At 37.2% G+C, this 63,425-nt stretch overlaps 4 protein-coding genes across 6 annotated transcripts in view; 2 read left to right on the plus strand and 2 right to left on the minus strand.

The window, feature by feature from the left end:
• LOC143702661 (ankyrin repeat and MYND domain-containing protein 2-like) overlaps positions 1-764 on the minus strand; it is a 3,647-nt gene extending 2,883 nt beyond the window's left edge. The window contains exon 1 of the mRNA XM_077196701.1: positions 617-764. Coding sequence (XP_077052816.1) covers positions 617-643 — 27 coding nt within the window. The 5' untranslated portion in view covers positions 644-764. The remainder of the gene's footprint in view (positions 1-616) is intronic.
• Positions 765-3,731: 2,967 nt separating this feature from the next.
• Positions 3,732-23,646, plus strand: bzw2 (basic leucine zipper and W2 domains 2). Of its 2 annotated transcripts, none has more exons than XM_077196355.1 (12): positions 3,732-3,780; positions 10,549-10,619; positions 13,927-14,103; positions 18,665-18,768; positions 20,142-20,207; positions 20,384-20,519; positions 20,644-20,753; positions 21,720-21,890; positions 22,302-22,448; positions 22,766-22,904; positions 22,985-23,107; positions 23,190-23,646. In XM_077196355.1, the coding sequence occupies exons 2-12, from the start codon at positions 10,556-10,558 to the stop codon at positions 23,216-23,218; spliced, it is 1,266 nt and encodes a 421-aa protein (XP_077052470.1). In that variant the 5' UTR covers positions 3,732-3,780; positions 10,549-10,555; the 3' UTR covers positions 23,219-23,646. The 2 variants fall into 2 exon arrangements, with proteins under 2 accessions (XP_077052470.1, XP_077052469.1); XM_077196354.1 differs by lacking the exon at positions 3,732-3,780 and adding an exon at positions 10,106-10,377.
• Positions 23,647-24,313: 667 nt separating this feature from the next.
• On the plus strand, positions 24,314-41,473 carry rbbp4 (retinoblastoma binding protein 4). The gene is made up of 12 exons (XM_077196301.1): positions 24,314-24,539; positions 25,197-25,344; positions 26,172-26,317; positions 26,435-26,608; positions 30,063-30,178; positions 31,234-31,394; positions 39,719-39,845; positions 39,965-40,042; positions 40,131-40,207; positions 40,321-40,378; positions 40,501-40,611; positions 40,835-41,473. The coding sequence occupies exons 1-12, from the start codon at positions 24,524-24,526 to the stop codon at positions 40,895-40,897; spliced, it is 1,275 nt and encodes a 424-aa protein (XP_077052416.1). The 5' UTR covers positions 24,314-24,523; the 3' UTR covers positions 40,898-41,473.
• A 1,172-nt stretch (positions 41,474-42,645) lies between these two features.
• sync (syncoilin, intermediate filament protein) lies at positions 42,646-49,006 on the minus strand. 2 transcript variants are annotated; one of them, XM_077196300.1, is made up of 5 exons: positions 48,638-49,006; positions 46,763-47,528; positions 43,878-44,297; positions 43,681-43,805; positions 42,646-43,313 (listed from the first exon to the last, which is right to left on the minus strand). In XM_077196300.1, exons 2-5 carry the CDS (start codon positions 47,513-47,515, stop codon positions 43,256-43,258), a joined length of 1,356 nt encoding a protein of 451 aa, XP_077052415.1. In that variant the 5' UTR covers positions 47,516-47,528; positions 48,638-49,006; the 3' UTR covers positions 42,646-43,255. The 2 variants fall into 2 exon arrangements, with proteins under 2 accessions (XP_077052415.1, XP_077052414.1); XM_077196299.1 differs by having other exon boundaries at positions 43,878-44,330; positions 48,638-48,821.
• Between the last annotated feature and the right edge of the window lie 14,419 nt (positions 49,007-63,425).

Genomic DNA, 63,425 nt, shown 5'->3' on the forward strand with positions numbered 1-63,425 from the left:
AATGTAGCAAATTGCTGTTTTATTCAGTTTTATATTATGTAGGGTTTTGAACTTTATCCGTTTTGAAAAGAGCATATAAACGTGCAAATTGAACTTTAGGTATATAGAGTTTTGATGAAGGTTGTGTCTGAGTGAGAAAATAATTAATGTAATTTGAAACATGCAATCATTCAATGTATTTTGAGCCAAAGGAATGGACAATGATCAACAGTTTAGCCCACACAAAAAAAAAAACAAGCAAAAACAAACAACTGTAAAGTCACCTGTGATTATTTTTGCATTTCAGTCATGCCATTTTTTTTTTACATAATATGCAATGAAGATAGTTTATCAGAGATAACAGATATGTAGAATTCCAGGCCTGTGTTGAAATGGCCTGTTCTGTTGTTGCTCTGTAATATCAAGGATATATTTAGATGGAATAAAAGCAGGAGGGGTGTTGGTTAGTGCAAACTGATGCTTCCCTTAGTCAGGTGACCTTGTATGGTAATCTTATGGGTCAGTGTTATAAAAGCATAGATTGCTATGCTCCACTAACATTGTTCAGTTTGTATGAGCGTGGTTGTTTACTGATGCTTGAAATCTGAGTTATATAAACACATTTGGCACTTCCTACCTTGATAGGATTGAGGTTAGTAGTCATGATGATTTTGTGTAGGGGACCTGCTAGTTTGGGGGGTAGTTTAGGTTCTCTCTCTAAGTCCTAGGGTCTGGTGTAGTATTCCAACCTTGCACGAGAAAAGAAATTGTGGATCAATGTAACACAGTCGTGCTGACCTGCACAAGGTGGAAAAGGTGCATTTAGGTCTTCAGGTGATTATTCATTAATAAGTAGTATGCATGCATATGTATATGAATCCCTCACCCACAAAGGCGGCCATCTGAGCTGCAGTCCGTCCCACTGAGATGACCAGATCTGTCTCTGCTCCAGGATCTAATATCATCTCCGTAATTTCAGCATTACCTGTAGGATTATTTCAGATGAGCTGGGGAAATTCAGTAAATTTTACACTGTATAAACTACCATTCAAAAATTCGGGGTGAGTACGATTTTTTGAAAGAAAATATTTTATTCACCAAGGATGCATTAAAAGTGACAATAAAGATATTTATATTTTCTAAAAGATTTTGATTTCAAATAAATGCTGTTCTTTTGAGCTTTCTATCGAAAGGATCCTTATATATATATATATATATATATATATATATATATATATATATATAATTTAATGAATTTTTATGGAAGTCCTGGCATTAGGTTGCACAGATAGCTGTTATTAAAGGAGAACTCCGGTCAATTTTAACATTGAGCTCATTTGTTTGTAAATTTGGAGTGCTGTCAGTACAGAGAACAACGACAAAAATCGGTGTTGCCTACACTGTGTTATCCTCCTTTTAAAATTTGCACCCTGTTGACTTAAATGGGTCATTTAAGGTCGCGATCATTGGTAAATTACCATTGCTTAGTTACCAATGATCGCGCGCGTGCACTCGACAATCGACTACTGTGGACTTCGACCGAAATCAGGAAGTAAATACATGTGAGCTGGCTGAATTAACATCACTTTTATTCATATCTTTCACATCTACTGTAACAAGATTCACCGTGTTCACTCTGAATAAAATCTCTCACATGGCTGTGCACTTGTAATGACACATCAAGGATGTTAAGAGGCTAAAAGCAGGTTTAAAACGTGCCCCATTTAAATCAACAGGGTGCAAATTTTAAAAAGAGGATAACACGGTGTAGGCAACACCGATTTTTGTCGTTGTTCTCTGTACTGACAGCACTCCAAATTTACCAAAAAATAAGCTCAAGGTTAAAATTGACCGGAGTTCTCCTTTAATACAGAATTAGGAAATGCGAATAGATCAAAGTCACAGTTTCTTTATAAGATAAGCTAAAAAATGCAGTTTAAAAAGATAAAACACACTTATCAGCTGCTGTTTCTAACCATTTTGGCCCCCAGAAGACTTCAAGTTGTCTGTAGGTTACATCTAGTGGCATTTATCCATTATCACACCTCTTTAAGTACCTTCTCACCTCCTGAAGTAACATATCCGCCACTCAAGAGTCTCTGCCATATGCCTGAATTACAATGCGGAACATATGCCGTTACCTCACCAGCCCGTCAGCCACAGCACTTGTTTATATAAGGGCTGATCATCAGAAAACAACTACATAATACCACTATTTACAGTGTAAGGACTGGTTTAAGTAATAAGGCTACAGTAAAATAACATAAACATTAATATAAGTAACATTAAGTATGGGTTGTGTTTGGCAAACAACCATGTGTCTGATTTTATGTTTTGTTGTGTAACAGTTGGTGAATCCCGATGAGCTGGTGCTTAATGGCCTGTAAATTATACCCATATTTGTCATCTTTCTGTTCTTACCTCATCCAGGTAGTTAACACGCACATTTGGATTGTTAAGGGTGGCCTCTTGCACATCACCTTTTGAGAGAACACAGACTAGAGTTTAAAAACTAAACATTAGGTATCATGGACAATGCACGATGATACACCATTTTATTCCCTATTAGTCTGCATACCCAACTGTAATTACTATGTATAAAGACTTAGAATATTGAGGGTATTTTCAACAGTTTTATTATCTACGTTTTTCTAATTATGCTAGGATTCAGTACAATACAGTTCAAAGACCAGCAGAAAGTTTAACTGCACTGGGCTGCATGTCCCGTTAGCATCGCAAGCCTATAAGCTGAGACCACTGGTGGCAATTATTCTACGATCAACTTTTGATCGCTTATGGGAAACGCAGCCCTGGTTAGTTTATATATAAAGTGGATATTGCACCATTCTCTCTACAATATCAAAGTTTGTTTAGCATGAAACAAGTAGGCCTACACTACTGGTCAAGTTTGTGGTCGGTAAGATTGTTTGTAATGTTTTTGAAAGATGTTTCTTATGCTCACCAAGGCTGCATTTATTTGATCAAATAATAGGCTACATTAAAACGTTAATATTGTACACACACACAGACACACACACACACACACACACACACACATACACACACACATATAATTTGGTGCTCAGGAGACTTTTCTTATTATCAGTGTTGAAAACAGTTCTGCTGAACAAATAAATAAACACCCAACCAATTAAATAAATAAAATGAATAACCTGTATAAAGTTTTATAGAAAGTTTGTTCCGAGATTTTAGAGCATTAAGATACACTGAATGTAAAAACAAAAAAAAAAACAGAAGAAAACTAAAAATGTCCAGTACCTGCAGCAGACACCTGTAGCATCACTCTCTCTTCAGATGTCAAATCACCTTTCTTTGCTGTGGTCACACTCGATATGTTGACACGAGTTGGTTATTATTAATTTTAGAAATAAATAGTATATCGATGTGAAAAAATTCTTCATTTGAACACAGACCTTATAATATAATACTCAAATGTAAAAAAAAGAAAAACATACTCGGATCATACCACGAGGGAGATTAAAAGGAGGGGGGATGGATATCCAGGTGACAAGATGTGACCGAGTCATAATGAATATTTTTGCATATAAACATCTATATCATTAAAATATTTACTCAAAATAAATGTTGTTACTTTTTAAATTCAAAATATTTTTTGTTATTAATTGCATAAGTACTTTATGTCGTGCACTCTACCCCTATCAGGAGTAGATCAGTCCATCTGTACTTAACTTGCTTGCTCAACTGTCACGTGAGATACTGCGTGAAGCTGTGCTCGGCTCGACATCATCATCATCACCACACCAGGCAGAATCACAGACAGGTAAGTACAATCACATGGTGGAATGTCAAAATGCAACTTGCTACAATTAGCCTAAATATGAGAACAAGCCGGACTCATTCTCCCGAGCTTCGTCTGAGCAAGCTTCTGAGCTTTGCTTTTTAAAGCGTAACCTTGTCTTGAAAAACGGATTAATTTCTGATGATAGTTAAGAACGTGTGCAAAAATGCCACATTTCTAAACAGAACAGTCGGTGGCATGTAAGTACTGGTGAAGTCGGGTTACTTATTGTAATGATTTTTAAGCAATTGCCTGTATAATCCGAGGATGTTTATCTTCATTGGTAAATCTATAGAAATGTATGTGATGCATGTAACAGGAGTGAAACAAGTGCATTGATTGAATCACAAGTCGACAGCTTGACCTAATTATGCTTGACACGAGCGCACAACACAGCTCTTCTGTCATTTCAGTCAGTGCATCAAACATGCATGTCTAAAAATGATGTCTGCCATTGTCTCCGTCTCAGACAGTGATCTATATTTTGAAGGGATTACCCACTTTATAATGAAGTAATTATTGCCTATATACAGTGTTTGGAAGGTTACGTTGGACATCTAATTTAATTAAATAAGTTGTGTAACTATTTCAATTCCTCTATTAAAGTAATGTAACTGATTACATTTGATTATTTTTTGATTACTTTTCTAAATTTCTAATGAATGTTTTCAACTTGTTAATCATTTTCAAGCATTTAAACCAGGCTTTACAGTAGTAGGCTACTCAACAATATTACTGTCAGACTTTCAAAATCCTTCATCACTTGAATTTAGATTATTAGGGCCCAAGCCTTGAAAAGGCGAAGGCCCTATTGTTTTCCTAAGGATTATTATTATTATTATTCTAACGACTATTCGGGCACTTTTGGGGCTCTTAACGTGCACGAAAACTCTTGAAACTTTGCACACAGGTCAGAACCCGCGGCCATCAGGGTCGAGCTGAAGATGGTACCCGGGCGTGGCAGGGGGGCTCGACAGCGCCCCCTGGAACGGGGTCCGAAAACTTGGTCCATAAATCAAACACGCTTGCATGTAATAATATGAAACTCGGTACACATATAGATCTCATCGGTTTATATATCCTTTGTACTTTTACTTTTTACCCCAGCCCAACAGGAAGTCGGCTATTATGGTTTGTTTGGAAACGCATGTAATGGAATTCGAAACACTTCTCCTAGGAAATTCGTCCAATCACCACCAAACTCGGTGTGCATGAAGTCAATTTATAATTTCATTTTGTTTAATAGTTATGATACTGTTTTTAAAAAAAATCTTTGCATAGACAGGAATGACAGGAAACACTGGCATTTAACAATGCCTTGGAATAAACACTTACTCTTAAAAAATAAAGCATACACATAAGCCCAAATAGGAAATAAAACCGTTATCAAGTAAGCATGTGTCCTTGGCAGACATGGTGCGCTGCAAATTTAAACAACGGAACCAATCAAAAGCATCAGAATAGCATTGCTATACGGCCTTTAAATGGCAAAGAAACAAAATAATATTATTCAACATATCCTAGCTTTTTACAGAAAATATTTAGATGTAACCCCCTTTGTAATTGTTAACATTTTCATGAGGAACTGTTATTTAATTACACTTTTTTTCAGTAATGGATTACAGTTACATTTATTTTATAAATTACATGACACCTTTACATATAACTAGTTACTCCATAACACTGCCTGTATTAGAGCCGGGCCGATATATCGGCGGGCCGATATTATCGGCCGATTTTAGGCATTTTCCTAACTATCGGTATCGGCATTTATAATGGCCGATAAATGAATATTTTAAAAAATGCGGGTACGGTGATTCATGTAAGGGTGGCGCTGCCAATAAAGCACCTAAAAGCTGTCACAAGAACTGGCAAAAATAATGATTATGAATACAACAAATATAGCAAGGAGACATTTTAATTGTTTATTAATAAACAAGTGTTTTCAGTCAGTGTCAGCCAAAGATGAAGTTGACGATGCTGAGTCGCGATCTTCAGTGAGCGCGCGCCAGAGAGAAATGCACATTTCATACGATTACATGAGTCTGTCTGTCTTTCGTTTTGAATTGTTCTGTTTAAAAGTAGACATTTCAATATAGATATATTTCAATTCTCAGGTCTATACGCTGAGTTTCGGTTCATGAGACGAGCTCCAGTTCACCCGCAGGCGCCTCCGTGTCGAGATTATCTATCGTCTGCTAAATTTACTTTTTATAAATTAAATCCAGGCAAATGGCTGATGAAACATTGATTAAAATTAAGATACAATTAATACAAAACGAAATTCACTTTGAAACGAAAGGTTTTGTGCTTTCTGTTTGATGTCTATGTGAAAGTTTCAAAGCATTAGTGCCGCTTTCAGAGCGCTCACGTCCGTAGTGCTGAACTGTCGCGTCTGTAACATTGTTTTTTCCTCATAAATGCAAACACGAAAAATAAAATAAAATAAAATGAATATTTTATGTATTCTGTGGAGACTGAGAGCCAACCCTTCTTCATCCGGTGGGTAGTAGCCTACTTGTGATTTGCGCAGTGTAATTCACAGAATTGATTTCTCTGCTACAAGCCTCTGTCACGTATTGTGTGAGCTTGTGACTATTGCAAGCGCGCAGCTGAGAAGTCCTGATTATGTTGTCTGCTATATTTAGGCCTTCTTCTTATTTATTAAGGCAATTGGTTGATGAAACATTGATTAAAATGCGTGGCGCGAGCGATCTCCGACAGTAAACTGATTCTGCTTTGTCTAGGGTAAACAGCTGTTGCGACGCGAGCAGTAACGGCCGCGTCCGGTGTAGACACAGTGTTAAAGCTCTTTCTGCCTGATAACGCTACGTTACAACATCAAGCAATATTCCAAAAATGTATATAATTATAACACTTTATATAGGGCCATTTTGCATTAAGAGTAGCTTAGTTTCACGTTTAGTACATTTTACTTACTAATTATTTAAAATAGTATAAAAGTACTGTACATATGTAATTAAAAACGTTTTCATTATGATATTATTCATTTTACTTTAGTAAAAAGATCTGAGTTCTTCCTCCACTGGTAGAGATTAGAGGAATTAAGAGTAAAAATAGAAGATAATAAGGTTTTGTCAGTGACACTTTTTATATATTTATTGATACAAGTTATGACTAAATTAAAAGACAAAGTCGTCGTTAGTGGAGATTATGCAACAGTATTTAGAATATAATATAATATAACATGCAATGCAAACTAGTTTGGTTACAGCTCAGCTGTATAATTCTCATTCTATCATTCCCCCTGCCTCCATTACATATCTGTGTCACACAAGTGTTTGATTACCACATTTGAGTGATCATTGCAAAACGTGTTTATAAAATATATTTATTCTGTTTATAGCTACTGTGTAAAGTACCCATCAAAAGTTTGTACACACCAATAGGAAAGTGTCCAAACTTTTGACTGGTATACTGTACTATAATACACATAAATAATATTGCTACTGTATTATAATATACACATAAATAATATCGGCCGATATATCTGTATCGGGTTTTTTTTACTCCCTAATATCGGTATCGGCATCGGCCCCCAAAAATCCATATCGGTCGGGCTCTAGCCTATATAACACAGCTTTCTGGAATATTTTACTCTGATTGTTGATCTCAGTTGTGTGTGTGTATATATATATATATATATATATATATATATATATATATATATATATACAGGTCCTTCTCAAAAAATTAGCATATTGTGATAAAGTTCATTATTTTCCATATTGTAATGATAAAAATTAAACTTTCATATAGATTCATTGCACACCAACTGAAATATTTCAGGTCTTTTATTGTTTTAATACTGATGATTTTGGCATACAGCTCATGAAAACCCAAAATTCCTATCTCAAAAAATTAGCATATTTCATCCGACCAATAAAAGAAGTGTTTTTAATTTTAAAAAAAAGTCAACCTTCAAATAATTATGTTCAGTTATGCACTCAATACTTGGTCGGGAATCCATTTGCAGAAATGACTGCTTCAATGCGGCGTGGCATGGAGGCAATCAGCCTGTGGCACTGCTGAGGTGTTATGGAGGCCCAAGATGCTTCGATAGCAGCCTTAAGTTCATCCAGAGTGTTGGGTCTTGCGTCTCTCAACTTTCTCTTCACAATATCCCACAGATTCTCTATGGGGTTCAGGTCAGGAGAGTTGGCAGGCCAATTGAGAACAGTAATACCATGGTCAGTAAACCATTTACCAGTGGTTTTGGCACTGTGAGCAGGTGCCAGGTCGTGCTGAAAAATGAAATCAGATGGAAGCATGAAGTGCTCCAAAATCTCCTGATAGCTAGCTGCATTGACCCTGCCCTTGATAAAACACAGTGGACCAACACCAGCAGCTGACATGGCACCCCAGACCATCACTGACTGTGGGTACTTGACACTGGACTTCAGGCATTTTGGCATTTCCTTCTCCCCAGTCTTCCTCCAGACTCTGGCACCTTGATTTCCGAATGACATGCAAAATTTGCTTTCATCCGAAAAAAGTACTTTGGACCACTGAGCAACAGTCCAGTGCTGCTTCTCTGTAGCCCAGGTCAGGCGCTTCTGCTGTCGTTTCTGGTTCAAAAGTGGCTTGACCTGGGGAATGCGGCTCCTGTAGCCCATTTCCTGCACACGCCTGTGCACGGTGGCTCTGGATCTTTCTACTCCAGACTCAGTCCACTGCTTCCGCAGGTCCCCCAAGGTCTGGAATCGGTCCTTCTCCACAATCTTCCTCAGGGTCCGGTCACCTCTTCTCGTTGTGCAGTGTTTTTTGCCACACTTTTTCCTTCCCACAGACTTCCCACTGAGGTGCCTTGATACAGCACTCTGGGAACAGCCTATTTGTTCAGAAATTTCTTTCTGTGTCTTACCCTCTTGCTTGTGGGTGTCAATGATGGCCTTCTGGACAGGTGCAGTTTATTGCGTTGTCTGTTGTAATGGATTAAGGTTTGGTGGGTGACAATCAGCTAAATAATCTCCTTTGTGGGTTCATCCCTGGTGAGCATGGTTGTTGATATCATTTATAAATCACATGGGACTTGCACATGATGAGTACATATTGTTCAGTGCTGCTGCTGCGTGAATGGACTCAATGAATTGAAACAGTGAATGGACTCAATTGAAAAACAGTGAGGCATCATGGTGCACAATGCTGTTTGAAAACAATTGTTCTGATTTCATGCAGCTTTGAAGACAAATCAAGAGTATTCTTTATGTAGTATAATGAGAGAAAAAATTTGACACAACCTTTCATATCTACAAAATATATTTTTTATGTTTATTTTGATTATAAAATTCACATTGTTCTAAAGCAGCAACTTTGTTGGGAAGACTTAAGTCTTGATGCTTTTTTAAATAATCTTTTTTAGAACATGTTTACACTACCATTCAAACGTTTGCGGTCTTTAAAGGCTGCATTTATTTTTTTATATTTGTTTAAATGCTGATTTGGTGCTCAAGAAACGTATCTTATCAATGTTGAAAACAGTTGTGCTACTTAATATTTTTGTGGAAACGTGATGCATTTTAATTCAGGATTCTTTAATGAAAAGAAAGTTCAAATGAATCGCATTTATTTGGAAAATTGTCAAATTTGTAGCTAGTCTTTACTGACACCTGTAATCAGTTGAATGCATCCTTGCTGAATAAGTATTAATTTCTTCCAAAAAATTCTTACTGATCCCAAACTTTTGAATGGTAGTTTATTTAAAGATATATATTTTTAAACTAAATATCAAAATGAAACCTTATTACTCTTAATATATGTTTACAATAGGATTTATTTAACCAATATTAATTAGGTTATAAATCAGTTTTATATTATATTATATCCAATATAACTAATGCTTCTAAGACCATCACAAATCATTCTCGCAATTCAGACCTTGGTAGTTCACTACCTTGGTGACAACTATACCACGGTGCAATATTCATATCAGCAGAATTTGCATAACAATGTTCAATACATCACAAAAACAAAAACAAAAAAAAAAATATATATATCCATCTTGTTGTGAACAATTCATCCATGTATATGGTTTATTTAGACAAATTATTCAAATGTTTAATTAAAATGTCATAACTTGGATGATAACATCAAGGAATTATTGTTCTTATTATTTATTTATTTATGCTGGTAATGCACTGGTAATTCAGAGCTAATAACAAGCACCTTTATTTACCCCACATTGTTTTGTAGATCTGCATAGTTTGAGTGTCAATAAGTTGTTGAGGAAGCTAATGGAAAATGATGATTTTTGTTTGTGTACATGTTTGCACATGTCTATACTTTGCGAGTTTGCTTGCGTACACACACACAAACACAGGGCTGCAAGCGGTGATCAGACATGTCCTTGCTGTAATACGACACTTTCCCAGGCTTGGGTGACTGAAGTTTACACTGTCGGGGATGAGCCCCTCTATATTTAGAACAGGGCAGTGAAAGGCTTGCTGGTGGACTCGCTTTCTGCTGGAGCACTCGCTGCGCACTGGAGAGGACCTCGCAGCTGATGAGCTTTGGATCGCTAGCTTTTTCCACCTAGTACAGTGAACTATATAAACAAGGTGTGTGATGATGGGAGGGTGTAGTGTAGGAAGATGCGTCAGGAGTTGTTTCATTGTTTTGTTTTGTGGGGCATCTGGCTTTTTCAATAATGGATCTATCATATCACACAGAATGGGTCATCTATGTTTTTGTTGCTGATTTGAATGTATTTTGTCTTCCTGTTTGTGAAGGACTTTTATGAATACCGGTAAGCAACAGAAGCCAGTGCTTACAGGCCAGCGGTTTAAGACCCGGAAAAGGGGTGAGTAACTTTTTATCCCAATATTTCACATTCTACCTCTTAGAAGTTTATTTTAAAATCCCAGGTCAAATACATGTGGCATGATGTTGATTACCACAGAAAATAATTTAAATTATAATAACAAAGAAAAACATGTTGACAGTTGTGCGCTTACAATGAAAGTCTGTGGGGCAAGTGTATGATTGTTTGTACACATACAGACACGCACACACACACGGCCACACTGTAGAAAGGACCACACATGTTACAGACGCTCACTCAGCAATGCAGGGTCTCAAATCATGTTCCATTAATAGCTTGTTTGTGTTCTACTGTGTACTTCATGTCTCATTACAATAGTACTGAGAACAGTGCAGACCCTGTCATTTTGCTATTTTGTATTTTTTACACTTGAGTCCTCTTTAAGTGTGTGTTCACACTTGCCATGTTTGGTTCGATGAAAACGATTAGTTCGGTTCATTTGAATAGGTGTGAACGAGGGCTGCAACAACTAATCGATAAAATCGATTATAATCGATTATGAAAATCGTTGTCAACGAATGTCATTATCGATTAGTTGGTCTGCTTACGTCACGGGGAGCGTTTACTGGTACGCGCACACACGCAAGGTCTCTCTCCCTCAGGCGCTCTGCTGAGCGCGCGCGCTACACGGTTTGGAGCAGTCTCTTCTGTCTCGCATGCGCGCTCTTGCTTGCGCGCTCTAGATTTCGGGAGTTTGAACTAATTCGCGGGCATCAGGGAGCCGCAATCAATATGCGGGAGACTCCCGGGACTTCCGGGATCTTGGGATGTCTGTATTTTGTCTCGAGCATCAGGTTGCGCAATCAGTTCGCTCGCAACGTAAGTGATGGATTAAAATAGCGCTACCGCAGAAATAGGTTAAATTAAAACGGTCTTTACAAAGCGAAGCACTAAATATAAAGGCAGTTAATAACAGCAGCAGTAAAATATTGTTTTTTAGTCACTGTACTCAGTGGTTTTCAGCGAATGCTTGTGCACTAATGCATAATTTCTCCTGTCCTTTACTCAAGCCTGTTAGCTTGCTGGGTAACGTTACCTCCATTCCGTTCTCTTTTTATAGCATTTGTCTACTAAGTTTTAATTGTTTTTCAAACGCGATCTACTGCGGCTCTACGTTCACACAATTGTTTTCAGTCTTTCTATATTTATTTAATTTATCCTTATATTATTCTTTTATATATTATATATAATATATATTATATTCTTTATCCTTATATTCCTTATATATAATTAATTTTAAATAATAATTAAATGAATTATATATTTTAGATGTTTTTAGTTTGTTTTTAGTTCAGATATTCACATCTGAACAACATGTCTGTGTAAATTTGTTTTAACAAAAATTGTGTTAAAACATAATATGTTGGATATCATTTTTTTAACAATAATCATGTTTGTCAACTTGCCATCAGCAATTATCATTAAAAACAATGCAAATATTGATATTAGTAAAAACTCAATGTGTGGTTTTTGCACTTTTTAAAGTACACTTTTACACCTAAATACCCTGATTTACGGTTTTATTTAGTTATAATAAAAAAAAAATCTAATTTAATTTCTATCCGATAATCGAAAAAATAATCGTCCGATTAATCGATTATCAAAATAATCGTTAGTTGCAGCCCTAGTGTGAACGCTGCCATCTGAACCCTGGTGCGCACCAAACAAGTGGACTGAGACCCCCGAAAAGCTGGTCATACCTGTTTTTTCATAGTCTTGATGTTACCATCACAGTTTGTTACATGCATCAGAACCTTCATCTCCTCGCAGCAGATCTTCATTTGTGTGAGACCGAGGGATTCCTGCTGCTGTTTTGACTCCTTCACTAATTTTATAAGCTCTTCACGAGTTCTTAGCTGGTCAAAATACCATCATATGTAAGCTACGCACATACAACGAGTGCATTTGTCCCGGCACACAGCATTGTTTTGGATGTTCTGTAAGTTTCGTCTCAAAATAGGCAATGCATCATTAAAGCTGACCAATCAGGTTGTGAACATATCCCTATGCCTTTAGGTTCAGTATCTTTAGATTCGTTAAAAATGCCAATCTACATGCCAGTTCCTTTATTTTGGTTCGAACCAAGTGAACAGAACTATAAGTGTGAATACACCCTAAACGAACCTAACTCAGACACCTGAAAAGGGCCAAGTGTAAAACCCCCTCATTTTAGTGCTGCAATCTCACAGAATCACAGAAGTTAACAAATCGCCTGTTGCATTAGCTGCATTGTTTGCAGAACATCTTATCCTCTGTTTATATAAAATGTCTAATTTCTGTGCCCCCAGTCACAAAGTCATAGGATTGATATTATGATTAGTATTGTGTTTTTTTTTAATTGTTGATCATTTTTATTATTTTTATTTAATTATTATTGTGGCAAAAAGGTTAAATAAAAACAATAATTACATTTGGTTCTGTTTCAGACATTTAAACATAACATGCATTACTTTTCAAAAGTTTGGGGTTGGTAAGATTTTTTTATGATCACCAAGGCTGCATTCATTTGATAAAAATACACAACAGTAATATTGTGAAATAATATATAAAAAATATTGTGAAGTTAAAAACAACATTAATTTGAAATAGAAATATTTTGTAACATTGTAAATTTCCTTACTGTCACTTTTGATCATTTGAATGCATCCATGCTGAATAGAAGTATTAGGTTAAACAAAATCTTACTGACCTCAACTTTTGAATGGTTAAACAAAATTGGTCAAGTTTTAGATCTTAAATTAAAACTTTAATTCACACTTAATTATTTAACATAAAAATAAATTGTACAGTATTTGCTATACAATTCTAAATTGAATCTTCCATGTAGGTGTATTTGAGTGAAAGGTGAACACCTTTAGAAATTGTGGACAGCTAGGAACATTACTTCATAGCTTTTGACTGACAAATGTGAGGGCGTTTTCAACAGGGCATTAGTGTTATGCTTCACCGGCTTGCGTTGTAGGTGTGACTGGCTCTTCAAATGTGAGATCTCACAGGAAGACACTCAACATGTTCTTTAGCGTGTGCTATAATCAGAATTCCTAGCCAGCAGCGAGCCAAGGGAACTCATTTACATAAGTTAAGGTACAAGTGTGGCTTGCATATTTTTGTGTGTGACAACCTGCTTTGTTTTCAAGTGTTCTTTACAGATGGAAACAAATGAAGGATTAACTCAAAATCAATTAAATCATTATATTCTATATCTATAAGGGGCTAGTGTGAATCCTGAATCTCTGCTGTGGTAACCCTGGCTTCCGTGGTTTTCACCAGGTTTTCTCTCTTCCAGATGAAAAGGAGAAGTTTGAGCCTACGGTTTTCCGAGACACAATTGTTCAAGGCCTCAACGAAGCAGGTGGTGATCTTGATGCTGTAGCCAAGTTTCTGGATGTCAATGGGTCGAGACTAGACTACCGTCGCTATGCCGACACCCTGTTTGACATCCTCATCGCTGGGAGCATGCTTGGTGAGAAGGTCCAAAAGCTTGTCGCTAACATGACATCACAGTAATAGCAAACCACAACCATCTAACGATCCAATCAAATTCAAGCCCCGCCCTACTTTTTTGTTCGTCTTTGAGAAGCCGTTTCACTCAGCTATACGTTACAATAGGGAAGAAAAAACTTTCACTTTTCCGTAATCACTTCAATTATAACTTATCATTTCTGTTTCATGCTGACTTTAATATTGCATAGTTATTGTTTTGACTTCATGTCATGTCATGACTTTGGTGATACCCCATGACAGATGATTTTAAGTATTCCATCATACATCTTCATACAGAGATGCATTTAATAATCTCCTAAACTGCCATGATTACATTTCAATGTTATTTCAAACTGTCAGTATAATCTGACCGTTATGGTATTATATTTTTTTGTTTCTTTAGTTCAAATGCTAAAGAACGTGTTGGTTTTTCAGGCTGGTCCGGCTTCTGCGCTTTTGAGTATTTAAAGTTGGCATGAAATGAAAATTCACCCTATGTGTTTTCTAAAAGCTTTATTGATCTTATTGTGAACAACTCATCTTTGCGAATATTTAATTTAAAAAAAGATGTAATCAAAATGTCATTACTCGATCTTAAGGTGGAACGCAAATCCAGCCCTACATTTTTTTTCACTCGTTCACCCGTTTCACTCGGATGTATCACAATATGGCAGTGTTGTAGTACTTGAGACCAGACCAGACAAAACCAAATTTTTTAGGAGCATTTGGACTCTGACTTGAATGGGCTGGTCTTAACTAGTCAAAAAACAAAAAAAGATCTTGAACTCAGACTTGTCTGGTCTTGAGCACTAAGCCACTGCAATGCAGGAAAAAACAAATCTTTTCCGTTATATAACTTTAAACTCAACAAAAAGGCAAAAGACTCTTGTTACTGAAATATAGGATCCATTTTAAAATCATCATATTGAGCTTTAGGATTTTTCCTATTATGATAGAATTCTACAGTGTACTTAAAAAGTAGGTCCAATAAACGTAAAAAAACCAACTACACCTGTTACACCAAGTCTCTTATTTGAAAGCTCATTACTCAGCATTCAGATCCTGAGAACATGTTAGTCTGTTGTTGTTGTCGTCCCATATACTCAGTTTTTTTTTTTTGTATTGTGTATGCAATTTTGCAAGTAAATTAGCATTTTGAGAAATTTTTCGGGATTCATTTGTCTTAAGGCAAAATTGCAATCATAATGTGACATGAATCGCTCGCTGACATAACTTTTGTGTCACGTATAAATTACAGTTTGGCAGAAAGACCATTGATGCCTTGCCTTTGACCCAAGATGTGACTAGTGTCATATTGTACAATCTGACAAGCAACAATCGTAAAGGACAGAAAATTGCTTGGCGTACACTTCTAGAGACTAGGTCTGACGGAGCCATCCTTTGTGCTGTTAGCTCATACAAAGACACTGCCGTCTTTAGCAGATTAACAGAATAAAGGGGGTCGCACACCGGACGAGAAGCGCAGCGCCGCGTCGCGTCTATGACAACTCGATGTACCGCACACCGGACGCGCACTTTCTCAGTTTATAGCCAGCAATATTGTTATGTTTAAGGACATTATGGAATTAAGATAATGTCTGTACTATGTAATGATTGTACTATACAATTGTTGCGAAGTCTGTAGTCTGAACACACTTTACCTCAGAGCGTCCATTAACTGAATGAATTGAGAATCTCGTCTGAAAATCCGATAACATCAGCAATTTTCATTCAAGCAGCTGATTTCTGTAAATAAATGTAAAACTAAATGTATATTGCAGCACAGGGTGAAGTCAGTATATACATTAACGACGATATGAGACAAATACATGTAAAATGAATATAAAACTATGTAAGTGGCGCGGCAGGGTTTTGAACAAGGTCCTGAGCCGTAGCTGGGCGCCGCGGACAGACGCCGAATGGCGCCGCCGATGTGTGTACACTCATAGAGAATAATGTGTTCGAATTTTAAAGTCATGGTGCTGCGCTTCTCGTCCGGTGTGCGACCCCCTTAAGAGGTCATTAGCACACTCCCCCGGGACAGCAGGCTGTTGCTCCAACACTTGCAGCACATCTTTCGATCAAAGTGTTTATAGTGAAGTACCTCCAGCCCATCAACGTAACAATCCCATTGATGGTTAGAGATGAGGACAGCAGGGAATACACAACAGGGTTTTACCCTGTCTTAGTTGTCTCCTAGGAGCTGTCACAGCCGGGTGGAAATCTTCAGATCTTTTGCACATAAGCAGGCTGAGAGAGTGAGTGGGCGGCTTCTATGTGGGACAGAAGCAGAGTGTTGAGTTTGGTTCGAGCAGATATGTGAAGCCAGTGTAGAGAACAGCATGAAGGCATATTATAAGATTTTTTTTGAGGTTGAATGTGTTATAATTGTATGCATGTAAAGGGGTTGTGAAGCACATATGCTGACAGTTCACACAGCATGTAATTAGATTATAGCAATTTGACTTTAAAGTGCCCCTATTATGCCATTTTAAATGTTCTTAATTTTGGAGGTCTCCTACAATAGGTTTATGTGCATCCAAGGTCAATAAACACTAACATTTTTCCTATAAGGAAAATAATTTTCAGTTAAATGTTTATATTATTTATAGCAACAAATGTTTTCTTTTGATAGATTTAGTTTTAGTTTCAGTTAACTATAATAACCCTGCTATACAGTATGGACAGGGGAATCCTCTGTGCGAGAAGAGCTTCAATTCAGTGAGTTAACATTCTTCCTCTCAAACACTACATGCATTCTGTTCAGTCCGTATACAATTAGTTCAGTTTCAGGTACTGACATAGATGTCTCCAGGAAGGGACTGTCTCTGTCAACCCAATTACAGCTAAAAGGTTTACTCTGGCTCTATATAAAGCCTACAGAGCAGTGAGGGCACACAAGCGAGGAAGGAGAGCAGCCTGGTCAAGCATCCAGTCACATGTCAGATTACTCCATCTACGGTATGGAGCCCTGATGAGCAGAAGGCTCCATTTAACTCTGTTAAAATAGAGATTAAGTCCAAATCCTCTGTTACGTATCACTAGACTTCCTGTTACACATCACCTTTGCCCTTATAAGTCCTTAAAGACTGATTTCCCTGAACTCTGTGAAAATAGAGTGGGATACATTACGCACGTGTGATAATTGTACTACTTTCAAGTTGACGTGAAAATTGAGTGGGATACATTACGCACGTGTGATAATTGTACTACTTTCAAGTTGACATGAAAATTTACTTTTTACTTTCTTAATGCTGGTGTTTTCAACAAGAACAACAGGTCATTTGTGCACATAATTTATTACTTGTTCTCGCCTCTGAAACTGGTTTTCCTACATGGTTAATGCCATTTAAGTCCACTTTTTTTCTTAAACCTCTGTCCTAAAGACATTTGTACATAATCCGGTCAATTCCTGATGAACGAAATTAATTCCCAACATGCTTTTTTTGTTTTGAATATACAGTCCACTCAAAAATGTTTTTTAAATTTAAAATATCTAAGTAAAATATTTTCTTTTGAAAATGTTCTTTCATAGTAATTTGGTGATATTATGCCATATAATATAAATAATATAAAATAATAACAGGAGGAAAAACCTCTGGAAAAAAGATTGTACTTTGATTTGATTTAAAAATATTTTGAATATTTATCTCTTCTGCCTAAGAAGTACAGAACTCCTAAAGGGACACAGAAAAACTATATTTATTTTTCAAAACTTTGCCTTACCCTGAGACACTTCTCACATTTGCAGAGTTTCTCGGGGGAACTCAGTGCTTTTGCAAATAGAACTGGTGATCTGAAAAATTATATTTCAGTGCCTTAACGTTCACTCTCAAAACTTTTGCCTTCTCCAAAGAAACTTTTTGGCATGCAAAAGCCCTGAAATATATGTTTTTCCTACTGCGTCCTTTCTTGCGAATGCAATGTTCTCTGAAAACGTAAAAGTTTTGCGAGCGAACGCAAAACAATAAGTTTTTTTCTACCAGTCTCGTTTGTTGCTCCAGACAAGAGCCAGTTTAGTGTACTGTTTAATATGGTAAGAATGGAAGTATTACATTGACCGATCAGCGGATCAACACTGTTATCCGTAGCAAATCTCTCAAGGGGATCTGAACTTAACTAGTGTGTGGTATTAACCCGGACACCTGTGGATTAGACCACAAGGCATTGCATTGTTTTGTGTGCAGAGCACATTGAAAAACCATGTTCTATTTTTGGAGTGCAAGCAATTTCTTTCCTAATTTGATTAAACCATTTTGTAATACATCCACTCTGTACTACAGCGGCTAATGCTGAACTCAATCTACACTACATCCCTCCCTTTATAAATAAAGCATAATGTACATTATACATAATGAACAAAACTGTAAACATTGCAATTGTAGCACATGCTATAGGATGAATCATGCATTCTAGCAATTCTTCTCAACTATAAGTGTGCAATAGGCAGTGACATTTTCTCAGTAGGGGTTAACAATGACTGTGCTGTGTTCTTAAAGGATTTACAGCATTAACCTGTAACCTCACTTTCCCTATCTCAGCTCCTGGGGGAACGCGCATTGACGATGTGGACAAGACCAAGGTGACGGAGCACTGTGTGTTCAAGGCGGAGGAAAACCACACTGCTGTTCGCAGCTATGCTCAGGTGAACACCCCTCTTTACTGTGTTCAACGAGATGCTTTTTTCCATTATGAAAAATGAGCAGCCGATACCAAGGTGGCAGGGAGGCAGGGAATCCTGTTTCAAAATTGCATTAGTTGTACTTAGTCCCCAAATCCCCTTGATTGAACCAGTACACCATTTATACTGTCATTTTATAATAATCCCTTGGATTAAAATGTCTCTCCATTAGCTTGAAAGTGTGTTCTTGTTACCAGCGTTTTTATCCGCAAAGGGGTCATATCATGAGGAATCAAATTTAATTTTGGTATAAGTATAGGGTAGGGATGTTAATCAATTTAAATACATGATTAATTTAATGTAATTTTATTTTTATTTTTATTATTATATAAAACATAAAGTACATAACATTAATAATATTTTTTATGTGAATATGTTATATGAATATAAATTGTATATTATTATTATAATAATAACAATAATAATTTACAATATATATTATACATTTACATAAATATATTTTGTAATTGAATTGTTGTTGTTATTATTTAAAATAAAATAAAAATTAATATAAAATTATAAGATAAATTTTGCGATGTAATTGTTTTTGTCATCAAATAAACCAATAATAAAAAATATTAATCTCTTTATTATGTAAATGTTGTGTGTGTATATAATTAATTAATATTTAATTTGTTGTTGTTAATAATAATAAAAATAATAATGATGATATGTAAAATTATATAAAATATCAAAAATACAATATAATATCAAATACCACAGCAACAATAATAATAGTTTTAGATAAAAATATTAAAATCCAAAAGAATTTGGACTTCGGAGTGGCTACAGAAAAAAAGAGACTTCAACCGGGCCCATGCAGAAAAAAGGACAAATGTAGTCACGCAATGCTGATGTTGTTAACATTAACAATTTGAGAACAAAGTATAATTTGCACGGTTTGACGTTATATGATAAGCGATTATGAATCAGCACGATTTACTGCAATGCTTTTTTTCCCCTTAGTTGGTCAGAACAAAAGTGGATGTTACTTACCGGTACTTGTTCAGATGACATTTTCCTGTGAAAATTCTTATGTTGGTTATACTTCCAAAAAGTAGAATCTGTGATTCCGAATGACAGGATCCACACCGGCGCGGTGACTGACAGCCGCACATTCTCCTCAAAACATTGGATTCATCCGCGCTGTGCCGTGCCGAGGCACAACCCACGTAAAGTTGATAATTCCGCGAATAACTGCAATTGCAGATTTCGAACAGAGATGGCGACAAAGAGGGAAAACTACGGACTGCAGCTTTAACTATTATTATACAAAAATTTATAAAATTAATGCTTCAAAACTGCTATTACTGATGGATGATTATGTCTATATACAGGTGTTTAATAAACTTATCAGAAGGTACAAATATCTGGAGAAGACCTTTGAAGAGGAAATCAAAAAGGTAACTATTATCAGTAATGTGTTTTACTGCGGAGGGTGTTGTCTCGCATGTGAAAAATATACCAATGCAGGACAAACAAACATGATGCCAGTGTAGTTTAATATTCATGATATTGCTGTGGGCCAAATAGGCTGATATACAGTATGTTTTGATTCATATTTCTTATCCCTGCATAGCTGCTGCTCTTCCTGAAGGCCTTCACTGAGTCCGAGCAGACCAAACTAGCCATGCTAACAGGTGTCCTGTTGGCCAACGGCACACTGCCGCCACCTATCCTCACCAGCCTCTTCAGTGATAACCTTGTCAAAGAGGGTTTGTGCTTTTACGTCTTCTTCCTCTTAAAGAGAATTCCGAATTGATTTGCATAAGGAGCAAATACTTCATGTGACCATTTAAAAAATGTATTAGGGAGTCTAACCCACTCTCTGGTTTGTAGGAATATCAGCCTCTTTTGCGGTGAAGATGTTTAAAGCTTGGATAGCGGAGAAGGACGCTAATGCTGTGACATCTGCCCTTAGAAAAGCCAACCTGGATAAGAAACTCCTGGTATGATGATTGCTGCTCATCTGTTTCTCTCATCAGTTTTGATTCTGAATTCATTAACCTTAAAGAAAATTATGAGGAGATAATGAACCATTATGCAGATAAATCGTTTCCATGGAGATGTTCATCACCTGGCAGACATGTGCCTTAACACCTCTAAACTCTCTCATGACCTTAATGTGCACAGTACAACAAAAAGCCATGCAGATTTCTGTAAAGCAAAGGTTTTGATATTCAATCACAGGTAGTAAACGCACACACTGCTTTAAAATTTTTGGGGATGGTAATATTTTTTTGAATGTTAGAAGTATTTTATGCTCCCCAAGGCTGCATTTATTTAATCCAAATTACAGTAAACAGTAATATTCTGAAATCTTATTACTGTTTAAAATAACACTTTTGTAATTTCCAGCACCATTACTCCAGTCTTCAGTGTCACATGATCCTTCAGAAATCTTTCTAGCATGCTGATTTGCTGCCCAAGAAACCGTTTCTTCTTCTCAAAGTTGAATACAGATGTGCTGCTTAATATTTTTGTAGAAATTGATAAATTTTTTTCAGGATTCTTTGAATATGAAGTTTTTGCATTTAAAGCAGGATTCTTTGAATATGAAGTTTTTGCATTTAAAGCACTTACTTAAAATAAAAATATTTTGTAACAAAAGATCTCACTCACCCCTAACTTTTAAACTGTAGTATTTTAAACATTTTGGTGGGTTTAAACTCAAGATTTTGTTCACCACAGTGCTGATGCTTAAAGGTGAAATGTATAATTTATGTGCCACCAAACAGAATATAACGGTTTTCAAACATGTTTTCTCAATCACTTCCCTCAACTTCCATTGAAATCAAGCTGGGAAATGACAAATTATTTTAACATTGGAATAATGACACACTTCACCTTGAGTCTTAGTAAGTTAAAGGTTCCTCCTGTAATGAATCTAATTGTGTAATCGGTTCTGACTCCAGGAACTCTTCCCTGCCAATAAGCAGAATGTGGAGCACTTCTCTAAGTACTTCACTGATGCAGGATTGAAAGAGCTGTCAGAATTTCTGCGCGTCCAACAGTCTCTGGGCACACGCAAGGAACTTCAGAAAGAGCTGCAGGAGCGTCTGTCTCAACAGTGTCCCATCAGAGAGGTGCTTCTCCCATTCACACACATTAAACGTTATAGATCAGTGTTTCTCAACTGAATTGGCTTCAGGACTTTGAAATGTATCGGGCATCAAGGGGCATACAAAAAAAAAAACTTAAATAGGCCATATTATGCTCTTTTACAGTCTTGATTTTGTTTTTGGGGTTACTAGAATAGGTTTTCATGCTGTACTGTTCAATAAAACACATTATTTTTCACATTGTTGCAGCACCTCTCTTCCCAGTCTGTCAGTATTACACTGGCGTTTCCCAAAAGTATCGTTAGCAAGGGGGGAGGGGCTTTGCAGACCTTTTTCATGCTCAACAGCAACATCACACACTAAAGAAATTTTTAAATGTTAAACAGTGGATCTTCTTTAAAATGTTCCGTATGTTCTGGTGTGAATTGTGTACAGATGGTGGTGTATGTTAAAGAGGAAATGAAAAAGAATGATCTTCAGGAGCAGGCTGTGATTGGCTTACTGTGGACTTGCCTCATGAATGATGTTGAATGGAACAAGAAAGAGGAGCTGGTCACTGAGCAGGCCCTCAAACACCTGAAGGCACAGTATTAAAACTGACTTTTTAATGCCACACTGTTAATTGTAATGCAAGTGAGTTTTGTAGCTATACTCCATCTTTTTAGTTATTGAATTCATTCTTACACTATGGCTGCACTTTTTTAAATGCTTACCACTTAAAAGCTTCAGTTATAATCAATGAAGCTATCTACACTGGAAGAGTCTTTTGCAGCGGGTTATAGCATACATCTTAAGTTGACAGATTTCTATTTTTGATGTAGTGTAGAGCTACTCAAGCCAGAGAGAGTGAGCTGTGGGATAATATAATATTACCATATTCATTACTGTTTTTTCTATAGCACTATGCACCTCTCCTGGCTGTGTTCAGTACTCAGGGTCAATCAGAGCTGGTCTTACTGCTCAAGATTCAGGAGTACTGCTATGACAACATCCACTTCATGAAATCCTTCTCCAAAATAGTGGTGCTCTTCTATAAAGGTACCCATGTCCTACCTGATCAGTGATTAAATTATATATTATTGGCATGTAAAATATGGCATCCGTTTCTCAATCCATAGCTGATGTCCTTAGTGAGGAGGCTATTTTGAAATGGTACAAAGACGCCCATGCTGCCAAAGGAAAAAGCATATTTCTGGAGCAAATGAAGAAATTTGTGGAGTGGCTTCAGAATGCGGAGGAAGGTGAGGAATTATATTAGATAAAAATAACCTCTGCCATACGAAATGTAAATCAATCAAATTATTTCTTAATTCTCTCCCACAGAGTCTGAGTCAGAGGGGGAGGAAGACTAAAAATCTTGAAGATCCTGTAGATTTTATAGAAGGTTTTACACTGTCAACTCTCTTTGACCAGCTTTTTAGTGTGTATTTAGGCTCCATGTTCGTTACATTTGTGTTCGGAGAGAGAAAGTCACATACACTGCCCAATCCAGGGAAAAGCTTCTGAGCACTAGGAAAAGAGTGCAGGGAGCTACATCTAGAAAGCCTTTAATAAAATTTTATATTAATACCTTTAAGGTATTGCGCACATTAGTTTCTTGCAATTGATTTTTTTGTTTTGTTTAAAAAGACACGCGTGTATGTTGTTTTGAATCGTTTTATGAATAAATGGTGTTTTATATGTACTTTGTTTCAAGAATTTGTCTCTTAATTTGTCTGATGTCTCTTTATCTCCTCATTTGTAAGTCACTTTGAATAAAAACATCTACCAAATGAATAAACATGAATGTCTTTGCAAACTTGCATATTGATTAGGACTTTATTAATTACTTCCCTAAATCCTGCTAATGATGTCAAGGACTTTACTATGTCTGTCTCACTCACATATTGAATCATTTGTTTTCAACATTAACATGGAGAGAAGAATTATAAATATGATTTTTATTTGACTCATTTACTTTATAGACTTCACGAGCATTAGAGAACTAAAATCAACTCACAGACGATTACATTTCCTTAAAATGAATTGCTTTTTAAAATTGTTTGAGTAACCCTCCATTACTGGGTAAATTTCACACACACACAAAAAATATAATAATAAAAAAAAAATATATATATATATAATTTGCATAAATAAGCCAGTTTTAGGGCAAACAAGGTTTTGAACATTTTTAGGCGAATAACCATATTTCCCCTTAATGGATTAATTACTGTAATTTGATGGGTTGTTTCACTTTCGTTTTTTATATTATTGTGAAACTATTTAACAATAGTGTTAAATAATATGCATACTGTAAAAATGAAATTATAGCTAACACTATTGTATTTTTTGTATTATCAATTGTGCTAATTTATTACCATTAAAGTCTCAATACTGTTACATTATACAAATACTGTAAAAGAAATTCAATCATGTTTTGTCACGTGGTATCACCAGAGGGCAGTATACTGGTTGTAGTGTGCGATCAGCCCCCTCTGCAGAAGAAGCCGCTCTTCTTCTCCCCGTTCATTGGTGGCGCGTGCTCTGCTGTGTCTGTCCGAGTTGGCGCGAACGTGCACGCCGGCGCGAGACAAAGAGCATCCTGCACTCCAGAGGAAACTACACCGGTATCTTGTTATCGGTTCAGTTTACGAGTGATAGCTGTCTGTCGAGTCGTTATGGCTGATAAAGAAGGTTAGTATGATTTCGTGCATCCGGTGGGCTCTCTTTTAGCGGCGACCGTTTAAATGAAGCCGGCAGCGGCAGCTGAGGTGTTTGTTGGTGTGTTTTCTGGGCAGGCCGAATCCCGCCATAACGACACAGTCTTTGCTGCATCTATACTGTTTTTAGCTTGTTCTGAGAACACATGAACTGTTATTCGGCATAAATCCATTCTTTTGTGATGGGAACAACATGTTGGAAAGCAACTAAAGAGCTTAATAGTTTAGGTTAAATAGCGCCGAATTAGCTTCGGCTAGTTTGTTTAGTTTTTAAGTTGAAGTATGTAAATCCATGTTATGCGTCGCTTTTTTCTTGAAGCTTTCAATATTGTTGTTGTTGTTTTTGTTTGTTGTTTTTTTGCTCTTCTAACGTTAACTGATTCTAAATGCAAAATGTTGGGCTATGATATTAAGTAAGTCGTTTTTCCATAGAGTTTGTCTATAAATATTGGACAATATTAATTGCATCTTCCTCTTAGAATGGTGATGCTAATAGATTATACGTAAAGTAACTTGTCGCACAGCAGTTGGGGTAGAAAATATAAACGACTTTATGACCTTACATATTCACGGCGCATTGAAGGCGTTTTGACAGATCTCATCTTGTTTTCCCGCCCCTTTTTTGTTACAGCTGCATTTGATGACGCTGTGGAGGAGAGGGTGATAAATGAAGAATATAAAATATGGAAGAAAAACACCCCGTTTCTTTACGATCTGGTTATGACTCACGCTCTGGAGTGGCCCAGTCTTACTGCCCAATGGTTGCCAGATGTCACCAGGTAAGTTAACACAATCACAACTACTGTCATCAGCTTTAAAAAAGAGCCGAAACTAGGCACTATTTTGATAAACGATTAATCTGTCGATTAATTCTTGATTAATCGGATGGAGAAAAAAATAGTAATTTAAATTAAAATGAATTAATCGATTATTCACACTTTTTTTACGTTCTGCCCAATGTTGTCTTTCAAACAATGTGAAATAAGTACAAATGAATGTGAATGTATTTGTGTGCAATTAAGCACTGAGATACTGATTCCTACCATTTTAGAGTAAAACTCATCACTCATTTAAGATTATAATTAAAAAAAATCAAAGTACAAACTAAATTTACTGGTATGAGGTTGGAGGGAAACATTCACTCATCTGACATTACATTTATTACTCCATTACAATAGTCCTTTATGCTTACTGCTCTCAGAAAATACAATTACTTGTGACATGTAGATTTTTAAGCTCATATTTATTTTCTCTCAGAAATTAATCTGCTTTCACTGAAGTTTAATGTAGACACTCTTTGTCAGGGCTAGCCTTTATGCAAAATAGAAATACTCGCATGGCTTTCTAACATTTACAGAAGGATACAACAGTAAAAACAAAGTTATGCACTGTGGAAAATGTCTCAAGTGTATTAAACTGCACACGCATCTGTCAAAGCAAGCCGCATTAAAGTCGGCATGAAATTAAAATTGACCCTAATTGCCTCCATTGATGACGTCCGTTTGACTCCGACTGTCAGCCTACTGCGATCTTTGACAGCGAGATGAATGGAATGTCTACTTTTCTATATAACATTAATAACATTCATACTTGTCATGTTTGACAGACCTGAAGGGAAGGATTTTAGTGTGCACCGCCTGGTTCTCGGCACACATACCTCTGATGAGCAGAATCACCTGGTTATTGCCAGCGTCCAGCTGCCCAATGATGATGCCCAGTTTGATGCCTCACATTATGACAGTGAAAAAGGAGGTGAGTGGCTTACCATGTATGAAGATGTGTAGATCATAAACTGAAACTTTGAATGCATAATCTCCACCTATGTACTTATGACAAGTTATCACATTTTTGCTCTCTGTTTGTTTATAGAATTTGGTGGTTTTGGCTCGGTGAGTGGCAAGATAGAGATTGAAATCAAGATTAATCATGAGGGAGAGGTGAACAGGGCTCGCTACATGCCACAGAACCCCTGCATCATTGCCACCAAGACTCCCACTAGTGATGTGCTGGTCTTTGACTACACTAAACACCCCTCCAAACCTGGTATGAGCTAGAAACATTTTGTTCATATTTTAACTTAGTAAAACAGTGCACAGTCTGACACAACTTCCAAAACGTCCATCTGAATGTATTGAGAGGCAATGCTTTAAAGGGTTAGTTTACCCAAAAATGAAAATGATGTCATTAATGACTCACCCTCATGTTGCTCCAAGCCCGTAAGACCTTCGTTCATCTTCAGAACACAGTTTAAGATATTTTAGATTTAGTCCGAGAGCTTTCTGTCCCTCCATTGAAAATGTATGAACGGTATACTGTCCTTGTCCAGAAAGGAAATAAAGACATCATCAAAGTAGTCCATGTGACATCAGTGGGTTTGATAGAATGTTTTGAAGCATCGGAAATACATTTTGGTCCAAAAATAACAAAAACTAGGACTTTATTCAGGATTGTATTGTCTTCCGGTTCTGTTGTGGATCCGCGTTCAGTGACGCTGCTGACGTGTGTCTGGTGCCCCCGAGCTTCGTTTACAGTCTGAGGGAGACGCACTCTGGAAACAAAACAATCTTTTTTGCCCAGCCATATTTATTTGAACCCGAATACACGGACGCACCAGATACACGTCAGCACCGTCTTACGTCATCAGCGTCACTGCGGACTCGTGAACGCGGATCCCCAACAGAACCGGAAGACAATACAATTGTGAATAAAGTCGTAGTTTTTGTTATTTTTGGACAAAATGTATTTTCGATGCTTCAAAACATTCTAACTAACCCACTGATGTCACATGGACTACTTTGATGATGTCTTTATTTGCTTTCTGGACAAGGACAGTATACCGTTCATACATTTTCAATGGAGGGACAGAAAGCTCTCGGACTAAATCTAAAATATCTTAAGCTGTGTTCCGAAGATGAACAGAGGTCTTACGGGCTTGGAGCCACATGAGGGTGAGTCATTCATGACATCATTTTCATTTTTGGGTGAACTAACCCTTTAAAGCAGTGGTTCTCAAAGTGTGGTACGTGTACCACTAGTGGTACACTTTCATATATTTCGGGATAAGTGGATGAATTCGCGTGTTGTAAATCCAACAGATCCGATTCTCTGAACAGTGGCACAACCTAACATGGTAGTGCCCATATAGCTCAACTAACGCGATCATTATAAAGGTGTTTAAATAAGAAAACACTTACATTTGCATATATTTGACAATAGGAATATCAGATATTTCATGCCATAGCTAACGCATCTGAATATTTAAATAAAAAAGGAAATAAAAGCAGATCATAGTCACTCAGCGCTGCCGTGTCACATGACAAGCAATGCGCGTCGCCATGGAAACAGTAAAGTGATAAGTAAGGGTCGCCTTGAAAAACTCACGTGGGTCATTCAAAATATTTTTAATGTACGTGTAAAAAGGTTAAATAATACACAGCCTGTGTTAACTTTTTTTTTATTAAGTACAGTACTTTTTTTACTTAATATTCAGGGTGGGAAATTAACTTTTTTGCCCACCAGCCACAGTGGCTGCTGGATGCCCAATTTTACCAGCCACTTGTATTATCTACCAGCCACTTTTTCTGGAATTCAAATTTATGAATGAGAACTGTGACTTTGATAACATTGACGTCCATTAAAAATATGTAATTCGTTTAATCCATTTAACAATATGAGTTATGCTGCACTCAGGCGCCAATTTATGTTTTCCTCCGTGGATGCTCACAGGCGCACGCCCTTTTTTTTTTTTTTAAGAAAAAGCACTATTTAGCACAAACAGGGCTACCATAATATGTGAGCAACATGTATGTACATGTTTGTATTTTTGAGAGAATTTTATGCATGGTTATTTTACAGTTTAGTTTTTAATATTAGTTAAGTCTGTATGACCACAAATGATGGAGTATTTAAATGTATTTTGCTGCTATTTGAAAAAAAATCCAGCAAAACGTGCCAGCGCGTTTGTCGACCCCAGAGGCTTAACTCGATAATAAAGCCGTAAAGTAGGCTATCTTTCAACTCAGGAAAGCACCACTTCTCACAAATACAGATAGGATTGGAGATGAAAAGTTTAACTGACACATAATCGAGCTCCGGAGCACCCACGGTATCGGCTCCTATCCTCGCGGCTGCTAAAACTATCGCTAAACTAAAAAAACGATAGCTATCTAGCCATCACAAAACACAACTTCAAGTTAGTAATTTACTTACTTGCACATCCAAACGTAGTCCCGAAAAGGTCTGCCCTTTTTTCCGATCACATGGACGTTTCTGAATAGAATTGGTCATATTCATTATTGACTCTATTTTAAGGTTAGTTGTCCCTCTAATGAACAAATTGTTTGCATTTTCGGACGACGCATAGGTTCGACAGTAAGTACAGTGCATGGACTGTTCGACGGGAAGGTAGGCTAACCATTCCCTCGTTATCCCTTCGTCATCAATGCGCCACTTGTTCGAAAAGTACCTTCACTTTTTATTTACTTTGCCCTCAATAGTTTGTACATTCATATACTGCTGACTCCGCGGCGGGCCTCTTAACACCGGGCATATGTCGCCACATTTTTTTAATTTTCCTTTCGTCTGTAGGCTACCTCAGCTCAGCTATATGTGTCACGGTCCGTTCAGCGCTGTGTCCGTGCGCTGTGTCCGTTACGCACAGCGCTGAAAACCAATCAAATTAGTTACTTGACAAAGTGCATTATTTTTACTTAGCAAAAGCATTCTTTGACAAAAGATGTCCAATCCGTTACAAGGAATGTTTTAAATAGTAACCAATAAAAATGTTTTACAATCTACCCGCCACTGTGGCTGGTATACAAGGCAAAGTCACCCGCCACTTTTTGAAAAAGTACCAGCCATTGGCTGGTGGCAGGTGCTAATTTCCCACCCTGTTAATATTTAAGTCCAGTACAGTTTTTATTTCACTTTTAGGTGCAATACATTTGAATTTAACCATTATTTAAGGTTTTCTTCTTTTTTTTTTTACCTGTATGTAAGCAGCACAGTGCAGTGTTAATATTCAAACTGTGTTTTTACAATGTTTAAAATTGCTGACAATAATACATTTTCTTATTAGAAATAAAACTGCCTCGTTTTTGAGCTGTGCAGAACTGTAGCTGAATAGTTAGGCCTACTATGCTACTGTATTTTCATATTGGTCATTATGGTGGTACTTGGAGAGCCAAATATTTTCTGAGGTGGTACTTGGTGTAAAAAGTTTGAGAACCACTGCTTTAAAGGAATTGGTTTGAAGACGCCATGCAAAATGCAAACTGTTTAACAGCTAAAGCAAAGCACTAAAAATACCAAACCTAAGATGAGAATAAATTCTTAATTTCATGACTTAAAAAAAAAAAAATGTAGGGAAAACATGATAATGGGAGACTTAACTCTTATTTCTAATCCCTAAGCTTTTTGCCATTGTGTGAAGGCGTCAGATGTCAATATTGTTTGTTTTTTTACTCTAAATTTGTGTTCTCCTCCTGTGCTCCTGAAGACCCCTCTGGAGAGTGCACTCCTGACCTGCGTCTGAGGGGCCATCAGAAAGAAGGTTATGGTCTGTCCTGGAATCCCAACCTGAGTGGCTGTCTGTTAAGTGCATCTGATGACCACGTAAGACATTTGTACTCTCACTAGGGGTGGGAATCTCTAGGCACCTCACAATTCGACTACGATTCAGAGGGATGCGATGATAAAACGATTACCGATGCATGTTTTTTCTATACAGAATTTCTCTTTTTCTCAGTTTGACACTACTTGGTACTTTTAAACAAAAGTATTTGTAATGATCCATAATGAATTTACTTTCAATATATTTTATTAATTAAACAAATGGGAATGATTTGAAAATAAATGTTGCTATAGAGTTTGTATTTTCCGAGTTAGGTGGAAACTTTTAAGGTTGTCATGGTTTCCATGTCAGCGCTGTTTGATCTGACGTGTGGTTTATAACAGAATTATGCGGTGAATTCAAATGCTTCCCACTGGCGCTGTGTAATAATAGTGTCGCGTGATTGAGATCGGCCCACGAGTAACCCTGTTCTGAGCTCGCACTGTGCAAAAACGTTCAGCGCAGCTTAAACGGATGGCGCGGTTTCGTTTAAATTGCTGTTTGTTGTTCCTCGTATGTAATGGAAGTTGCAGCTCTTATCAATTGGACAGCGTGGTGGTCGCACCAGTGTGACCTTGTGGTCGCCCATTTGGTCACAGTCTGGAGCCCTACTTGCATAAAGTGTGGCTCTTGTCCAGGTCCTTTTCCCCCTTCAACTTCATAGAAGCCAACGTTACGCTAGATTTTAATGCACAGGGTGCGGTCAGCTTTCTCGCTCATCCATCATGCGTCTCTGTTATGTGCATAGCTGCACGCCACAGACTCTCCAGGCGCCTTTTGCGTTCCGTCAATATTATGTTATCAATTAACATTTAGAAAATCAATGTTTGACATTTGTGATTCGATTCAGAATCGCCCGCATCGTGATGCATCTAAGAATCGTTTTTTTTCTCCACACCCCTAACTCCCACTATCATTGTCTTAATTATATGGAGACTTAAGCTCTATGCTTTTATGTACCCTAAATTTAGCCAATGCTAAATTAAATTGAAAAATTTAGATGTAGAGGATCTTGCTTTTTGTGCATGCTCCTAAGAATTCTTCTGTTTTTCTACAGACCATCTGTCTGTGGGACATCAGCACGGTGCCAAAGGAGGGAAAAATAGTGGACGCCAAGACCATTTTCACTGGTCACACTGCTGTAGTGGAGGACGTGTCCTGGCACCTGCTGCACGAGTCTCTCTTTGGGTCTGTTGCAGATGACCAAAAGCTTATGATGTAAGTACTTTTTGCAGGGATTAAAGTTCCCTGTCGCTACGACGGATTTCCGTTAATTGCAGAGTCTACAACGGATTTCCGTCAATATCAGGGTTCCCCTCTGTACTAATGTCTTAAATTCACTTTTCGTAATTTTAAGGCCGTCAATATGCTTACAAATAGTGTAATAAATGTCTTAATAGAAGACCTATTCAAACTGAAATTAAAGAAGGACGAGGTGTATTCACCCTGCTGAGGGGGATGTGATCAAAGCCTGGAGTGGAGCAAAAGCACGTTCCTCTCTCCACTCTTAAGCGTTCTGTTATCACTTCGCTCACGGAAAAAACTGCTCTGTGTTTACTCCATTTTAAAAGTTATTCTAATACGTTTATTTTATTTTTTATATCATCAACGTCTGAATTTATAATACTATATGTAACATACCTTTTTCATCTCCGTGTGTGCTGTAACTCTGTTTGACGCACCCACCGCTAGCCTAGCTTAGCACAAAGACTGGATGTAAATGGCTACAGCTAGCATACTAATCCCAATAAGTGACAAAATAATGCAAACATTTTCATGTTGTGATTTGTATAGACACAGAGTGTACAAATAACAAGATCATATGAGACACAGCCATCTTTTAATTGATAAATACTGGGAACTGTATTTGCATAAGACGAAGCACTGCTACTTGGGCAGAGTGATTACCGCAGCACCTGAGACGCACCGTTGTTTCTTCCATCAACAAAACCAACGGGACTAACTAGCTAGTAGCGGACGTGAATGGTGATCATGGCTAACTTTGAGGAATTGTCAGATGATTTTTACTTGGTATCAAACCAAGATCCAGAACCATATCTTTATGAGCCAGAATACACAGACGAGGAGTTACAAACTTTGGTAGCTGATAGACAAGATGGTCATCTAAAAACATAATGGAACACTTACCGCAGCCGCAGGTGATCTACTTTGTCCTGTCTGTGCTTCATGGTCCGTGTGGCAAACTCCATTTTCTCAAAATAGTCGTCCTCAGTGAAATGTACTGAGCAAACACGATGGTCCTTGATGATCTCTTTAGGTGTGTTTGGATCGATATCCAGAGCAAGTAGCCATTGATTCATCAGGTCATCATTTTTGATTGCAATTCTATGAAACCTCATTAGGGCTGGGACAACGCGTCAACGTCATTGATTAAGTCGACGCAAAATATGCACGCCGATTCGTCAGACCCAAAACAAAGATGGCGGCAACCATAGTAATAGCAACACGAGTGGCTCCTCAGACTATCATAAGTGCAAGGCGGCAGTGGCACGCACTCGTACACACACACACACAACACGCATAAAAATGTGCGTCAGTATCCAGTTCTCTTTCGGCCTTGAACGAACCATAACACACAAATTATGCCAAACTGTCCGTTTTGTCGAGTGTTCTCATAAGAGCAGTCTTAAATGAGTAAAAGTATTTTATTTTAAAGAGTAAATTACTCACTCAGACACGGCGCCAGGATGATTATTATACCGGAAGCTTAATAATCATGAATGCACTCCGCTATCTTTTAACACATCTCCGGCAAACGGCTTCTTCGCGCAAAAGGAAAAAATGTCACAAAGCGCATTGAAATGCAGCGAACGTGGTGTTTCCTGATGGATCGAGGTTGTTCATTTTATACGTGCAATTCACACGAGCTCTAAGCGCGTGCGAGACTGCTGCAAGTATGCGCTTATTGCTATTAATGTCGTGGAAAATACATAGAGGATACTGACAGCGCGCTGACAGACAGGACTAAGAAGGTAACATTTTATAAAGTCTCAACTTTCAAATTTGGTCAGTCAAAGAAAGTTAAACTATAAATAGGCCTACTATTTTGTGGTTCTTTAATGTGTCGTGACAGATTGCACTTTTTTTTCAGTAAGCTAGGCCTATGTGTTTTCAAGGATTCAAGGTTTTATTGAATGCTACCACTGACTAAGAATGCATTACTTTGCACTTGTATAGTCTTTTATTTTGGAATTTTAAGAACAATAAACATGTTTTGCAATGCTAAGGAATTCATGTTTTTTTTTTCATTCAGATATGTAAATCAACATGTATAAATTGCTATTAGTCAATTAATGGGGAGAAAATCGAGAATCGAAATCGAATCGGACTGGAAAAATGAATCATTAGATTAATCGATGCATCGAAAAAATAATCGCTAGATTAATCGTTTAAAAAATAATAGTTTATCCTAGCCCTTACCTGGTATCTCCTGTTTATAGTCGCAGCTCTTTACAATACAGTGAACACCCATGATTGTAAACTATGCATTTACTATCTAGTAATTGCGGACTCTATTACTCCAACTCTGAACGAACTCTCTGCTCCTCACCACGGTGCGTCTCAGGTGCTGCGGTAATCACTCCGCCCAGGTAGCAGTGCTTAGCCTTCTGAGAATATAGTTCCCAGTATTTATATGGTTAAAATATGGCTGTCTCATATGACCTTGTTATTTGTACACTCTGTGACTATACAAATCACAACATGTAAATAGGAAAATTTTTGCGTTATTTTGTCACTTATTGGGATCAGTATGCTAGCTGTAGCCATTTACATCCAGTCTTTGTGCTAGGCTAGCGGTGGGTGCGTCAAACAGAGTTACAGCACGAACGGAGATGAAAAAGGTATGTATGGACTTATCTAACTCTGGGGGATACAGTGAATAAGCTAAAGTCCTAAAAAGTCGGCGTGTTCCTTTAAGATATAATTTATAAAAAACGAAATTCACTTTAAAGAAAGGCTTTATTCAATACAAAACTAAATTAAGTGGTCAAAATCATGTCCGACGAGTAAGATAGGATCATATATCGGGTATATGATCCTATCTTACTCATGTCTAGGGCTGTAGCCTACCCACCCTTTAGGTCCCCAAGGTCAGGATAGGTGCATAATGAAGGTTGTGAAATAATTGCCTAATGTTAACTCTACTTTGGTGCTGCAATGATATTGCATATCGCCACGATAACCGACTTCATCTTAGCTGCTTTAGGGGCCGTTCACGTTTGCGCTCTCGTTCGTTATTTTAAATGTAGATGCGCGAAAAGTGCACCCCTAAATAAAGTGCGACGCCGTCGCAACTCTCACTTGGTTTCCCAGGCGAGATGGGAAAAAAAAAAAATCTAAGTATGCTTTAGGGCTTTGTTCACAGAAGCTGCGAGCCAAGCGTGAATTCCAGCGCTTCGAATCACGACACGCTTTCAGTTAATGGTCATATAGTCCGAGTCTGGCCTTCGAGATGTTCAAAACTTTTATCATAAACAGTTGTTTGGTTTAGCTATACTTACGAGTAACAGAAACAATCAGTTTGCAAAGACTGTATCAATCGAAGCTCAGCTTTGGGAAGATAAGATATACAGGTAAGGATTAGTAGACTGCGAAGAGGAGAGAATGTGATGGAGATGAGAGAGGAAGAGTAGGTATTGCAAACTGTGCCCATGAGATTAACATTATTACAATGTATTCCTATTTAACACGTATACATGTTCTTTGCTAATTACAGTGTAAAATATAAGCTCAATTTAACAACACAAGCACCTATAAAATATAATTCCATAATAGTAGTATTGTATAAATATTAATATTTGTATATGGTCCTCGAATGTTATATTTCACCAGTATCAGCACTGGCAGTTTTTTTACTGTTTGTATCACTCCACTTCCTGTTTGCGCAACTTACATCATTAAGCCAATAGGTGGTGCAATTAATTAAGGAAAAAACAAGTTGCTGAAACCAATCTTTTAGGGCTGGGCGGTAAATCGAGTTTTTAAAATATATCCTTTTTTTTTTTTTTTCGATATGGAATGAGGCAATACCGTTTATATCAATACAGTAGTTTGATACAAGCACATCTGAAAAATAGCAGAGGATGAAGTGTGAGCTGCTGCAGTGAAAGAACATAATATAAGCTTGTGTCCTGTTTAGGACAAATTGTACTAAGCGCTTCAAAATAACTGGCAAGATATAGTTAACAAGTTTAAAGCAGCTTGCCCTGTCAGATGAATCTCCGCTAAAATTAAAGCTTCCGTTAATTAGCGCCGCCGCGCGCATGCGCGCCAAACAGACGAGCACAATAGAATAGTAGCGCAATAATTCTGACTAAAATATACATATTGCTAAAATTTTTGTTGGAGACAATAAATGTGCCATATGTGGAATTTTAAACCTACAAGTATATTTTTATGAAAGTGACCATTATAATGGGTAGGGCTGTAATGTCCCAGTCAATGAGTTTGGTCGATACGTTCTGGTTCGACGAAAATTCTGATTGGTCGATTTTTTTGCGCGTTCATTCATTTCATCAGTTTTGCTGCGTTCATTTCATCAGCTTTGCCACGCTCATTTCATCAGGGGGAAAGCACTAACTGCCAATGGGGGTGTTTTCAGAGTACCCCTGTTTCACAGGTAACACTGGAGAAGAGAGACAGATAAGTAGGCTATAGAAGGTTTGATGCTGAATGTTATTTATTTAATTGTGAGAGCGTTTAATAGTCAGTCTTCTAACATGTCAACAACAAAGACATCGACAGTGTGGCAGCATTTTGTAAAAATTGATAACGGGAAAAAGGCCGAATGCAAAGTTTGCAAGCAACAGTTTGCCTTCCACAGCTCGACGACAAACATGACATATCTAAAAGCGGTAAGCTATCTTGTCTGCGGTAGGTTGCCCTGTCTGTTTTGAGTAGGCTATAGGAATTGGCGTATCAGTTATGCACTTTATTTCGTTTCTGCTCTTGATCTGGTTTAATAAATTTTTTTTTTTACTAAAGTGGACGTGCCATTTGTGTTTATTAAGAGTAATAAATATTATTTTTTACTAAAGTGGACAGGCCTTTTGTGTTTATTAAGAGTAATAAATATATTTTTTTTACTATAGTGGACATGCCTTTTGTGTTTATTAAGAGTAATGAATATTCTTTTTTTTTACTAAAGTGGACGTGCCTTTTGTGTTTAATAAGAGTAATACATTTTTTTTTTTTTTTTACTAAAGTGGACGTGCCTTTTGTGTTTATTAAGAGTAATAAATATTTTATTTTTACTATAGTGGACGTGCCTTTTGTGTTTATTAAGAGTAATGAATATTCTTTTTTTTTTTTACTATAGTGGACGTGCCTTTTGTGTTTATTAAGAGTAATGAATATTCTTTTTTTTTTTTACTATAGTGGACGTGCCTTTTGTGTTTATTAAGAGTAATGAATATTCTTTTTTTTTTACTAAAGTGGACGTGCCTTTTGTGTTTAATAAGAGTAATAAATATTTTTTTTTTTTTACTAAAGTGGACGTGCCTTTTGTGTTTATTAAGAGTAATAAATATTTTATTTTTACTATAGTGGACGTGCCTTTTGTGTTTATTAAGAGTAATGAATATTCTTTTTTTTTTTACTATAGTGGACGTGCCTTTTGTGTTTATTAAGAGTAATGAATATTCTTTTTTTTTTTACTAAAGTGGACGTGCCTTTTGTGTTTAATAAGAGTAATAAATATTTTTTTTTTACTAAAGTGGACGTGCCTTTTGTGTTTATTAAGAGTAATAAATATTTTTTTTTTTTTACTATAGTGGACGTGCCTTTTGTGTTTATTAAGAGTAAAAGCTTTAAGTTAATAGTCTATTCGTGTCTCAGCCGCGAAGCTGAGCTCTGTGCGAGGACATGCACAGAGCAGCTGAAATGATGAACTGAATGACAGTTATAACTTATTATAACATATGACAAAAAGAGTTGTCTAAATTATGTTGCATATTCCTCAACTGTTCTTGTGATATCACTAGTTGACAACACAGTACTATTTTCGGAAATCATAGGCTATGATATTGCGCAGGTGCACATGTTTCAATGCTGTCAGAGCCGACAGATTCGTGTGTCAGACTCATTTCAGAGCAAAATAATTAGGTCAAAAATGATTTAATATACTGCAAATAGCCTACTATTTTTTTGTTTATTTGTTTTATTTAGGCGGACAACAAGGCTACCAAGTACTGCGCACAGTGCGCAGCTAATCAATTAAACGTTTTGTTTTTTTCTAACGTCATTTTTAGTCTATTTTTTTAGTCGAAAATTTCAGGACTTCAGTCGACCAAGATTTTCTTTGGTTGAGTACAGCCCTAATAATGGGTTAAACCTGCAGTAGGGAGTTTTGTGAAAATGTTGACTTAGCCTGAAAATTTGAAGAAGCACAACTTATAGGTCCAACCCCCTTGCTCTCCGCTGCGCTACAGTTCCTCCCCCACAGCGGAGCCTGCCGTGAACGCGCAGGCTAGTAAGCAGGACCACCGATGACGGCGGATTATAAACGGTTATGGAACATTCACTAATAGGGACGAAACATCAACAATATGCTTTACATTGACTATGGCCTGCCCATACTTTGACTACAAACTTGGTCCTCAAATCATTATGTATTTTGCAATACATGTAACTTTATAACGTTGCACTCTTTCTATAAGTTATAAATAGCTAGTAAGATAACGTTAAAGGATTAGTTCACTTTTAAAAAAACGTTTGCTGATAATTTACTCACCCCCATGTCATCCAAGATGTCCATGTCTTTCTTTCTTCAGTCGAAAAGAAATTAAGGTTTTTGATGAAAACATTCCAGGCTTTTTCTTCATATAATGGACTTCAATAGGACACAAACGTTTCAAGGACCAAATGACAGTTTCAGTGCAGCTTCAGAGGGCTTTAAACGATACCAGACGATGAATAAGGGTCTTATCTAGCGAAACGATCGGTCATTTAAAAAAAAAATACAAAACTTTAAGTTTTATAAGCACAAATTCTCGCCTTGCTCTGTTCTGTGATGCACGTTCGTAATCCTGTTCAAACTCGTTCATCAAAATGAACAAATCTTTTTCGTTGAATGAACGAAATGACTGTAAAAAAGATTCGTTCATTTGGATGAACGAGTTCGAACAGGAGAGTCACTAACGACGGTACGCGCTCGCGCTGTGCAAGAGAGGGGTGATCAGCGCGTACACGAGTGTGATTGACACTGCTAAGACATTCCTCCTGGCTCTGATTGGTCGTTTCTGACCGGGAGCGGTGTATTTCTGCAAATGGCAATAGGACCACAGGGAGGAGCCAGAGGAGCTTGATTTTTTTCCACAGATTATCTGTCTCATATTCTACTGTCAGGACATAATGACAGTTTTAACAAATATTTGTTTACAAAAGTGACCTACTGGAGCTTTAATCAAATGCAGGCTAATATAATTAGTTTGTGCTTTTGTTTTTATTTTCATTTTTAGTTTAGCCTTTAGTCATTTTAAAAACAAAAGCATTATATTTGTTTTTAGATTGTAATGTGATTTTTAACCACCTTTTTGCACATAATATATTGCATAGCCTACATTACATTCCCTATATTTGTTTCCATATCCTTCAATATCAACAATGTTTGGATATCATTGAGCAGGATGTGAAATAAATTTCTTTTTTCTTTTTAATAAATACATATTTTCTTTATCCAAATAGAAAAACGTAGAAAGTACCTAGATATATATCGTATATCGCCATTTAACCAAAAAATAAAGAGATATGATTTTTTTTTCATATCGCCCAGCCCTACAATCTTTGATGCTCATATAAATTGCTAATTTGTCTCTGGATACAGAAGTATTGTATGCCCCCAAACCCCCGAGCAAAGGACCTCTGTATTTATAAAACCCTGCGTACAGCCCTGCTCATGCTGTTCACTTTTCATATAATCAACATAGATTAAATTAAAAAATATCATTATATTATTTATTTATTCATAATGGCTAGGTTAAAAACAGATATATTATATTATATGTAGTTTGTGATCTCTCACTTGGCAGCAAAAGCTCAGTTGGCTTTTATTATTTTTAGAAATAAAAACGTGTTAAAGTTATGCAAATGGTTAATTATTTGTATGACTACATCAATCACAGAGTCAAGTCTTGTAAAAGCATTAGATTGAAAACATTGAAATTTCATAAAAGTGTGGGGGGGGGGGAATTGAAACGGTTCAAAATGGCCTTTCTTTAAATGCAAATGTTTTTTATTTATTTCATTTGTGAAGGTAATGCATATACTCACTATACTCCTAATTACTAGAAAAATACTTCACACTTGGTGTGTGACAGGCTGCGGAATGGGGTCTGGCCGAGGGAAATTTCAGTCAAAAGATTTTTTTTTTAAATATATTTATTCCCTGTTTTTGTCTTCCTGTTTGTTACTGTAATCCTAATGTCTTTTAGCACAAAATGTAATTTTAAAAGGATATTTAACTGTTCAGTCTGTGGTTATTTAATGTGAGGAGTATTTTAACCCCTTTCCTCTTCCTTTAGCTGGGACACACGGTCCAATAACACGTCCAAACCCAGTCATGCGGTAGATGCCCACACTGCAGAGGTCAACTGTTTGTCCTTCAACCCATACAGTGAATTCATTCTGGCCACCGGTTCTGCTGACAAAGTGAGAGCTACATTCAGCATTTGGTTCTGTTGCACTTGTGAATACTCTTTATGTGAATACTCTTTAAATGCGCATCTCTATTTAGACTTCCAAGTTTTGATTTTATTTGTCTCTCACAGACTGTTGCATTGTGGGATCTGCGAAACCTCAAGCTGAAACTTCATTCATTTGAGTCGCACAAAGATGAAATCTTCCAGGTATCATCTCCCATTTTGTCTTCATTGCAGATAGAATTGTTAAAGGTGAAAACTGAGTGTGATAACATGTCTTGAAATGTGTCCACAGGTTCAGTGGTCACCTCATAATGAGACCATCCTGGCGTCCAGTGGAACAGACAGGAGACTCAATGTTTGGGATCTCAGGTAGGTTGTCTCACTTTCCGTTTACTCACGACTACCACTAAAATGTGAACTACTTTATCATACAAGTCTTTTCACACTGCTAATAAGAATTTCTTGGCGGGTTTTTTGTACAGTAAAATCGGAGAGGAACAGTCGCCAGAAGATGCAGAGGATGGACCTCCGGAGCTGCTGGTAAGTAGTAATATGGTTATGTTTTTATTTTAAATGTGTTTATATATTTTGATTAGTTATGATAATATTGCTCTTTGAGGTCATGTTATTCACGTATTATTGATAACTTTTTTTTTATTCAGTTTATCCATGGAGGCCATACAGCCAAGATCTCTGACTTCTCCTGGAATCCAAATGAACCGTGGGTGATTTGCTCTGTGTCTGAGGACAACATCATGCAAGTCTGGCAGATGGTGAGTCCTATTTCTTTCAACTTTGAGTTTAGCATCAGCACCTCTAGAAATAAATAAACAGTTCAGTCATGATGTAGCCTGTTTTTTGTTTCTCTCTGACAAATTATATGCTACCTCTTAATGTGGCTATTATGGAAAGAGTTGCTTGTGTGATTGTTAGCATAACCTTTCTAGTTGTGTTTGTAGTTCAGTTATTTATGTGTATTTCTTTTGATGTATTTAGGCGGAGAACATCTACAATGACGAGGACCCAGAGGGGGCAGCAGACACTGAGGTTCAGGGATAAAACAGCTCTTTACACCAACCCACTCTCAGCATAAGACAAAACTCTTCTAAAAAACTGTCTATACACGTGAAGAACTTTCCCCTAAGTAATGGCAATGGAAGAATTGACACTTTCCCCACCAGTCATTTTCTACTATGTTAATAGAGTATTTTTCTAAGAAAAATGTCAGTTGATCATTGGTCAATATCAGAATGTGAGAAAAATGACCCATCTCACCCACCAGTGTCTCGTGGATTTCCTTGCAGTTGAAGTATACTTAAAGTATTACTTAATATCTGAAAAGTGTATACAGGTGTGTAGTAAATTGTGGCCAGAGTGCAGTGGTTCAATGTTGATGCTCTTTAGATTATTTTTTAACTTGTCTGACAAATTCTTTTTCCATTTAAGCATCCGTTCAATTACATGGCTAGGTGTATTGATAACTTCAGCTCTTGTGTACTATTTTTACTTTGAGCTTCATGTATCGGTCAAGTGGTGTTTAATGTCTTTAATATTGTGACTTTTCAGTGTCTTTCCTGTATGTCCATACCTTTGTACAGAACATTATGAATAAACTGTTTTTGTTGATACAATTTATTTTAAATGTTGGTGTATAGCTTTTGCAAGATTTACGGTTTTAAATACTGAATGTCGTTTTAGATAAATCTCATGAAGTCCCAAAATTCAAAAAATTCCACTTGCAATAAAAATCATTTTGCCTGACCCACGTGAGTTAGACAATCAAAAAGTGGACTACCTACCTTTGGCGTGAGTTTAGGCGGGCTGTCTGCTTTGTTTTCGCGCTTTACTGCAGCCGCGCGTGCACAGGTACTGAGGAGAACGGTGCGTTTTTTTGATTATTGGTTTTAAACAAAAGGATATTAAAAACAATAATGGATAACACTTTATTTTGATGGTCGACTTTGAACATCAGTAACTATGCAAATACATGTCAACTAACTGCTTAATATCTGCGAACTTTATTGTGATGATCCTCCAACAGACATTTTACTGACTATAAGTAACTTTGCAACTACGTGTCAACTTATTTTAACCCTAACCCTACCAATCTACTAACACTAATGAGAGTTAGTTGAAATGTAGATGAAACGTTACTTAGTCAACAGAATGTTTTCAAGGGACCATCAAAATGAAGTGAACCAATAATGTAGTATTAATCCATTGTATTAAACGGCCAGTGACCTTCAGATAAAAGCAGGTAATATTTCCCAGTATTTTGATTTTGGCTCGTACGGGGATGTAAAAAAAAAAAGCCTACCCTGAAACTGTCCTTTTAGGAAGAGAACAGTCTATTTTTTATTTATTTAAAAGTCAGTGTATAAAAACAATAGAAAAGCATTGCCTACATTTATATGTGAAGTAGTGCAAGTTGGTTGCTTGACATTTGAATTAGATTACTTGTCACATCAAAGGAAGTGAGTCTGCCATCAGCAATAGTTATTAATGAAATAAAAGATTGAAGTTAATCAAGCTTTGAATTAATTTGAAAATTAATTTTAATTAATAAAAATTAGGGGGAACCCCTCATGTATTGAACTTGCTGTGGTTCCCTCTCTCTCATAAGTGACAGCAAGATTAATTTGAGATGGATATTATTACCAGATATAAACAATAATCTATCTTGCCTGATCATTTGAAGCATGAACAGTGCCATATTTACATTGAAGTGAAAACACCCAAAAATACTTTTCTTGGAGTAATTTGTTTCACACATAAAAGCCAATAAAATGACTGAACAAAAGCCAGTGTTCCTCAACAAAATACCTTTTATTTTTTGCCATCTAGATTTTTAATAATCAATTTCTTGAACTAGATTATTCAATCTTATTTAAAAAACAAAACAAAAAAAAATGCCACCAGTCACTGACTGTATCTGCAATAGGTACAAGTCATATAAACATAATGTCTAATTCGTACATGTTTATCTCAGATCTTATTAACAAGAAACCTTAATTCAACAAAGCACTTAATTCATCTTCTCATAGTCCCTTATCTAAACATTCTCACCATCATGCTGTTGGTATGTTTATAGAGCTTTCTTACGGTGCCCAAATAAGTCCTTGTTTTGCCCACTTCACTGACTTAAAAGAGAACCCTCTTATAAACAATAAAAAACATTGTTTTAAGTACATTAATGTCAGATAAAGATTTGGATCTGACGTGCTTGGTCCTGGTGTTCAGAGAACTTTTTTTTTTAAATGGTTTGCAGAGAAAATTTACTTAAGTCTTCAGTAAATTGTGGCTATTGTTTTGGTGATTGTTTATGAGAATATATGCTATTTGAATTAAACTATGAAACCAATATATCAAAAGCATTTTACATAATTAATGAGATAATTAATAGCAGACATGAACTCATTAGGTTTTTTCCACCACCACACTGTTCTCTTGCTGGCGAGGACCCTCTACACGCTCTCTGTAAAACAATAAAGGATATATAAAATATAGAAATAAAAATATATATAGATATGCCATCTAACAGTTTCCAGATTTAATTGTAAGTCATTTGTCTGTTCACATTGAAAGTGGAAATGCAATAGGATTAAAGACAGACAGATTTTTAATATATGGAGTAGAGTATGCTTTTGGATAAATAATGTATCTTTGTTGGCAGGGCTATCCAGCAAAGTGCAACAGAGTGAGAAACCTAGAATCTGGTTAGGACAAATCACATTAACTTGGGAGAGATAGTATTTGTCACTTGATTTGTGCATGGTGTAATATTAATTCCCCCTTTGCAGTGTGCAATGAGAAACTGTCCTTTAAAAAGTGCTTGTACTTGCCTGTAGGAGATAAGCTCTTTGGCCACGCTTTTTTTCAGCCTCTCCAATTCTTCACTCTTCTTTATCTGGATCTTGAGCTGAGTTTTCAGCTCTCTGATGTTTTCCTCTAAGTTGTCAACTGTCTCCTGAATGAAGAACATTAAACCGTCAGTACTATATGCAATCTAAAAAATGTAAAATCAATGAAAATTACACACCCTATATTGTTCCACATTTTCCCTCCTCTGTATCTCCATTAGTCGGATCCTCTCCTCCAGACAAGTTCTCTGGAGTCTCAGTGTCTGCTCTTCTTCTCTCAGTGGTCCTAACTGGGCTCTCATCTCCAGGCACTGCTCTTTAGCCTTACCGAGAGCATCCATGGTGACCTCCCGTCTCTTTAACAGGGACTCTAACCGGGGTTCGTAAAACTCCTCCAGAGCTTTTATCCCACCCTGCAGGTACTGCTGTAGGTCACAAGAGGCCCGTCGTCCTTCAGTCACATAAGAGCGAGTCTTCCTCTTGCTGGATTCTTGAGTGAGGTTCTGCTGCTTCTGCATTTCCTGCAGGTGGCTTTGGTGATCTGAATGAATCTTGGTGATCTCCTCAGTCATCTTAACAGCAAGCGACTTCAGCTCCTCCTGATTTTGTGAATGCAGGATGGAATACCGTAACTTGAATGTATTGAATAGATTTTTAAAAAATTAGAAATATTTATTTATAGTATTTATCAAGGCCATAACTATGTCTTTAACATTGGGGGGGGGGGGGGGGGGGGACTAAAGTATGTGTATGTGTATGTGTGTGTGTGTGTGTGTGTGTGTGTAGGGGGGTTGGAAAATTAAAGTATAAAATTGGATTTAAGGGAATTAAAGCTGCAGTAGGTAGCTTTTGTAAACAAATATTTGTTCCTGTGGTCCTATTGCCATTTGCAGAAATACACCGCTCCCGGTCAGAAACAACCAATCAGAGCCAGGAGGAATGTCTTAGAAGTGTCTAAAAATCACATTACATTCTAACATTACAATCTAAAAACAAATATAATGCTTTTGTTTTTAAAATGACTAAAGGCTAAACTAAAAATGAAAATAAAAACAAAAGCACAAACTAATTATATTAGCCTGCATTTGATTAAAGCTCCAGTAGGTAACTTTTGTAAACAAATATTTGTTAAAACTGTCATTATGTCCTGACAGTAGAATATGAGACGGATAATCTGTGAAAAAATCAAGCTCCTCTGGCTCCTCCCTGTGGTCCTATTGCCATTTGCAGAAATACACCGCTCCCGGTCAGAAACAACCAATCAGAGCCAGGAGGAATGTCTTAGAAGTGTCAATCACGCTCGTGTACGCGCTGATCACCCCTCTCTTGCACAGCGCGAGCGCGTACCGTCGTTCGTGACTCTCCTGTTCGAACTCGTTTATCCAAATGAACGAATCTTTTTTAGAGTCATTTCGTTCATTCAACGAAACGAAATGACTCGAAAAAAGATTTGTTCATTTTGATGAACGAGTTCGAACAGGAGAGTCACGAACGTGCATCACAGAACAGAGCAATGCGAGCATTTGTGCTTATAAAACTTAAAGTTTTTTATTTATTTTTGAAATGACAGATCGTTTCGCTAGATAAGACCCTTATTCATCGTCTGGTATCGTTTAAAGCCCTCTGAAGCTGCACTGAAACTGTCATTTGGTCCTTGAAATGTTTGTTTCCTGGAAACAAAAGCCTGGAATGTTTTTATCAAAAACCTTAATTTCTTTTCGACTGAAGAAAGAAAGACATGGACATCTTGGATGACATGGGGGTGAGTAAATTATCAGCAAAAGTTTTTTTAAAATTGAACTAATCCTTTAACGTTATCTTACTAGCTATTTATAACTTATAGAAAGAGTGCAACGTTATAAAGTTACATGTATTGCAAAATACATAATGATTTGAGGACCAAGTTTGTAGTCAAAGTATGGGCAGGCCATAGTCAATGTAAAGCATATTGTTGATGTTTCGTCCATATTAGTGAATGTTTCATAACTGTTTATAATCCGCCGTCATCGGTGGTCCTGCTTACTAGCCTGCGCGTTCACGGCAGGCTCCGCTGTGGGGGAGGAGCTGTGGAGGGAGGGCTGTAGCGCAGCGGAGAGCAAGGGGGTTGGACCTGTAAGTTGTGCTTCTTCAAATTTTCAGGCTAAGTCAACGTTTTCTCAAAACTCCCTACTGCAGCTTTAAGAAAAATAAATAAGAACGGTAAAAGTTCAGAGTCTATTACAGTTATGAAGTGTTCAATTTTATTTTAAAACATGCACACATTCAATCTTATTCATGTCCTCCCTAATGTAAAAACTCTCTTGTCACATTCAGTTATGAATTACTTGAATCATGCAAATAATAGCATATTTTCAATTAAAAACGGGGACATTTCATAAAAAGGTTGAGTAGTTTGCTTCACTGGATATTACTGTCGGTCACTGAACATTCCTATCGAAAAACAGTTGTCAAATAATGTTTAGCGACTTACATCTTACCATGCACTCTTTCACAGCGTTGTGTTGGAATTTGCACTTGTCTTCTGTGAACAGTATGGCCCTGCTTCTTTGATTTGACTGGCCATTTCGATATTTTTTTTAGATTAACGAGCGCAGTTATACTGGTAAGGAAAATTAGCCAAACTTTTGTAACTTTTAATTTTTTTTCTGATCCTAACAATAAACAGAGTGGTGAGTCACGGAGAGCAGCAGAACAGCATCTAGAATATCAAATAAAAGGTGGCGGGTGTCGGAGGGTTGACAATTTGGCCATTTCTAATTATGGGGGGGGGGGGGGGGGGGGTGCTCAATGTCCTCATTGGGGGGAGAACCTCAATGTTTATGATGGTTATGGCCCTGATATATATAAATGGCCTGACTGGGAAGGCCCCCCCAAAAAAAACTCACCTTATAATTAACACCTGGCTACAGTGCCTAGAGTCCTTTTGCTACAAAGTTGCAAACTACATTTGTAACTCCTCTTTGTAGTTGATGTAAAAAATCATGGTTAAGTTGAATAAAATAATCTACATCTTTTCTGGAGCAGTTTGAATGCATTCGCACCAGTCTGGTTTATTGAACACTACCTGAGCTTGGTTGAGCTGCTCCACCTCTTTCTGTTGTAATTCAAGCTCTACTTGTCTCTGTGTACAGTCTCGAGCCACTATGAACAGGCGTTTCTTGGTCATTTGCGTCTCCCCCTGGAGGCTCTGTCTCTCCAGTCTGACTTTGGACAGGAGGCCTTGTTCCTCCCCCAGAGCTTCCCTTACAGTCTGCAGCTCTTGGGCCATGGGCTCCTCCAGCTCCAGAAGCTCCTGAACCAACTCATCCCTTCTGCGCTCCAACTGGCCCACCTCCTCAATACAGCTCTCAAATGCTGCTCTGAGCTTTTGTAATTCCATGGTGGCAGACAACTCAGGCCTTGCCTCGGCATGGACCCCTGCAGCATCATTTTCGACCTCCAACACAGTTTGCTCTTTCTCTGGAATGCTGGTCTCTTCAAACTTGATTGTTTTTGTGAATCTATTCTTGTCCATTTTGTTCTCTGTTTCTGAAAATATCTCCAATGGTGCAGATGTGGTTGGATGTGCTGCATCAAAAACATCTAGCTGTGCCAACATCTGTTGCATAAGTCCATTAAACTCAGCTTGCAAAGCTTTTCTGCATTTTTGTGAATAAGGCATGGACTCTTCAGGAAGAGTTAGAGCAGCCTGGATCTCTTCCAAGCAATCTTCAAAGTAGTCTTCATCTTCCTCTTCAATAAATAAGGGATCAAATGTTCTTTCTGTCTCCGATAGAGGTCCATAAGCTTCCTCAAAGTTTATTTCTTGATCCTCCATTTTATATGTTGACCTATGTAAATGTATGGGGAGACCATTCTTGTGGTTAGCCATTAAGTTCATTTATGATTTTAAGTGTATGTACAATGTACTTTGTGAACTGTGATTCCTGAGGGATGCTAAGGATGGTGAGAGGAAATCTGAAGCTAATGCGTCATTGAGGGACAGCTGCATAAACTTGTCGAACAGCTGACTGATCATGAACACACTTATAGAGAGCATCCATATGAAAAGCTTAGATTAACATCTGCGAGTGTACCTTTGATCAGTTGTAAAGAACATGCACACATTGGTACATAAATGCCTTTGCATTTGGCGGACATGTAATAAGCAGGAAATAAATAAAAAAGTAAACATACCCATCTTTATCAAAATGCTGTCAATCAACAAAAAGAGGAATCCATTTTTTTTATCACATTAACTTTGCCCAGACTCCGCACTGTAAAAAATTACTGTTCATAGTTGTAAAGAATACAAAGTGTGTTTTTCAAGTAAATACTATTTCAGTCTTCCTACTTCATAATGTAATGTTTAATATGCTACTACTTTGTAATGAAGTGTGAAATTTCCTCGTAATTTCCTGAAGTTTCTACACCAATTTCTTTTCAGTGTATGATTTTAGTATCTAGAAATGCTCATTCACCATCTTCTATCTAGACAGGGCTGGTATTTCTTATGCCAGTCTCAGTGGGACACAGAGAGCAGCTGCTGCAGAAACTGGGAGCAGGAACAGACAGAGCACATTCCATCAGTGCCAATGATCTCAAAAACTCCCCATCTCGAATAACTGCTCATTCCTTTAACATGTTTACTTAAACATGTTACAGTACATGACATATTAGCTTTTTACATTGTTGCTTTCAGGAGACTAATAACTGTAATCAAGGCAAAGTAGATAGCATTTGTCTTCAATTAATACTTTACAGCTTTCCAGACTTTTGAAACTATCGCCAAGAATAACAATGTGTGAAAGAAAAACCATGAAGGCACTGTGCTGTGAGTAGGTTGTGATATGGCAAGTCTAAAGATGGCTAGATCTATGATACTGTGCAAATATAAACATCAAAAAACTTTGAGAAAATTGTTAAATGTTTAAAAATTGTTAATAAATTCATCACTCACCTCAACTTGACTCAGATAACAAGGTTCCAGGACAATAACCATGAAGTGAACCCCAACTGAAGAGCTGGTAGCCAACTGAACATGAAAAAAGGACAGAGGTAGTCTGGCCTCTCTCTGACCAAGTTTAAACATATGCCACAGGTCTCCCAGGCAACATTTAATCTGTTTACATTTATTAATAAACAGAAGGGGGACGAAACATGAGCACATACAGCACCAACTCCAGCTAATCAAGAATCATGAGGTCCTCTGGGGGGTGACCTGCTTACTGGAACCAATAGGACAGCAAAGATACAATAGTATGCAAATAAATAGGTTCAGTATCCAATGGGTGGCAAGTGTAGGGTCCGCACATGGACATGACACGGCAAAATATTTCAAAAGGAGTGGGCGCACTAGAGTGACATGCCGCAGTCACCAATATGAACCACGGGGAGGTGCTTGTGAAAAGTTGTCATCACTTTTGTAGTTTCCTAACAGCACTGACCTAAATTTAGGAATGACCTGAAAGCTGGGTTCTCATCAAGCATAGACAGGATTGAAATCAAGTGGGAACAGAAAGCTCCAAGTGAGTCGTTTTAGACAGTTAGATGTAAGAAGTGGGTGTTTGTTTAGAAGAGCCAACGGCCCCAAATTCCCTCCATGCCTGCTCATTTCCCCAGTTGCTTTAAATAGATGTCACAGATTTAAATGGACATTTCACAGATCAGTAAAGTTTGTACAGGTTAGATATTTTGAGTGAGCTATTTTGACTAATTGATAAATTGATAACTGTAGGCTTAACAAAATATTTAAACACAGATAACAACATACTGGAATAAATTTTAAATACATGATAAATCAGTGTGATATTTCTAAATCCTTCTTTAGCAAGAATTTTTTATAGGCCAAATTAACAAGCTATTGTCACAATGTTATATACTGTAAAAAATGACATGATTAATACATTATGACATCATATGTTTTTAAATTGCTTTAACTCGTCAAAATAAGTTAAGCATTTTTCAACTTTTTTTCTATAAGGTATACAAGATTCAACTATTTTTTAACCCTCTGGTCTTCTTCATTTAGGGGTCACACTTGGCTCCGTCACGGTCAAAGGTGAGGGTTCTTTTTTTCCCAGGAAAACCAATGTACTATATTTTGTGTGCATGCATGCGTGCGTGCGTGCGCGCGCGTGTGTGCGTGTTTGTGTGTGTGTGTGTGTGTGTGTGTGTGTGTGTGTGTGTGTGTGTGTGTGTGTGTGTGTGTGTGTGTGTGTGTGTGTGCGTGTGTGAGCGAGAGAGAGTCTTTTGTATTTTTTTTTCATTTGTTGATTTTATTTAAAAAATATCAATTATGTGTGTGTGTGTGTCTGTGGTGTGCGCGCATGAGAGTGTGTGCGTGGGTGTCTAATTTGCATATTTTAGTGTCACCCCTTCTTTGCTGTGCACTTTTGCTGATTTGTAGTTTGTACCACCAAGTTTCTCTGAGTTTTCGTATTTTTTCGTATTTCCCATTAATTTACAATGCGGCCATTTTTGGCCGCGAAGGAGCCAAGTTCGATCATTTTTTTACGGCCCTTTAACCAAATAATGTCAATGTTTTTTTTTTTTGCATGTTAATATAGCTAATGCACAAAAGTCATCAAGTGTCATCCCATCTGATGAAGCAAAAAAATATATAATTTCTAAACGTTAAAGTTTTGAGTCATTTTTGACCGAAGAGGCTTAAGTTGAAATGACTTAAACATCTAAGTTGATTGTACTTAAACATTTAAGGAAGCAACTTTTTTTAGTGTAAATGTAGTGTAAACGTGTACTCTTTCTCCGTGTTACCTGGACCCATATCCCCATTTATTTGTCAACAAAGCATCATTGTGCATCATCTGGCGAACTTTTGAAAGCTGAGCTTTTGTTTAAACAACAGATCGAACATCCACACATTTGTGTTCCCGCCCACGGACAGTTGTCAAAAGTCAAAAAAACGAAATCAAAAGTGAATTATGGGTGTTGAAGTTTTTGGCAAAAGCGAACACCAAAACAACCCATCTTCTAGTCACATAGCTTTTCAAGCGATTCACGTACTGATTTAAAAAAAATAAAATTGTGTTTTTATTGCATATACAGCCAAGTTTTGCCAGTTGTCACGTACTGGTGGTTGTAGTAATCGCATGACGCAGGAGAATTCAAACAAACAATTCTTTATTAATCCACAAAGATACACACAGAAGATTGCATGAGAAAACTAATACACAACCACATGAAATAAAGATGATACCTGACAATGAACTGAAGAAACTAACGGCTTAAAGTCCCCATCAATCATCTTATCTCTTAAAACTCACCTTTGGTCACCAAAATGACTTTAAACGTTTTTTTCCTTGAAAAAAAATTGTGAATGTAACTCTACACCCTTGCCTCATTTAGTATACATGGTTCTACGAATATGCAAATTGGCCCTGCCTCCACTCACTCACACCAGCTCAGAGATCCACTCGTTGACGATCACACGTTGACGTGATTGGTTACAAGGTAGTTTGTTTATCAGAAACACCAGCGAATTCAAACCACGTTTTTGAAACTGTCTTTGGTTCACTGCAGTTTTAAGGAGAAAATACTCAGCAATGGTGTTGACTTATGCATTTGCACATGGTTTGTCTTAAAGCATATTAAAACCACCACATAGACATATAAACGACATTAAAAGCTTGATTTTTACCACAGGGGGACTTTAAAGACACAGGGAGACATAATGATTGACACCAGACACCAGTGGTGAATTCCCTATTTAACTGGCTCTACATCTGTGGAAATAACCACACAAAGTTCTCAAGTCTTCTGAAACACTTAAAAAAAACAAATAAAGGAAAATGCAGTGTTATGGATTGTCATTTTTAACCCTCAGACACTAAATTTGTGAAAGTTTGTGTGATTATAAAAACTTAGTTTAGTTTAGGACTGATTTTTTGGGATTAAAAAAGATAACCCAGGGTTAAGAGTAGTGTGAATGACATTTTCTATAGTGACTCAGTAAATGGGATGCAATCATTGTGGGGTCAACAACATGTCTGTGGCTTTTCTGTAATTGAAATCCTGCATTTGCTCAGCTATGTTTCTTTTAGAACCACATGGAGGCGCTATATAACCTCCTTACCTACCAATGGTGCCAGATACATAGTGTATTTGGTTTCTCTTAATGAATTCAATCTTTATTGAATTGGCCATCTTATTTTGGTCTCTTTTTTTCGAACTGTTTTGATGCACCTCGGCCCAAGGCTTTCTCTTTTGCAGAAAGACAGGTTGATAATAATGAGTCCCCGCTCTGAGGAATGCAGAGGTACTTGAGCTGTGTAATAAAGCAGTGCTGAGTGATGCCTGAGCTGACTGAACTTGGTAATTACCATTGGAAACAGTGTCCAACAGTTTTGTTCACTCTGATTAGATCAGCTTGTTAAGATTATTGGTAACAATAAAATGCCCTCTAACAATACAGCCTCGTTTGGAATGGGTTTCACATCACAATCAGACTTGTTTTGTTGTTGTAGTGGGCTCTGCCTCTATATTTGATCATATTTATCCATTCATAATAGCTTTTTGATAAGCTGCCCAGTTTTCTACAGTGCATTACTGTAAGCCTAAAATAGTGAATCAACCTTTGCAAACACAATTAATAATTCCAAAGAGTGTAATATTAATCCCAAGCTTTTCCCCATGTTGCCTTCAATTACAGGTTTGCTCAGTAAATAAAGGGATACATTAAACACCGTAACCATTGGCACTATAGATACTGGAAGAGACATTGAATGGATTCTGCCATTCTTATAGTTAAACACTTACACAGATAGTAATGAGAAAGACTTAACCCATTATTTCCATTATTAACTATATGTGTTTTAGATGTACTGTAGACGACTGTGACTCCTAACCTGTTTTCCATCAATAATTTCCTTCCCTCTATTTCTGTATAACCGGAAAGGATGGCTGTAAGCCTCTGGTCTAGGGGTGCGGAAAGTTAAATATTTTGGTATGTCGCTCCACGTCCATTGTTTGACTAAAAGGTCACTACTGCTCTGCCGGGCTTTGTTGCGTCAATATGTGTAATGAAGTACACACAGTGAGGTTCAATAGGCTAAACAGATTACAAATATCATTGTTATCTTAAAACTTAAAGCTGTGGTCTAAGACCTTTGGACTCCAGTGCACATGCACCTAAACTTCAGATCAGATGTTGCAGTGTTGTTTCAGACCTCCTGAAATAAACACTTGGAAGATCTGTTTCACTGATGGTGCAGCAGAGGGACCATTCAAAAACAGATTCAACTTTAAAAGCCTTTCTTTATGATGATCTTCATCATCATTATTATGATCTTGATCTGTCACGTTTATTTGTATAGCACAAAATATTCACATAAATATTTGCTAGTGCAGGGCTTTGGACTACTGGTGTTCAAAAAAAGTCAGTGTTTTCATTACATCATCTTCATCGAGCAACTACCATTGCAAAAAAATGTTAACAATTGGCACAATGCACAAAAACACAACTTGTCCATCGAAGTTTGTGCTTACCTGGTGAACATTGCAATATTAACTGAAATGATTATCCATAACTTTTGAGAAAGTCTGCCTGTGGTGCCAGACGAGCATTGTGATTTTTTGTACATTGGCTGTCTTTTTTCTTCTTTTATCTCAAAGAAAATCTGAAAATAACAGCCTGAACTGCCATGACAAATTTCTCAAACATCAGATAACTCTCCTATGATATTGTTGTGTGGGTTTCCCAGTATGACTTGTTTCTTTTAAGCTTCACTTATCATTTTTATATTTTTTAAAAATCCACATATTTCTTCACAACATATACCTGCAAGGGGACTGGGTTGTATGATGTTGATTTCTGAAGGGACGAACTATAAATTAACTGCGTACATAAAATTTAAGCTGGAATACTTTGGGTTCCAGTATTAATGGGACATGGATCAAACAAAAAATTTCAGTTTGGTTGGTAAGTTTTTACCATAAATGGACATAGAGTCCTTGGACTTCAAAGAATGTTGGAGATGAGCGGATCAATGCGATCTGGAGAGAATTATGTTCTCCAACTCTCCTCAATTTATTTCAGAGGACGTGGATGAGGTCAACACTCCAGACGGTCAGCTAGCATAATCAAAAACTATCTGCTGGGATTTTAGTGCAGCCATTTTCACTGCAGTAATAAAATGACTCATGACAGCTGATATTTGATGGTGATTGTGTAAGAGGGAATTCTAGAGGATGGGTCAGTCGGATCAACCCACTGACACCTGAATCAGAAGAGTTGATGGGATTTTTCAAAATAGCTTACACTTAACATTCCACATTTTATATGAAAGATAATGTTGATAATGGTTTGTTTTTTTACTTTAAATTACTTGAACAGGACTATAAAACACATTTACACTGTTTCAAGAACGTGTAAATGCTTCATATTAGTTTGTGGAGAATGCGAGAAGCATAAGTTTAAAGAATTTGAAATATGATAGCAGTCCATTAACTAGCACATACACCTAAATAACATGGTTAAACAAACCATACCTCTGACAGGAATCAAATAATCGACTGAACAAATAAAAGCGTAGCTGTTATACCGCTATTGGTTGACAGTTTTCCCCAACAGCTTCTGATAACCCTGATAAGCTATAAAGGGTCTTGACAGAGTTCACAGCCTACATGGAGAGTGTGTTAAATGCAATTTTGGTTTATGAAACGGGTCTTCCATGCACCAAAACAATATTGTCAGGGCTATAACAGACATCTCCTAATACATGTATAGTTTTCAGCTCAATACGTGGCTACAAATACAGCTGATGTTAAAATAAGAAAAAAACAATAAAAACGTATTGCTCCTTTAAGGGTCAAACATTAATGTGAGACTGTTTGCCTCGTTCTCTGACAAGTAAATACACACTGAAGGATGTCCTCTTGCTCTTGCTAACAAGAGGTTTAGACTACAAAAGTGCCCTTTCATTTTGTGTTGTAACCTGTTAAGGTAATAGCATAAACACGATTAGCAGATGCAGCAGGAGATTGCAAACTACTGCAAAGCAAACTGTCCTTTCAGACTCCTGACCTCAGGATGGACTTGACATGTAACACCCAAAGATTAAAACTACTGCAGTTTTGTTCTCAAAACCAAATTTATCTGTTGTTGTTGTGTAAAATGGTTTTAAAAATGTGTTACGGACCAATAATGTAATTAATGCTAACTAGTCCATAGAAAAGTCCATATATAAAATAATTTTGTTGCAGTGGTCTTCTTGTTAGGCCAAGTTTTATTTTATTTTATTTTTTTACGTTTTTCAGATTTGAATGAATCTACAAAATAAAAATGTTTTGTATCATTGTATTTATTTTTAATATGAGTTAATATGCAGAATCACCAAATCATGGGACTTTGGGAAACATTTCAGGCAACCAGCATTTAAATATGGATCCAGTAAAGGATAAATGAATAACAGAATGGAAAGAGTGACACACAACATGCATCCATGTGTTTACTGGGATACTCAACCACATAATGCCCAGCGGAACGCTGAAAAGCCAAAGCCTGGGAATATTCTGTCCACTTTCTCCCCAGGTTTTACTCATCTGTATACTGACAACTCCAAGCTGAGTTTTTGTAGACCTCCAGTGTCGATAATTAGTATTTATTTTTAATAATAATATTATTTAAAGTCCTTATTTTTAGCCCTGGGAAGGAAAACTGACATAAAAACAATGATTTCTATTTTTTCATGTTCTTTTTTTGTTGTGCGAATGGAGAAAAGTCCAGGAATTTCAGGACATTTGGCCTCTCAGCGTGTCTCCTAAGTAGAGTAGGAAAAAAGAAGAAGACCAAACAGCATGCATGGACCTGTGCCAGTTTCTGAACAGAGCTAACAGAACCACAGGGTAATGAATTAGCTTGTCGGTCTGTCTGACCCCTCTCAACAACCATAAACTCAGCAAAGAGCCACAAGCAAGAAATAAAAAGACAGACAAACAATACATATATTTATTGACAATAATCTCTGTAATAGTATCACATCTAAAGGTATCTGTGCAGTTTTTTGTCTTTAGTAAACAGTGATTTCAGATGTATCTCTCTGATTGTCTGTCTGTGGCAGATGTTATGAATAGGGTGGGGTTATGGAGCTCTTTTGTGTCCTGCCTTCAAGCAGTGGTTTCTTGTCAGAGCCACATTTCTGTGAGTCATTGGTTTGGCTCTGTAGGCATATACTGCCTCAGACTCAGAGCATCCAGCCAGATGTGCTCCTCCAACCTGGAAGTGGTCAGATGGCTCAAAATCTTGCTTACACATGCTTGTGAACATGGAATTTGTTCCCTATATTATTTGCAGATCATTATCCTATAACAGATTTTGGTTATATTAAAGGGGTGTTATAATGGCCCTTTTTACAATATGTAAAATAAGTCTCTGTTGTCCCCAGAGTGTGTATGTGAAGTTTTAGCTCAAAATACCCAACAGATAATTTTTTTACAGCATGTTGAACTTGTCTCTTTTTGAGGGTTAGTAAAAACCATAGACTGTAAAAAAATATGGACGTAGTGTCCGTGACGTCACCCGTAGGTTTCTGAAGAGTGCTTTTGAAGCCTAAAGTAGGCGGGGCCAACCGTCGCCATCTTGGCATCGCGTCAGCTCTCGTCACTCCCGGATAAAAGAAATTGGGCAAAGAGGCGGAGCGTGGGTGGAGCTGAGGTACTAATGCTATGCTACTGGCCTCGTGCTAAAGTGACAGCTGAATGTAGAAGTAAAGCCAATAGTTAAAGTTCATGTTTTTGCCCTTCAAAATACTATAATAATTAAAAGACGTAACTAAAAGTGAGACTATGTGTATCGGGATGCATTATTATTCTGCTAGTTAAAAATGTATTATCATGCAGTAACTTACAATATTGCTCTGAGCTTGTGCGTGTGACAGTGATTCATGCGCATACATGTCAGTCAGTGCGGCATCGCACGTCAAGTTCATCAAGAGCTTTATTCAGTTCAGTTGATTTTAAAATCTGATTTTGGCCGCTTCTCAATTTCTCAAATGGGTTAAACCAAAAATATTACCTCAGAAGTTCAAGTAAATGCACTAGAAATCCGCGCTCATTCAAGGGTGTGTATCTATTGCATGGACGGAGAGAAAGCACTGACACCTGCAGGATTTTCTCACGGTACTTTTTATTTAACACTTAAAAGTTTGAGAGCAACGGTACCGCATAACGAGTGTAGCCTGTACAGTATACTCCAAAAAGCAACGAAATTGTCAGACATCCATTAGTGCATGCGAGGAAAACAACTGGAAATACAACGCTGGTTGTTCTCTCCATACTCGACAACGACGGAATCCAATGGCGTGGGCAAAGGTATAATGCATGTATTAAATTGTATGAAATAATCCCGAAAAAAGCACAAACACTGCAGAGATGGCAAGTACAGCAGCTGAGGGTGACGTTAACAGAGACAAACGTCGGCTAGCAGTTATAGCAGCCTCAATCCACCAGTCACGCAAGTGGCCACGCCCTTAATTATGCAGAACTTTAAGGCTTAATATAATTTAAACGGATGAGGTGTAAAAAAATTCACCCCCCTCACAGTTGTCATGAAGGGCAAAATTAGCTATATAGACTAAAACCACTTTTTGCTCCAGGCTGTAAACATATTTTTTTCTGCTGTAAAGTTGGGGATTTTAACATGGGGGAGATACAGATTTGACTCACTTTTGCAGCCTGCCTCAAGCGGTCAGTCGATGAATTGCAGTTTAATTCACTTCCGTGTTGGTTTCAAGAGAGAGACGGGGAGGTTGCCGCTTGGTAAAAACGCGTTGTTTCGTGTGTCCCTTTAAATGCAAATTAGCTGCTGCTCCCGGCACAGAGGGCGGAGCTTCAAGAGAAGAGTTTGTTTACCTCTTACAGACAAGCACTAAAATGTCAGAAACTGTTCTGCCTTTTATGTTTTAACTGGAGTCGGACAATGATGGAGAGACTCACATGAAGAAGTGACAACATGTAGAATGCAACAGGACATTTCTGAATGGTTAGTTAATGATTTTATGTTGCTGATGTGGAGTTAACTATCTTCAAGTCATTGATATGTATATTCCGTCATGATAATCTATAAATCGCTTGTGTGGAAACTGGTGTAAAATGCCAACAGAGTGAAATGCTATTGCATTTGTTTTACGTACTGTATTGCATGTGCAAAGACGGATGAGACTGATTGAGCAGACTCACAAATGTGCTGTACTACAACAACTCTTCCTCTTCTCAACTTGGACTGCGTGTTCCAGGGGCTGGTGTTTAAGTACATTTTAGGGTTGGGGATGTCACTAACCCGGGAGGAATGTCGTGTAGCTAGTCCCTACCAGCCATTTGTTGTAGTCCTTGAAAAACTTATGCTACATGCATAAATGTAAATGTAAGCTAGCAGGCTTAGCAGTCCGTGCTAAAAATATAAGGCTAATCAGCTACTTGTATGAAAAGCTAGCAAGCTAATCGGCTAGCAGTGTGAAAAGCTAGTCAGCTATCTCTTTAGCTTTAACAACAAATCTTTCACTTGACAATTTACCGCTTGCGTTTTGTAATATGATAATTGTCATTTTACACATTTACATTTTACACAGTTTTATACAGTCTTCATAATGTCAGTCAATTCGCCTAATTTTCTCTGTGTAGAGTATATCAGAGTCTAAAGAAGGATGAATCATGCATGCTGGACTGTTTAGGAAACATCTGCGCACCTGATCCGACCAGCCACTGGAAGACTGGTGAATTAATTGAGCACTTGTATGAAAGTGTTAAATCTGTGATGCTCTGGGAGCTTGGCACATCATTGCCCTATTAAAGACCGAGGCATGAAGGCACAGAAGCCTCTAAATCAAAGTGTCTCATCACAGGCCAGAATCTCTAATTGAAACTCTCCATGCGTTTCATTCTGGAACTCTGGCTTAATGAAGGAGATAAAAAAAAATGAGGACGCTTGCAAAGATGTACTTTCTCCATGATTCTTATAACAGAGTAATGAGTGTACACTGAAACTATGTGAGTCTCATTAGGGCTAAAGTTGTGGAACTAGAGCACTCGTCTGGTACCTGCTGGGGTTTGGCTTGACTGCATAAGTGCAACAAAAGATCACAACGTAAAGTCTTTTGTGTGTTAGGGTCTGTACCCTTACTGTAGTTTATGTCTTAAAGGGATAGTTCACCCCAAAATTTAAATTTCTGTCATCACAGCTTCCTTTTTTTCAGTTGAACGACATGGAATTGTGGAATATTTTATAATAATATTTGTAATAATAGAATATTGTTGTAGCCTTATATCAATAAAATATTCATGCCGCTTCAGCCTTTGGTCGCTGTATCATTTTGCTGTATGGAAAAGAGCAGCATGAACGTTCTTTAAAGCATCTCATTCTTGTGTTTAGTTTGGAACAATATAAAGTTGAGTAAATAACACAATTAAATTTTTTGTGTGAATTCTCTCATTGTTATTGTACACCTTCATTTGTGCATGTTTGAATGTTGCGTCCACTCATGTGGTTGGTTGGTTTGTTTGTTTGATTGTGTGTATTTGCGATAGTGTCACTGACTGTGCAGCTCGATGGTACAGAAGGAAATCCAGTCTGCAGAGGACAAAGAGAGGGAGAGAGGGATAATACAATGCTGGAAGAAGAGGGCTTAACCCAGTCGACAGGCGGGATTTCCTGGCTGTTGCCTCAGCTCCCATCCATGAGAGTGGTGGGAGATTTACGAAAAGCACCTGTGTAAAGGAGGCTTGTTTGGGAGTTGTTACTGCTTACATGATACAGGGATTCACAATAAATTTTACAATAGAAACTGGGTGCCAAATAGAAGTTTTATTGATTTAGGAATTAATTTTGATTCTTGTTTTTGTGACAAGCTACAACTGTTGAAAGTTTTATATTTGATGAATTACTTTAATATGTAAAGCTCATATTTTTTCAAAGCATTTACATGAATTTTTTAGCAAAAACATTTCATAGGGTGCGTTTCCCAAAAGCACCGTTAGCCAACTATGGTCGCATGTTTTGTCATTATCGGCATAGTTCAATAAGTCGGTGTTTCCCGAAACCAGAGTTCCCACGAACATTCGCTAACAGCATTACAAATTTGTGTGGTTGGAACGGCAGCTTTCGACCTATGCATAAGCATAGTTTCTTGTTTGCATGACATGTGGGGTTAATATATCATTATCTTGAGCAAAATAAACTAGCTGACATTCAGTAATCTTTTATTTAGAATATATAAAATGTAATTTGCGTCTTTTAGTTTGTCAAGAGATTTAAAGCGTAATTTTTGAAGAGTTTGCATGTGCGTACGTTCCAGATTACATCTTGAAATAAAGCAGAATAACTGCGAAAATGAGAATTAGTCTTTAGATGCCATGTCCGTAATTTATAGCAAAAATATCTAGCATTAATTCCATCTCAAACAGATTAATTAAAATAAGTTATTACTCCAACACCTGCGACATCATTAACCATCATGGCTGAACGACAAATTTGCGACAATACGGTTTGTTCTGGAAACATTCGTGACTGATTTCTTCAACTATCGTTCTATGGTAGTTAAGCAGTGAGTTACGTCGTTGTACGGGAAACACAGCCCTGTACAGTTTTCTAAATCCTTCTATTGATACATGCTACCAACATACTTCCTACCTTGTGAAATTAACCTGGTTTACTACATGAGTTGAACATGAGCATGTTCTTCAAATCCAAATATCTGAGAGAATCATTGTTAAATAAACACTGGTTAAGGTTTTAAAGTTTTACAGCTTTAAAATGTTTCTCAGTTTTTGTAATGTTTTTGCACATTTTTACAATGTTTTACAACTCAAGGCCTTAACAAATCCTTGACAACCATGAATGCTTGTTGGTTGGTAAAAAAAAAAAAGCATAGACCAACTGTTAGGATATTCATCACAGCTGGGTAGTCAGAGGTTTAACTAGTTAAACCTTAACAACCAATACCTTGACCTTCATTCTCACTTGTTCTCCTGTGGTGGAACAAGCTTTCACAGATTGGATCTGAACTGCAGCTGTGCTTATAGCCACATTATTAACTCCGAACTCCATGGTCACTGATGAATGTACTCAATACACTTGTTAATTTGTTAACATTTACATTCATGCATTTGGCAGACACTTTTATGCGAAAGTGATTTAGATTGCATTGCAGGTATAAATATTTTCAGTCCCTGCATGGGAACCTATAGCCTGGAAATCTAACCAATAACATTGGAATTGCTATCACTAACAGTTACAGTTAATATACTCATTCCGATCCATGTTTTAAAACTTATGGATGTAAGTGGAGGCATATGTCTTTATTGGGGGCTAACTACATGGCATGAAGCAACAAAACAAACTCATCCCATTATAATCGAGTTAATAATATTGTTGGCTTCCGTATGATAAATTGCTTGTACTTTCCTCATTTAGATGTTGCTTTGGTTAAAACTAAATATAAATGTTTTTCACAAAGCTACTCTTGGTAACCACGAGGAAGACTTGATTTATCTTGTTGGGAATGAGGAAATGTTCCATTTTCTCAATGCAATCCAATGATCAAAGAATCTGGCAAGGTTCAGTGTCTTCTAGTGGTAAATGATTGTGTATAGTACTACTAGAAATATACCCGCTGCTTGAGCTCCATACTTTCACAACAAAACACTGAGGCTTTTGTGAAGGCAAAAGAATGAGAATCTCCATAGTTGCTATAGCAACATTTAAACATTTCAATGTGTTCGGAGGGACTGAATTTAAGTCTGAGTCACAGTAACCCCACCCAATCCCCCACAAGTCTCTCTCTCTCTCTCTCTCTCTCTCTCTCTCTCTCTCTCTCTCTCTCTCTCTCTCTCTCTCTCTCATACGATGCAGAGGAAAGAACATCCATGCCATCTTTTAGCCTTGTTTTAAGCGACACATGAACTCTGTGGTCCTGCAATGGTTAATGATCATGTATGATAGCACACAAAAAGTGTGCATGTATCTTTACTCCATGTCATGACCATTGAAAAAGGGATCCAGATTGTGATCCCTAGATAGCGCTGATTTACTGGACCATATCTGGCTCAACCCAGAACAAGGAAAGAGGCCAGGGGCCGAGGTTCTCCATCTGTGCTTTTCAAAGCAGAAAGAAAGTTAAACAAGCTCTGAGAATAAGCAGTCTCGTGTTTACAGATCATATTGAGTCGTCCTGGTATCCAGACACACGTTTCCCTTATCTCTGTTTACATTCGAAGTCACTAAATTTTCCTGCAAATGGCCATGGCGTGGTGAAAAATACATTGACAACACATTGAAAAAATTCATGAAGGGTTGTGCCAGACAATAAGGATTTATTTCTTTGCTGAGGTTGTAATAATACTGTAATTTCCAAGAAACTGATAGTTTGTTGTCTGTCTTTAGGTTTTAGATAAAAGGAACTTAAAATTGGATCGTTTGTGAGACTCTCAAGTAAATATTGACAGAACACTTTTGACACATCTCTGAAGAATCCCACTGGACAAATCAGAGGCCTCACAGTTTCACAGTAGCATACTATATGAATGAATCAGGTAGAGCAAATTCATTCAAGACTGAGATTAACGCTAATACTAAACATCAAATATCCATTACCTCATTCAAATAAACTGGTAAATAATAAAATTAATAATAGTTATAAATGCACAATACAGTGCTAGATACAAGTACTAATACAAATAATTTTGATTATTATGTAAAAACAATAACATTGTGAAATACTATTATTTAAAACAAAAACTTTGTTTATGTTTTAAAAAATGTAATTCATTCCTAAAATGGATTTTCAGCCTCATTACTCCAGTCTTCAGTGTCACACGATCCTTCAGAAATCATTCTAACATGCTGATTTGGTGCTTTAAGAAACATTTCTTATTATTATCAATGTTGAAAACAGTTGTGATGCTTAATATTTTTGCGGAAACCGTAAGATTTTTTTTGTTGTTCAAAGGAATGGAATTTATTTGAAATATCATTTTTTTAAACATTATAAATGTATTCACTCACTTTTGATCAACTTAATGCATCTCAAACATAAGGATAATAAGTTAATAAATAACCTGCTAGTCCATATTTAGCCTGTACAATAGTCATGAAACCATTAGCAAAAGACAGGAAACATCATCTCAGAGTATGTTGTCTGAGCGGCAGTGCTCACGTCTCTTGAGTTCACTCACCGTCAGCCAGGATGCAAAATGAAATCAGATAAGCCCGGTAACAGATCCCTTGCCACCGATTCCCACGGGAAATGACATCACTATTAGCTCCGCTACTCTTAGCCTTCTTTCTATGGCTTCGAAAGAACGAGAATAGCGAAGTTCAAGGGAAAGTTTCTAAAAGAGGTTAAAGAGCTATTCAAGTAGAAAAGTCCCGGCACATACCCCTCATCTAACCGTGACATCGGCTACAAGACCTCATTAAGGTAGACAGTGCCCCCAAAAAGTATTTGGACACTTAAGACACTCTTTAAAATATTTGGATGTCACTATTTTAGTGAATACAATGTATAAAAATAAGGCATCTGTAAACAAATAGTCCTAGATATTTTCTCACAACTGACCTTACTTTAACCAGCTGGTCTAAAGGTGATGGTGATTTTTAGTGGATATATGAAGTCACAAGTCAGTTCCCCTCAAGTTCACACAGATCTCCTAACCGAGAAACCCAGTATTATGTTAGTGTCAATGATATACTATTATGTTTTTGTTATCTGATGTAATGAAATCCATACTTTCATAAG

The sequence above is a fragment of the Siphateles boraxobius genome, unplaced genomic scaffold (genome assembly GCF_051911475.1).
Source record: "Siphateles boraxobius isolate OS27281-9 unplaced genomic scaffold, OSU_SipBor_1 35, whole genome shotgun sequence".
NCBI classification, from domain to species: Eukaryota; Metazoa; Chordata; class Actinopteri; order Cypriniformes; family Leuciscidae; genus Siphateles; species Siphateles boraxobius.

Bases quoted from the DNA above. Each gene is read 5' to 3' on its own strand.
- bzw2 (XM_077196355.1), top strand. From the start codon at position 10,556: ATGAATACCGGTAAGCAACAGAAGCCAGTGCTTACAGGCCAGCGGTTT. The intron at 21,891-22,301 runs GTGCTTCTCCCA...AATTGTGTACAG, and splicing joins AACAGTGTCCCATCAGAGAG to ATGGTGGTGTATGTTAAAGA. The intron at 23,108-23,189 runs GTGAGGAATTAT...TCTCTCCCACAG, and splicing joins GCTTCAGAATGCGGAGGAAG to AGTCTGAGTCAGAGGGGGAG.
- rbbp4 (XM_077196301.1), top strand. The intron at 31,395-39,718 runs GTAAGTACTTTT...CTCTTCCTTTAG, and splicing joins GATGACCAAAAGCTTATGAT to CTGGGACACACGGTCCAATA. The intron at 40,612-40,834 runs GTGAGTCCTATT...TGATGTATTTAG, and splicing joins TCATGCAAGTCTGGCAGATG to GCGGAGAACATCTACAATGA.
- sync (XM_077196299.1), bottom strand. From the start codon at position 47,515: ATGGAGGATCAAGAAATAAACTTTGAGGAAGCTTATGGACCTCTATCG. The intron at 44,331-46,762 runs GTAGTGTTCAAT...AATACATTCAAG, and splicing joins AGCAGCTCAACCAAGCTCAG to TTACGGTATTCCATCCTGCA. The intron at 43,806-43,877 runs GTGTGTAATTTT...TTCTTCATTCAG, and splicing joins AAAATGTGGAACAATATAGG to GAGACAGTTGACAACTTAGA.